Below are 72089 nucleotides of genomic sequence, written 5' to 3' on the forward strand. Positions count from 1 at the left end.
TCTTTTCAAACGTAAATAAAGTATTACTGATTTTTAACTTGTATAAACTTGTACCGAGTGTTTTTATTTGCAAGTTCGGGCTTGTCAGGAAATTTAACCGTTATCGGTACATGAAGGGAGATGTTATTGACGTTAGCGTGCTATGCTACCTCAGTTTATTGGTTTTAATGGCGAGATGCTAAATGCTAAACGCGAAATGCTAAACCCGATGGAATCGCTGTCTAAGTAGTGCGTTCGAATAACCTGCCTTTTAAGTCACTAACTTATTAGAATCCTCTCTACTAAGTCAGCTGCCTATGTAGACAGTAAGACAGCAAGGCAGCTCCCTAGGTTTTCGAACACACCCAGAGTAGAAAAGATAAGCAACATTGCAGGTATTAAAAAGGCACTGCCCATAAATTAAACAAAAAATAAACTGAAGATGAACGTTAATAAAGCTGTAAGCCTAATTATTATACTAACAGCACTGCATTTGAGGCCAAAAGGGTTCAGCATGCACCGCAGGAATGTGTTGTTAAATCCCAGAGCTGCACTACCACAGACTGCTGAGTCAGTGCTGAAAATGCTCAACAAGTCAAAGGAAGGCAGACAAGCGGAATGCTTATTAGTCAGCAATGTTAGTATCAAACACAGCAAAGCCATTGCACTACTCATAAGCACAAAATGCTTACTTGCGGCAAATAAACCCCTTAAGCTAGCTTGTTTGGATGCTGACCCTACTTTATTACAACAGTCACTTTTAATAAATAAATGATAAATTCTTCAATACAAATATATCCATCTAACAAAATTAGACTAAGGGGTCAGTAGAGAGCGCACTCACCATGTGCTGTGTGCGCACTGCTTCTAGGGGGTAGTCTCCCTTGGCAGTCTCTCCACTCAGCATAATGCAGTCAGCCCCATCCAGAACAGCGTTAGCCACATCGCTGCCCTCTGCACGCGTGGGTCGTGGTTTTTTAATCATGCTCTCCAACATCTGCAAATATGGGACAGGACAAGGATTTTTATTTTTTTTTTACACACTCACAAGTTATAATTTGGCGTTGGTGTTTTATTTCTTAGGTCTTTTATCAACAAATGTATTTCAACGTTCTGACCTGTGTAGCACAGGTTATTGGTTTGCCAGCTCTATTGCAGCGTCCAATCATCATCTTCTGGGCAAGGAAGACCTTCTCTGTGGGGATTTCAATACCAAGGTCACCACGGGCAACCATAATGCCATCACTGGCCTCCATGATCTCGTCAAACCTGCAAGCAATTAACAACAGTTGTGACAGCTTACTTAAAACACTACACCAGCGTTTTGTGAATTAGCTGCTAGTTGGTACCAGTCAAATATCTACATTCTTACAGTGACTTGTGAATCCCAACATAATTCTGGTACTGCAATGCCAACTATGGTTGAAAGTAGTACTGCGTTTTAGACTGTAAATGGAAGCTACATTACCAAAATAAGTGTTTTCTGGGAGTTTTGAGGATTGTTTTCTCATGTCTGAACAGCTACACACACTGTTTACGTTTATTTATGGTTACACATCGATTATTTTTATGGCAAGATGATTATTCTTCAAGCTTTATACTTGATCAGAATTTCTATGCAGAATGGCAAGCAAAAGCTGGATTGGCATAACAAACTCTAATGCCAAGAGAATCCCATTTCTGGAGTGATGTTTCTCTGGCAGGTTTGATGGCTGCCAGAGAAGTACCAGCTGGAATGCACAGCACCAACTTTAAAGTTTGGTTGCATAGGTATTAGGGTCTGGGTGCATTTTTTAATGCATGGGTTAAAACTTGGGTTCAGGTGACGGAAAACTTTCAATCTTATGTTAGATGATAATAATGATAGCTGGGATTTATTGCCTCGTTAGCACGATTACGGCTATATACGTGGCATGTCAACTTTCAGGTTCATAATGGTGACGATGTTTTTAAAGGGCGGAGTGCGGGTTGGTACTCCCATCATTTCCTTTATTACATAAGGTGTACTAGTTTGACGTGTAATCTTATGTTAGAAAGTCCTCGATTGCTTCAGAATGATAATTCCCATCTACATGAAGCAAGGTCTTAAAAATGGCTCGACTGGCCTACTAGTGCCATCTGAACACCAAGTAACCAAGTGTATACCTACAGCCTTGATGTCACCTACCTACGGACTCCCTCATGGTTCTCCAGCTTGCTGATGATCTTAATGTTCTTGCCCCTCTCTCCCAGCACCTTTCTGACCTCGTGGACATCAGCGGCTTTACGGATAAATGAAGCGAAGACCATGTCCACTCCCATGTCCACGCCAAACTGTAAGTCCTTGACGTCCTTATCAGACACAGCAGGCAGATCTACAGCTGCACCAGGCAAATTCACACCTTTTTTGCTTCCCAGCATGCCTCCGTTTTCAATGTCACACATCAGGTAGTCAGAGCCTAGTTGGAGAGGATCATATTTGAAACTGTTGGTAAAACCATTTGTGAATATGGCCCATTTTCTAACACATTTGCTAGTTTTTGCTTGAAATCTGTGTATTCTGTATGTCCCTTGTGTAAAATAAGAATAAATGCTTACCGATTTCTAGGACTTGCAGAGAGATAAGCCCATCGTCGATGTAGACATTACTGCCAACCTGAACCACATTCACAATGTTCTTGTAGTCCAGCCAAAGGATGTTCTCGTCACAGTTTTCCATGTATGCATCATCCAAAGTTATCTTGATATTGTTGCCCTTCTTCAGCTCCACCTCAGCCGTGCCACTCTGCCACAAAGACAAAGTAAGTGAGAATCAACACTATGCATCCTGATCCTTCTTATGCATCATTGGGACAATTCATTTGGCCAGTTACAGTTCAGGTTAATCATCATTAGAGGATTTAAAGCTGCTAAAGCTCTGTCTGTAAGAAGCTGGGCATTTAACTACATTAATCCAACAATGAATTCTGTCAGTTAGCAGTTAATCACTGGCAATAAACTATAATTCAACTAATCACAATCAACTCAGTATTTAAATATAAACAGTGATTAGAAAATACTCTTAACAGGCCTCATTATTACCACACTTGATTTGTTTAACTTGCACAAAGAGAATCTTATCACACTGTAAAATTGATTTTTATATTTCTTACCCCTTTGATGAGCCCAGTTCTGATCTCCGGGCCCTTGGTATCCAGAGCGATGGCAATGGGGCGATAATGAATGCTGCCAGGCTCAAAGCTCTCACATGCCTCACGAATGTTCTTTATTGTGTCACCATGGTACTATAACACACAGACAAAGTCGTTATCAGTGTCATTAACTGACAACACGGTCATACAGGGCATCACTTTGCTGCTTTACCTGCCAACACTTAAGTCATAGGGCCAATGTCTAGAACAAGGATTCTCACCCATTCCTATGTACCCACCTATGTACCACTACTATGCACAATAAACCATAAGTCTCTTGACTCTTGAGAAACATGGTCTGAAAAATAGGTTAACGTTCATGTTAAATGTTACTTTTTTTTTTAGGTATAGACAAGTAGAACTAGTTAAAATAAAATTGTTCAATTATAAGTAATTAAAACGTGAATATAAAATGTTTTCCAAAATTATTTTACCAAGGTAGAATCCACATTAAAGGAAAGTAAGATCTGAGGGCAGCTAAACACTCTTAGAAAATATGTTAAATCAAACAAACCAAACAGAAGAGCAACTGGTATCCAAACAAAAGTATAGATCTTTTTTTCATTGTTCAGTCGAATTTAGTCTGGACAATTCTGATCCTAAATCCTCGATGATTTTGCTGCATCTGCCTTCTTCTCTCGTTATATGTTCAACCCAACATTTCTAGGGGGTTTAAAACAGGCAGCGTCCAATTCAGACCACTTCAGACAGCAGTGCCCTTTACACACTGTTTAGATTTTGTTTGAAAAAGATAAGGCCTTGCATTCCAGCATGATGAGCTATATATATAGTAAAAGTCAAGTGTCAGTGAAACGGCAGCGCTGTTAATGACCTTTAAATCCATGTCATATGGTTCTGGGTCAGCTGCAATCTGCAGCTAATTTACATTTATGGTGTTACATATTTGATAAAGTAAAGGCAGAAATAGTGTAAAGAACCTCATGTGAACCGTGAGAGAAGTTCAAGCGAGCAATGTTCATTCCAGACTTGATCATCTCCTGCAGCATTTCCACAGAGCGGGAGGCTGGCCCTGCAACAACAAAATGTACTTCAATGAGCACAACGGCAACTTGAAAATAAGTTTAACAATAACTAATTGATGGTTACTGGTCTGTGCCTTCATTTGCATTCCACTAAAATTTAAAGCATTAGATTATTAAAAATGTAGGGCTTTGGCTTGATGCTCGTCTGCTAATGCTTGACTGCTACATGTAGGTCTAAGAACTAATGTTAAATGTTTAAATACATAAAATACACAACTTCAGTTGATCATTGTAAGAGTCATATCACCAGGTGCTTAAAGCCATATTGGATGAATACCGCTGCTAGTGTTGGGTTGCCTTCCAGCATCAGCTTTCACATTCAGCCTTTTGGATTTTACATTGTGCTTTCAAGATCACATCATAACAACGAGTTACCATAACACAAGTTTAGCCTGCTTAAAGTAAAGATAGCATTTCCTGTTTATTTATACAGTTAGATATTACTGTACTCAAAACCAATTAGATGGCAATATATCATATATGGTAAAAGTATTTTAATCAATTATGATTTACTAAATTGGCAAAAAATTGGCATCATAAACTGCTAATGCCACTACAGGAACAGCAAACCCTTTGCCCAAACACACAGAACATAAGTGATCTCACAGAAGCTCTGGGAATAAGTGTGTTACAAGCAAGATCCATGAGGTGCATACTGTTAAACGCCTGGAAATTCTCTGGGGATTTCCTCAAATGTAGGTCACATTTAACACTTGACAAAGTGCAAAGGGCAGTAAGTCAGTTAAGCTCGAATATCTAAACATGTACAGCATTAAAGAACAAACCGATGGTGCAGATAATGCCGGTGTTGCGGGCAGTTGTTGGCTCAGAGTCGATGTCGAGTAGGCACATGTGCTCCAGGAATGTATCAGCCATCGCAGCATTAAGTTGCTGCGTCTGGATGAACGCAGTGCCCAAATCCTGACCCTTAGAGTGTGGCATGGTGAGAGCAGAGTTGCCTGGTGATGTCCTTGAAAGATAAGAGAGAGATAAGTACATTTAAAAAAACTTGGTGTGTAGCTGCTGGTTATCGCATACTGTAAATAACTGTGTTAATGCTGCAGCATGTCAAATAGTGGCATTCAACAGCAGTCTGGCAGGAACTCTGCTTGCAGATCTTTAGAGTTTTAAAGTGTAAGAGAAATGTGCAATCTGTCTCAATAAATACTCAAGCTCTTATATATCAAGATCTAACTGAAAATAAAAAAATGAATCTGTAAAAAGTGTTTTATGATCTATTCAGGCTAAACAGCTTGAAGGTTCAAAAACATTAACCAATTCACACTTAATTTCAATGCTCTTAAATTTTGCTATACTTTATTGTTCTAAACGTCAGAGCAGCCAAGTTAATCTCAACAACAGACAGTCCTGACATGCTGACTATCACGTTTAGGTTTTAATTCCTGTTCTCACTTGAGTAACACCACAATGGTGTAATAACTGGTGATAATTCTCCCATTTTAGTCCAAGTCAGACTTCAGTCAAGAGAGAGGAAACACAAAGTTATTGAACAAAGGATTGGCTTTTGCCGGCATATTATAGATTAGTGCCAATGAGTCATCTGAAAGCATAGTGCTCTTTTCTCAGCATGTTCTGTTTATTAAAGATAATCATAGTGCAAGGTTATAAAGATTTGTATCCTTTTGTAGAACTTAAACATTATAATATTTTTCTTCTTTTGGCTGCCCCCATAGTCAGTGGTCGCTAAAGTGGATCATTTTGGTCTGCATACATAATATGTACCTAATACTCTGCTTATTGTATATTAACTACACTAAAGAAGATGCATCACTATTCTTCAATTAGCATGCTTATTACTTGTAATTAACCTTTTTGTTTAAACTCTAGTCAGAATTAGGTTATGTTCATCATACTGTTTCTACATTACTGTGACTTTCACTTCATTACATGTTTTCCACTAATAATGGCTAGTTAATATGGTTTATATTTTGATGTGCTATTTACCAGTCAGGTTGACGGTAAGCAATGAAACTACATTTACATTTTCAGAATTTAGCAGACGCTTTAATCCAAAGCGACTTAGTTATGACTGAACACAATTTTGAGCAATTGAGGGTTAAGGGCCTTGCTCAGGGGCCCAGCAGTGGCAACTTGGCGGTGGTGGGGCTTGAACCAGCAACCTTTAGATTACTAGTCCAGTACCTTAACCACTGAGTTATCACTGCCCACTGATTCAAGTGTACAGGTGAGTGTACACTGCACAAATGCCTAGAGCATATGGAGACACCCCATTGTGTTAAAGATTGAACTACGAGTACAAACATTCTGGAACTCTGTAAACCAGTGTAGTGATTTATTTTGTGTTGTACACTAGCCAAGTGACCACCACCACACTCACGCTGCCCAGGGTGGTGGATCACAGAAAGCCCTAATATGCATGAATGATCACTTTATGCTCTCTTCATTCCTATGCTACTTGTGCCAGCACCTCAATTCGCAGTAGTAATCTCTGTTTTAACTGCAAAAAAGTAATTTTTCTGCATACCGCATTCCCTCTTCAGACACAGTTGTGACAGATTAACAAACGTTCAGCTCAGTGTTTGCACTTTCTAACACAACCCATTAAAAAGCTGTCACATGTACCTCCATTTCTAAACTTCTCTTAATTGTACACACACTTCTTGCAATAAACTTCCCACAGCTATTACATTCAATGTTACATTTCTTTATTTCCTTATAACCATGGCTTACACACCTTTACAGAAAGTCTTACAAGTCTATAAAAAAAGACAAATAAATGTAAACTTTGAACTTTCAGTAAGGTACAGCACTCAGCTGAGCTCTCTAAAGCAGCCTCAACAAAAGCACTTGCCTGTTCCTGACAAAAGAGGCGTCACCTGGAAGTTTGAACTGAATGAACCCGCTTCCTGCATGCTGCACACTTTAAAGACTTGAGAAATAAATCCTCTGTGAGTGGATAAAATACGCAAGCCACACCTACACACAAACCTCATTTGAAGAGTAGGCTTTTCCAACGCTCTGGACCAATGAGTCAGCAAACAAGTTAACTGCTTTGGTTCTAAACTAGACCACCCAGACTATTACACAGGCTACAAAACTGCAAATGACTCCACTTGTCCTATTTAAACTTGCACCTTACATAATCAGTATCAGTGACAATTTATATCATGCCATATTTATAATGATAAAACTCATGATTTACTGCCAGGTGGCAATGAAGGATGAAAAATTTATGACTAGCACCGAAACAGCATATAACTGCTGAATCATCTGTGTGACGAAGGTTAAATACAGTCAGCCATGAGCCACCAGTAATTCCACAATCTCCAAACACAACAAAATAAAATAAACTTTATTGAATGAAAAACAGTGTAACATAGAACATGTTAAATTATAGTGATTTCAATGATACTGCCACAAGGTAAACTCATTAACAGTTTGTTACCCAATAACAGTGTTGACAAATAGCCTTTTCTATCTTCCTGTCATTATTGTATGATGCTTAAAGTTTTGAGTTTATTGTGCATATTAACAGATCAATCAAATTCTGCTATTGGCATGAACATAAATAAGGAAAAAACTCCGTGGCAGTATACAGTAGTTAAATTATCTTAGGGCTATTTTTAGTATGTAATTTGGGATTACTTCACAAGCAAAAATACACATTTTTTTAAGTTTATAATTAAATTGTATGTTAGCTCTGTAATTTAAAGCAGTCTTTTTATTCACACTCATTCAGACTGCTGTAGTAGCTAAATTACAAACTTTATTGTTTAACCAAAGTCCCATATGAATATCATGTATGTACCATACTTCATCTAACTTTCATTAAAACTGTATAAATACACAGTAAATGTAGCACTGCTTTAAAATTACAATGTTTGGCTAATACTAATCCAACACATTAGCTTAACCAAAAATACTCTATCTATTGTGTAGAGTCTTGTCTATATTTCAAGCCTTCATATATTTTATTTCAGTCAAATATACAATGTCCACCGACTGAGGTGCTGAATTTAATAGTAGTCAACCTTTTTTCATGTTTTTCAGGGATGGGAGGAAACCACAGTACCACAAGACACAATCTGATGCCTCAAATTTATGAATAACCAGAACTTATTGCAGTACCAATTAATATTTATTTTAAATGAACATCAACCTTCTGCGTTTTTCTTTTTCACAGATGCTTTATCTGTGTCCATCTATCTACATTACAAAAACAAAAGAGCAGTAAAAGCGTTCCATTCGCAAATATATTTATTTCATAACCAATTTATAATAAATTGAACAATGCTAGTCTATTTATTGGAACTCTGACTGTACAGAAAAGTGATATCTTTGATTAACAAGTTTAATCAGAATTGTTAAAGCAAAAAAACTGATCTTACCATCTTGGGCCTGGCTGTGCATCACCAAATATCATTAAATAATTACTCACTAGCCACTTTATTAAGAACACCTTACTAATATTAGGTATGACAGTCTGCTTTCAGAGCCACTTCATTTTTAACACCAATTCAACAAACATTATTGCATTATACAATTGATGCAGATTTTGATGCCAGCTGCAAATCCCCTGCTCTACCACATCCCAAAGTTATGCTGTTAGTTTTAGATCTGGTGCACAATAAAAAAAAAAAATCACTAAAATGAGTTAATACATTGTAATGTTCATAGATCCAGTTTTAAATCATTTTTGACATGTGGTCTTTAATTGATGCTTGATTGGTATTAAGGAGCCACTGCGTTCTGACAAACTCTTGACACAATACACCATAATTTGACCATACCATCTCCATGTCCACAGAAACTGGTGTTTCAATCTTAAACTGTCTGGTTCAATAAGTCTGTGACCACTGTAGCCTCAGATTCCTGTCTTGGCTAAGATATGTGAAAACTGTCTGCCACAAAGTCAGACCTGTTCTGTTGTAGGATGCTTTTTCTGCTTCACACAACGGTTGGCTTTTACAGTAGCCTCTCTGTGAGGTCAAACCAATCTGGCCATTTCTCTGAATCCTCATTAACAAGAACGGATGATGGAATATTTGGATAGTGAGCTGTTGCTAAGGCATTCCTAATAAACTGCCCAAAGACAATATTTTATTTAAATTTGCATATTTACACAGTTTAAAAAAAAAAAAAATTACAGTTTTGCCAACATCAATAAGCCATAACCTAAAACAATATACAGGAAACTGCTTCTACAAGTGTCAGGTAATCACATGACTGGGGTGTACACCCAGCAAAAAGAATAGGTTTAATTAAATAATTAATACTACAACCAGGAATAGTATGTAATATGCAGTATAAACCGGTTTAGTCTTTATTCTACATTATAAAAGGCTGTATTTTGTAGTAAACAAGTATGCCATGTCTCGTTGCAGTGAACTGCTGCGGATGCGCTGAAGGTCACGTTCACACTCTGCGTCACTTTTTCCCTCAGTATACAGTTGACTGGTGGATTATAGCCAAAAATAAACGCAGTATTTTTTTATAACGACCACACCTTAAAGGCTTTCAAAGGAAGCCACAGGTTTTTGAGACAAAGAAATGTTAGACTATTTGTTTAATGTACCTCATACGTTCTCACAATTCATCATGCAGTTAAACCTGCTGCAAAACGCACGACGCAGGCTAGCTAGCTGTTAGCAGCTAATTAACTGAATACGGTTATTATTTACTCCGAGACAGGGCTGCCAATCTTTGAATGACTGACAGAAACTGCTTCATATTTCGCTTAAATATACCATATAACATCTTTCTGATACATGACATAGCTAGCTTCCGAGCTACCATCAATGCTAAAGTAAGTCTCAGGCCGTATCACAAATTGCTCTCTGCTTCCTATTAAGGCGACCTACATGTACATTTAGTACATTGTATTAAACAGCCTATGTAGTGCACTACATAATCAACATTAATGCAGATTGGGATACTGTCGATTTATCTTTCGTAGCCAATAGTCACACACCTCTTTCTGTCAAATGCTTGCTAACTGTGTTAATTCATTACTCGACAACAAGCAACCACGATAAAACAGAGCTGCGCCCAACATAAAATCTACACTACGTCGCCAAGCTAACAGTAAAATGTATATTTTATTTGCAGTTTTCCTTACCTGACTTAACCGGCTGTCCACGGCTAAATGACGTCCAACTGTTTCAAGGTGATCTTAAGTATGTACCGGCACTACTTTATGAAAGTCCGTTGTGTTCCTGCGCGAATCAGAAATTAGGTCTCAACGGACAAATCATCGACACTAATTTAATTTCAAATACAAATAATTAAGCACATGTAAAACTGCCATATATAATTTAAAACACAGTGTATGTACAGTTACAATCGGAAATGCTCAGAAAAGGATTGATAAGTTTAAACTTTCATGCAGAACTAGATGTCACATTATTAGTTGAATGATACACCGAATACATAAAAAAATGAATTATGCAGTATTTTGGAGTAGCGGGATAGTTTGTTAAAATTGCCATGTCACAATTCTTCATGACCGAATTTCCCCCATGGGGATCAATAAAGGAATCTTATCTTATGATCATAAAACCTAGTGCTATGAGCTAAAGTTGGGTAACAACACGAATAAACCATTGGGGATTCAAGTACTGTCTGGAAGTTCCAAATTTTTGGTGTAGCACCAAACCTGGCTGGTCATGGTAGAATGCCCAAGATTTTGTCTAAAGGCCTGAGCAATATTATCAGGACAAAAAATTTTACTTTTAAATACTTTCAAGATGACTTGATAAAGGCTGGGACAAATAGGAAGATCATCTAACAACCAAGGACTTCATGGCCAGACTCCACAACACACGCCACTCTGGACCAAAAGGCTCAGAAAAGGTCGACTAGAATGCGACAGAAGAAATAAGCCTTGGATAAGGAATTAGCCTGGAATATCCTGGAGTGGCCTTCTCAGTGTCTAGATTTAAATTCCATAGAACTGATATCGATTATTCCTTCAAGCACTGAGGCTGGGGGTTGACAAATTATGCACACAGACAGTTGTCAAGAGAACTAGATATTTTTTCATTAAACTATTTTAACAAATGTATTTTAAACTTAAACATTCTATGAACATTTTGTCTGTCACAGCTTTTTAGTGTCTTCCAGGTATCGAATTCAAATTTGTTAAATAAATGCAACCAAAATTGTCAGACAAAGTATTAAAAGTCATTTCTTTGCACTTCTGTCAGTTAATTTAAGGTTAACATGAATTAACAAATCACAGGTTTTTGTTTTTACTGCATTTTACAAACCCCAGCAGCTTTTTTTTTTGGGGGGGGGGGGGGGGGGTTGTCCTTTAATCTTTATATTAATATTATTTTACAGAAAATGTAAGGCTAATGTTTTGTTAGATTACATTGTCCCTACATTAACCAAATTAGCAAGTTATAATTGTTTCCTAATATAACAGAAATATTTGAATATAAATTAAATACCAGCATCATTATATAGTCCCCTAAGAAAGGACAGCTTTCAAACTATTTCTATTTGTTTCTTTAATATTTTTTGTCAATAATTTGTAAGTATTATATTTCCTAGATTTAAAAGGTAAGATTAATTAATTACAAATACAAGAAAAGAATTAACACATGCGAATCTTTTCACATATTTAAAATGTAAACTTGTATATCTTAAAACAACGTCGAGGTCACTATGGCGGATGGATACTTTAAACAAAATGAGGAAGCAGTCAGTAGCCAATCAGAGAGCGAGACTCCAGCCGGCAACGAATGATGCGCTGGTTTTAATGTTAGTGTTTGTATAACATGATTTAATTGCACACACCGCCGTTATATAATTTAAAAATGAGACTTAAACATCTGGCTGTTTGTTTTAGTATATCAGCTTTGGCTGTTTGTAATAAAGGATGTAATAAATGTGCTTCCGCGTGATCCCTCTAATGTGTGAAACCCATCACGAGACACGTACACCATGGCACGCGCACCTACTTCTTTCCACTGTACACAGACAGGGTGCACGTCATAGTTTATCTGTTTATTCATGCTTCAAACTGCAGTGCAGACACACTGCAGGGTTTATAATAACTCTCATTCATATGCATTTACACATGTAAACGCTTTAGCGTCTGAATTCATATTGAATATTTATTTATTTATTATTTACAATGTTTTACACACTTTGGTTACATTCATGACAGAATCTGTAGTTACTTGTTACACAAGATTAATCAGTTCTTGCATGTGTTTGGACTGTGGGAGGAAACTGGAGCTGCCGGAAACCCATGCAGACACAGGGAGAACATGCAAACTCCACACCGCCCCACCTGAGGATTGAACCCAGGACCTTCTTGCTGTGAGGCAGCAGTACTACCCACTGAGAACCGTGCCGCCCCCATATTGAATATAAAATGCAGGTCCATACAGTGAATGTGTGTGTATCTGATAATGAACGTATTTATTATTGGAATCCCGGCCACAAGCATGTAGTTCTGTTTAGTGTCTTAGTAAGCACAGTCAATTCACAGTCGGTAATATTATTTTTTCTCTCCTGTTAGACTTCCAGATGTCATGTGTGCTGCAAAATAAGCATCAATTTAAAGGTAAAATAAAGTTCATAATAAGCTTTTTGAAAATGTGCAAATTACACTGGACAACAATTTTTTGCCAAAGTTCTGTTACCTTGAATTTTTTTGGTGATTGTGACAGACCCATTTGATCTGAACACAAATGTAGTTTCTGATTGTCTGTATCACATAGAAATTTTGAGAAACATGAGATTAACTTTACTGATTATAACACATTTAAATCTTATACGTGTCATTAGTTCAACTGAGCTAAAAGTGTTTTGCTGCTGATTTTCGTTTCTACTCAACATCTGGTGCATCTCGTATTAGTGTCCAGCAATAGTCAGCCAGCACTGACGGATTCCAGTGGCCTTGGTAACATTTTTCCATTGTGGCAATGTCTTGGTGAAAGCATTCGCCATGCTCATCACTTACTGCACCAAGATTAGGGAAGAAATGCAAGAAATGAATTTTCAGTGACGTTGCACTTCATCACTTTGTAAGCTTGAAGAAGGTTGTCACCCAGCTTGATGAAGTTTGGCGCTTGATAGTTGCAAAAAAAAAAAAACATTTTCAACAACATCCTGGAATGATTTCCAAGTGATTTTCTCAGGTCTCACCACCAGCTCTTTGAACTGATCATTCATGATGTGTCGCATTTGTGGACCAACAGAAATGCCTTCACTAATCATGGTATCAGTTATTCTTGCGAACTCTTCTTGCTTTTTATTTGTTCGTTGCCTTTATAAAATTTTTCATCAGCCCGAGTTTTAAGTGAAGTGAATATCTTTTTTTTTTGGGTCCACAAGTGGTTTATGTGCAATATTGTTCTGCCCTGGGGTCAAATTCTGATGAATTGGCCAGTTATTTTTAGTGTAATATGATTCTTCTTATGACTGTCCCAATTGCAAATGAAGCAGCAATACTTGGTATATCTGAGCTGCAATCCAAGAAGCAGTGCCACTCTAAATCTCCAGCTGTTTCAGTTGTAGTTGCTGTACTTGATGTGTTTCAACAACAGTTCCATGTTCTGGTATGTTTCCTTCATGTGCAAAGCATACCAACAGGTACTGAAGGATAGACATTGTCACTGTATAACAAGACAGCCTTGAGGCATGAATCAATAAAATGGTACGTGATAGGAAAAATTTGAGGCGATTTTTGTTATCAGCAGCTCAAAATACCTAAGACACACTTGTCGCAGGGGGTCAGGAAATGGTTTGATGATAATACTTTAGTTTACCTGGTAGTGCAGCTGGTAAAGAGCAGTACTAGGGTCCCCAGTGTAAAGTATAGTGGTGGTTGCATCATCAATATTCTGACAATCTGGTTAGAATTTATAGGGAAATACAAAATGACTCTCTGCCAAAATGCTAAAATTATTTTTTAAGACAAACAATGACTAACAGCAGACTACTAAAGCACCACTGGACTGGTTGTATAATGAAGGAAAACTTCAAAAATGTTTCTGTATTAAGGGGTATTAAGCCTTGATTCTTACCAGTCTCACTGTCTCTGCCACTTAGAAGAACCTCCATACAATGATGTTACCACCACCATGTTTCACTGTAGGAATGGTATTTATTAAGCAGGTGATATGCAGTGCCTGTTTTTCACCAAAGTGCTTGCTGTCCTGCCCAAAGAATTTTCATCAGACCAGTGAATCTTTTTCATCATGCTGCACGAGTCCTTTACAGGCTGACACATGCCTTTTACTCAACAGTGGCTTCTGTCCAGACACTCTGCCAAAAAACCTCATTTATGGGGAGCTGCTTCTTGTGCCAAGCTTCCTGCATTTGAAAATTACTGCAGCCACTGTGGTCATAGGAATACTTAAAGCCTTAGATATTGTTTTTTTTATCCTTGCTCTGACGAATGCCTATTGACAATTTCATTGCAGAGATCCACAGAGTTCCTTGGACTTCAATGGCTTGTTTTTCGTATTGACAATATAGTGTAAATTGTGGGGTCTTACAGACCAATATGCCTAACCAATATCCAAACTATCAAATGAAATTGTAACAGGTGGACTTTAGACAGGTGGGTTCTAGACACAATGTCTAAGCTAAATAAAGCAAACAGGAGCACCTGACCACAATCTGAAGCAATACAGCAAAGAGTCTGTAGACTTTTGGGGAAAAGATTTTTAGATTTTAATGCATTTATGACAAACTGTCAACACATTTTCACTTTGTCATGTATGTAGTGAAGCTTGGTGGATAAAATGGCAAGTATATCCATTCAAAATCAAATCCACAACACAACTAACTGTGCAAAATGTCACGGTGAATTTCTGAATCCGTTTTACATTCATTTTTGGGTGAGATTCCGTGTTTTTTTTTGTTTTTTTTTTATTAGTAATATTAGCTGATGGCTGAAGTTCACCTGTTTTAGCTGCATTGCATTTTGAACGCAATTTTTACCAGACATTTATTTCAAAGCATGTAACCTGATTAATACACATACAATAGCTGCTATACAAAAAAATATTTTAGAATTATTTGATATAGATCATATTTCTCATAATAATAATTAATTAATAATTAATTATTAAGGCTTAAAATACTGCTCTATATGCAAAAATATTAACAGGCATGCTAAGCCAAGTCTTGTTGTAAGGCATATGTGTTTTACAATTTATTATATTATACTGTTCATCTCTCTGCAGCCGGCTTACTCCTGCTGAAATAATCAGTATGACACATCTATTCTCTGTGCTACTTGTAGCTACAGGTATTATTATTATATGGTATGAGTAATACCATTAATGACATATTACTACAGCGTTGTTAAATGGGCATGTTTATAGTGTGTATTTTCAGGTAAAGATGTGCTGTACTACTCACCCGTCTGCTGCGATTACTTCAGTGTTGCTACTGTTACCACTGCCCATGCTGACCTGTCCTTAGCTGCAGCATTAGCTGTAGTCATCTTAATGCTATGCGTTTCTTCAATGTCTAAAGGTGAGGGACAAACCTGCAATTTAATCAGGCCATGCTGTGGTTGGCATAACCAAAATCCTGCCTGTCAGTCTGCATTATAATCAGCCAATCCTCTGGAAATGGATACCAGACAAGAGTCGCTTGGAGAGGTTCCATTGTCAAATGTTGTTTCATTGTAAAGGGCTTGTGAGAATGCCATGTTTTCAATTAGCCTTTTTCCATGTTGGTCAAGGGACTGTGTAAAGGGTGAAAAACCCCTGTGTGGGCTTTATTGCTTATTTGTTGTTTTAACTTTTAAATATCTTATCTAAAAATTAGATAATTTTTAGTCAGACTTTTGGGCGGCACGGTGGCTAAGTGGGTAGCACTGTCGCCTCACAGCAAGAAGGTCATGGGTTCGATCCCCAGGTGGGGCGGTCCGGATCCTTTCTGTGTGGAGTTTGCATGTTCTCCCCGTGTCCATGTGGGTTTCCTCCAGGAGCTCCAGTTTCCTCCCACAATCCAAAAACATGCAGTCAGGTTAATTGGAGACACTGAATTGCCCTATAGGTGAATGGGTATGTGTGTGTGTGTGTCTGCCCTGTGATGAACTGGCGCCCCGTCCAGGATGTTACTGTGTGCCTTGCACCCATTGAAAACCTAGGATAGGCTCCCCCGCGACCCTGATTGGATAAGCGGTAAAGAAAGTGAGTGAGTGAGTGAGTCAGACTTTTTGATGGATAGTTGACACACTGCACTGTGGCAAAGCTGGTAACACTGGAAAAGCAACCATCAGCCCATAGGTAATTTGCATACCCCAAAATATCTAATGATTTAAACGCATTAGTGCAGACTTTAGTGCAGTTTGGTTCACTGTGGCCCATAGCAGCCCAGCTAACAAATAATTGAGAGCAAGTGTGGAATTATTTATGTGCAAAGTGTGTGAACCTTATGTTTAAACGTGCATATTAGACACATGCTGCACTAACAATAGTAGTACATAAAATGTTACCTCTCCCCCCCTCTATACTTATACATTTTTATCTAAAGGTACTATTTTAGGGAAGGCAAAAAGTCATGACTCATCTGTTTTCTCTCTCTCTCTCTTCCTCCCTCCTTTCTTTTCCCCCTGAAGGTCAGCTCATACCTGGCCAAACAGTTCTACAGACAGTCTAATGAGGGTAAACTGATTACTAGTCTGATATAGCCAGGGTTAACAACAAAAACATGCCATGTGTTTGTTTGATACATTATAATGGTGGGTTTCCAGATAAAACAGAATACATTTTTAAATAGAAGCATTATTGAGAGTATAATGACGTAATAGTCTATGTACCGTGCTTCTACTTTCATATTTCTACAATACACTGTTCACTCTCAGCTAATCTGCCATCATTTAAAGGAGAACATTCACAGTAGTTATTGTTTAATAACAAAAAATGCCAGGTAATTGCTTAACATTGAACATTACCTGCATTTCCTCCCTGAAACCATGTAAGCAAAAGGCCTAAAACTAATCTACACCTACTTGCTGCCACAATAATTACTGGCAGTTGAGTTCTTTCCCTTGATAAGGACACTGATGATATTAGTCCAGTATTCATTTTAAAGACAATTAAAGTAATTTTAAAGGTCTGAAATTGCTTAGTCTTTTCTATCCCCCTGAGAAAGCATGTCCATTTATCTCTATTTTCTTAGCTAGCCTCTCTGAGCCAGCAAAGCTAGTCAGCTGGAGATCACGTGGTGCTGGCAGCTTGTTCCTACTGAGCATGCTCAGTCTTCTTCGTGTTGTCAGGCAAAGAACAAGCCAGCACTGAGAGCACAGATCTGCAACAGATAAATACAGCTCATTCCTGCACGTTTAGAGCAAACTAGACGAACAACATTAGAATCATCATCACCGTGGGAATGATATCCTGGTTTATTTATTTTGTGTGTTTCTAAACATCATTCTGAATCAGAAGGAAGGAAGCCATTACTGGAAAAGGGTGCACTGCACTGAATAAAAAGATTGCAGCTTGTCCTTCCATCTTTTGTGAAGGTAAGGAAGAAAAGGATGAAAACGATGGAGAGAAAGGTGGGGGATGGGTGGTCTTGCCAGCATCTCTGCTTTACAGCTTGGGTTCTGTAAGTACTGGTATGTGATCTAAACCTTGGATAGCAGATGGGGATGGATGATGATGAGTGTGTTTGGAGGGGGTGTTGAGGACATAGAGGGACCAGATGGAGGACAACAGTTTGATGGAGATGAATAGTAGAAAGATGATTTGTTATAGATTTGGCGTTTTAAGCCTGTGTTTCTTGCATTAGCAGGAACATTTGTTGTATATGCTTAAATACTATTAAAATATATGTAATTCAGAAGGACCACTTGCCCTTGCACCTGTATACAAAAATAACAGTCAGCTTGAGCTTTGTTATTGTTGCATGTTGGAACAAGATGGTTCTGATTTGGAGATACTATCCAAAAGGACAGCAATGTAGAAAAGGGATTAAAAATGGTTGAGAGAAAATTAATTCCTCTTAAAGATCTTATAATGCTGAACGGAACACTAGGAAGGTTAATGTTTTCTAGAAAAAAGCATATAGCATAGCATGTTACCTAAGTACTTAACATTTTAACCAAATGCATTTTCATTTAAACATCATAGTACCATGTCTAAAAAATATTTTTGCATGGAATAAGAAAAAAACTAAAGGATTACTTTCAAGTATATTATTTTAAAAGTGCGCCTGTGATAACTGTTGTGCTAAAAGTCAAACAAAAGGTCTCATTTGCTCAAATGCATTTTTCAAAATGTGTTACTAGTCTTACCATACAAATATCCATTATGGCGATCATCAAGGCTCAGAACCAGGGCCTTTTCTGGTTTCATAATATAGAATACTTTTTGAGGTAATATATAATTTCCATTATTGTGCTAATGGCACATAAATGTATTGTCTGTTAAGTGCTAACAAACCTTAACTTACAAAAGCTCTTAAAATACTTCAAATGAACTCCTGAGGAAAAGACCCCGACCCTTAGAGGCTATAACAGCCTCTACCCTTCACTCTGTAAAACTACTACATAGTTGAAAACATGATTTAAAATACATAAACGTTTTTAAACATCTGTAAGCAATGGGTGTAGTTAAAACACATTGAACTCAGTAATTAGATTACTGTTTACATAGTTTAGGCCATAAAGCGCACCAAGTGTAAATATGGTGTTCCTCAGGGCTTATTTTTAAGACCTCTTCTAGTTTCAATATATATGTGAGACATGATGGAGGTCTTAAGCTAAAACTCTTAAGCTATTACATTGTGTATCAAGACAGCATAACCAACTGCAAACATGTCTGGTATTCTGTGAAGTAAGAATGATAGAATGTAGTTTTAACCAGAGATATACTGTTTAAATAAGATTGCACAATATCCAATTCTGACTAAATAATGTTGATAATTTAGATGTAGGCTATCATTGAGGATTACTACGAGAGCTTTTTGGTTTACAGCATTATATTAGACCACATAAAACACCAACAATACTTAGAAACTAGGAATTCCACTTTTTTAACAGATAACTGAAAGCCATTAGTTGATGGTTAACTGATAACTGACATTAAAATAAAAAATTAAAATTAAAATCTTTTTTTATTGAATAAATCAAGGTAAAGGTAAAACAAACGTGGCAGTAATGTAGAACAATAAGATGAAAATAATACTGTATGCAAAACTAGTTAAACCTCATGAACATGCAAACAAACATATACAGTGTATCACAAAAGTGAGTACACCCCTCACATTTCTGCAGATATTTAAGTATATCTTTTCATGGGACAACACTGACAAAATGACACTTTGACACAATGAAAAGTAGTCTGTGTGCAGCTTATATAACAGTGTAAATTTATTCTTCCCTCAAAATAACTCAATATACAGCCATTAATGTCTAAACCACCGGCAACAAAAGTGAGTACACCCCTAAGAGACTACACCCCTAAATGTCCAAATTGAGCACTGCTTGTCATTTTCCCTCCAAAATGTCATGTGATTTGTTAGTGTTACTAGGTCTCAGGTGTGCATAGGGAGCAGGTGTGTTCAATTTAGTAGTACAGCTCTCACACTCTCTCATACTGGTCACTGAAAGTTCCAACATGGCACCTCATGGCAAAGAACTCTCTGAGGATCTTAAAAGATGAATTGTTGCACTACATGAAGATGGCCAAGGCTACAAGAAAATTGCCAACACCCTGAAACTGAGCTGCAGCACAGTGGCCAAGATCATCCAGCGTTTTAAAAGAGCAGGGTCCACTCAGAACAGACCTCGCGTTGGTCGTCCAAAGAAGCTGAGTGCACATGCTCAGCGTCACATCCAACTGCTGTCTTTGAAAGATAGGCGCAGGAGTGCTGTCAGCATTGCTGCAGAGATTGAAAAGGTGGGGGGTCAGCCTGTCAGTGCTCAGACCATACGCCGCACACTACATCAAATTGGTCTGCATGGCTGTCACCCCAGAAGGAAGCCTCTTCTGAAGTCTCTACACAAGAAAGCCCGCAAACGGTTCCAGTAATCCATGTCCTTTGTTGACATGTCTTCAGCAAACTATGTCCTATGGTCTGATGAGACCAAGATTAATTTGTTTGGTTCAGATGGTCTCAAGCATGTGTGGCGGCAATCAGGTGAGGAGTACAGAGATACAGTAAGTGTGTCATGCCTACAGTCAAGCATGGTGGTGGGAATGCCATGGTCTGGGGCTGCATGGGTGCAGCAGGTGTTGGGGAGTTACATTTCATTGAGGGACACATGAACTCCAATATGTACTGTGAAATACTGAAGCAGAGCATGATCCCCTCCCTCCGGAAACTGGGTCGCAGGGCAGTGTTCCAGCATGATAATGACCCCAAACACACCTCTAAGACGACCACTGCTTTATTGAAGAGGCTGAGGGTAAAGGTGATGGACTGGCCAAGCATGTCTCCAGACCTAAACCCAATAGAACATCTTTGGGGCATCCTCAAGCGGAAGGTGGAGGAGCGCAAAGTCTCGAATATCCGCCAGCTCCGTGATGTCGTCATGGAGGAGTGGAAAAGCATTCCAGTGGCAACCTGTGAAGCTCTGGTAAACTCCATGCCCAAGAGAGTTAAGGCAGTTCTGGGAAATAATGGTGGCCACACAAAATATTGACACTTCAGGAACTTTCACTAAGGGGTGTACTCACTTTTGTTGCCGGTGGTTTAGACATTAATGGCTGTTGAGTTATTTTGAGGGAAGAATAAATTTACACTGTTATATAAGCTGCACACAGACTACTTTTCATTGTGTCAAAGTGTCATTTTGTCAGTGTTGTCCCATGAAAAGATATACTTAAATAACTGCAGAAATGTGAGGGGTGTACTCACTTTTGTGATACACTGTATATACATATACTGTATATATACAGTGTATCACAAAAGTGAGTACACCCCTCACATTTCTGCAAATATTTCATTATATCTTTTCATGGGACAACACTATAGACATGAAACTTGGATATAACTTAGAGTAGTCAGTGTACAGCTTGTATAGCAGTGTAGATTTACTGTCTTCTGAAAATAACTCAACACACAGCCATTAATGTCTAAATAGCTGGCAACATAAGTGAGTACACCCCACAGTGAACATGTCCAAATTGTGCCCAAATGTGTCGTTGTCCCTCCCTGGTGTCATGTGTCAAGGTCCCAGGTGTAAATGGGGAGCAGGGCTGTTAAATTTGGTGTTTTGGGTACAATTCTCTCATACTGGCCACTGGATATTCAACATGGCACCTCATGGCAAAGAACTCTCTGAGGATGTGAGAAATAGAATTGTTGCTCTCCACAAAGATGGCCTGGGCTATAAGAAGATTGCTAACACCCTGAAACTGAGCTACAGCATGGTGGCCAAGGTCATACAGCGGTTTTCCAGGACAGGTTCCACTCGGAACAGGCCTCGCCAGGGTCGACCAAAGAAGTTGAGTCCACGTGTTCGGCGTCATATCCAGAGGTTGGCTTTAAAAAATAGACACATGAGTGCTGCCAGCATTGCTGCAGAGGTTGAAGACGTGGGAGGTCAGCCTGTCAGTGCTCAGACCATACGCCGCACACTGCATCAACTCGGTCTGCATGGTCGTCATCCCAGAAGGAAGCTGACGCACAAGAAAGCCCGCAAACAGTTTGCTGAAGACAAGCAGTCCAAGAACATGGATTACTGGAATGCCCTGTGGTCTGACGAGACCAAGATAAACTTGTTTGGCTCAGATGGTGTCCAGCATGTGTGGCGGCGCCCTGGTGAGAAGTACCAAGACAACTGTATCTTGCCTACAGTCAAGCATGGTGGTGGTAGCATCATGGTCTTGGGCTGCATGAGTGTTGCTGGCACTGGGGAGCTGCAGCTCATTGAGGGAAACATGAATTCCAACATGTACTGTGACATTCTGAAACAGAGCATGATCCCCTCCCTTCGAAAACTGGGCCTCATGGCAGTTTTCCAACAGGATAACGACCCCAAACACAACCTCCAAGATGACAACTGCCTTGCTGAGGAAGCTGAAGGTAAAGGTGATGGACTAAACCCAATTGAGCACCTGTGGCGCATCCTCAAGTGGAAGGTGGAGGAGTTCAAGGTGTCTAACATCCACCAGCTCCGTGATGTCATCATGGAGGAGTGGAAGAGGATTCCAGTAGCAACCTGTGCAGCTCTGGTGAATTCCATGCCCAGGAGGGTTAAGGCAGTGCTGGATAATAATGGTGGTCACACAAAATATTGACACTTTGGGCACAATTTGGACATGTTCACTGTGGGGTGTACTCACTTATGTTGCCAGCCATTTAGACATTAATGGCTGTGTGTTGAGTTATTTTCAGAAGACAGTAAATCTACACTGCTATACAAGTTGTACACTGACTACTCTAAGTTATATCCAAGTTTTAGTTCTATAGTGTTGTCCCATGAAAAGATATAATAAAATATTTGCAGAAATGTGAGGGGTGTACTCACTTTTGTGATACACTGTATATATATATATATGTATGTATGTATGTATGCATGTTAAAGCTTTTTCCTGACATTAGTGTAGTTGTTTAAATACAACATTAAAAGGCATACTGAATACATATTATATACATTTTATAGGTACACATAGTATTTGCTACTGTAAGTGTCAGTCAGACTACCAAAGTAGTTTTATTTAGCTTTTTTTGTTTGAGTATGGTTTTCCTCAGACCTTGAGGTACCCTACCTATTTTAATATGCGAGCTAGTAACTTTCCACTGTTAGGCCGATGACAGACGCACAGTTCCACTTGTTGTCTAAGCCTTATAAATTATCCTGACTTTCAAAGATTGCCTAATATGTAAAATATATATAAAAACAAGATGTCAAATTATTTTCTGCTTTTTAATACCAAGTATCTATGAATATGACTATTTAATATGGCTTCCATATTTAAGGTACACAGGGAAGAAGATAAAAGATCAAGAACAGCAGCATATTGTCTTTTTTCATTCTCCTAAAAAGGCTTTTAACAATATTTTAGAGTGTGTCTGTGGAAATTTGTGCCTATTTTGTCAAAAGAGCAATGTGAGGTCAGGCACTAATGTTAAACAAGAGTCACACTGAAATAGAAAGGAGCACTTTGTGAACTGCTGCCATACATTTAGAAGTAAGTTATACTGTATATTTCCTATAATTGCTTTTATTAAAGCAGTGGGTGTTAGATCTATACTTAATGCATATAATCAAATTATAGCAGAGGAGAACTGTTGTGGCCCGCTACTAGGGCTGCAACTAATGATTATTTTAGTAGTCGACTAATCTGACGATGATTTTTTCGATTAGTCGACTAGTCAACAACTATTTATGTCATACCCTCCATCTCTGCCTTAACATAACAAAACTCTGTTATGTTATTTAAGTTCCAATATCAAATTAAAATAATGACCCATGAAACATGAATATGAAACTTAAGCTTGATAGTTTAATCAAATATATTTGAAACATTAATACACAATCACAATAAAAAAATCAATTAAATAAGAAAGCTTTGGACAGCATTAGAAACTGTTATGTTTCAGAAGTTATCACTCTGGAAATCAAAAACATTTATAACATGTCATTGAGAAACATGTGAATGCTGTCTGTGAGGACCTCAGCCATTTGAGGGGTGCATGAACCTCTTCTCATCCACACCCCATTGCTTAGTGCTATTAATAGAAAGAGCAAAAGAGAAAGCTGTATTAATTATTACAAACTGAAGGCTATGTATCATAGTTTATTACAAATAGTGTACTGGCTATGTCAACTAAACCATAACAGGTTAAATATCTTAACTGAATTATCTGCTGAGCTAACTAGCTATCATTAAGTGGAGGAGGCTTATTATTTAAAATGAATGCTCTCATTAACGTGAGCAAAAAATAACGTTAGGCTATAACGTTGTTATATAACGTTACTCCTAATAAATCACTGATTAACTATTGCACTTAATGCGTTAGCTTAGCTATCAAACCTAAAAAATAGCGATCTCTTAGGAAGTTTTCCGACAGGTACTCTAACATTAACAAACATTAGCTACAGTACGTTGGTTAAAGAATGAAGTGGTGTAAAAACGTACCTGTCCTGAATAACGCTGGTCATCACGGCTGCAGGGTGCTCGCGTTTCAGATGCTCAAGCATCACCGTGTTGCTGGCGTGAAACGACAACTCTGCTCTGCAGTGTCTGCATTCAGCTCGTTTCTTTGGTTTATTTTGGCTGAAATGCTCCTGAAATACTTTAGAAAGTTTCGGTCTCTTTATCTTTGCCTCTCTGTCTTCATAAACTCCCCGCTGCGCCATGGAAGCGATGCTGCGCCACCTGCAGTTCCTTTAGTGCGTTGCAATAATAACGACGCGTCAACAAATTTTTATAGTCGACGTTATCGATTATGTCGACTAATCGTTGCAGCCCTACCCGCTACTCCCTCAAAAAAGGTCAAGATATCACACTCACTGTCCAGTGAGGGTATCACACTCACTTATCCAATCAGGGTTGCGGGGGCTGGAGCCTATTCCAGCTTTGCAATGGGCGCAAGTAACCCTGGACGGGGCACCGCAGGGCAGACACACATACATACACGCACACATACACACCCATTCACCTATAGGGCAATTCATTGTCTCCAATTAACCTAGCTACATGTTTTTGGACTGTGGGAGGAAACCGGAGCTCCCGGAGGAAACCCACGCAGACACGGGGAGAACATGCAAACTCTGCACAGAAAGGACCCGGACCGTGCCATCTGAGGATCGAACTCAGGACCTTCTTGCTGTGAGGCGACAGTACTACCCACCTAGCCACCGTGCCACCCTTAGGTCAAGATATTCTAAAAAATAATATTTTAAAGTGTTCTAACTTTATCTACTCATAATTTAACAATCAACATTTAAACAGATATAAATCTAAGCAAATAAATTCTTCATACCTGTCTATTTAATTTGTGTTAGAATGTGAAAGGTTAGATCATAAAAGGCCCTTTGTCTCCCTATCAGAGTTTTGCCACACCAAACAATAGTAATTTACTAAGAGATCAATTTTAAATGACAGTAAAATTGATCAATCATATCTTTCTTCTAAATGGGTGGGCTTTGCTATTGCTAACTTTATGACAAGTTCCACCCACTGTGGCGACACTGTACTGCACACAGAGCTTGTGATTATATACAGTATAACATGGTTTTGCATTTTGTTTAAGAAATTAGCTATTTTGTTTAGATATTAACCCTCTTTGTGTTGTTGCTTGTTGCTTTTCAATAATTTAACTATGTTCTTAATATTCTTGTATTTTTACTTTTGCTGTTCTTAACTAGACTGGGTTTTTTCAGATGGGGGGGTTGAGAGGGTTGAGGTTTAGGAGTCACAGTTCTCTACTGAATTATAAATAAATAATATCAGATTAATATAGAAAATGGGTAACTGTTGTCCAAAACTAATTTTGAATACACATATAAAGCTCTAAATAAACATGTGCACACACACAAGCTCTCGCCCACACGATTCACCATGATTCATAAAACGATTACACAAGCTGGAAAGTGCTGATGCGGTTGCTAGGAAACATGGGGAGGTGAGGAATTGGTTTTTAAGAAGAAGAGAAAATGAGAGTGATTATCGAGAGTGATTATAACATGGTGTGATAGAGGACAGACAAATGAATGCTCCACTGAAATACAAATCGGAAAGAAAAATAGAGGTTCTAGCATCAATGTAAATTGCTTAAAAAAAGAACTTAGCTCATTTTTTCATCCATTAAATTAAATATGCATTTAATTAATGTAAATATATGGTGTATTTTTGGTTGGTTTTAATGTTTGTTTCACTGATTCTAGACAAAAGCAGACGTTCCAGGCTTCAGCCAGCAGGATATTCCCTGACAGGCAGGTTTTAATGTGAAATGGATGGGAACAGTGTAAACCTGTCAGGTGCTCATCTCTAAATGACGGCTTCAATGGTAAGGATACGTGTCAAATTAGCTTATGTTTATCCATGTGTGGGTAGCTGAGAGTGGGTGCAGCACAGCAACATGGGTCCTGGGGACCTGGGCTAAATTTTCATTTTTTTGCTCTAATGTTATTTGAACATTCTTGTTAAACCCACTCGAAAACACGAAAGAATAATGTGAAACCCCTTATAGAAAATGTGAAACCACTGGTTGGGATCTAACCCAGGTCCCCAGGAACCATGCTGCTGTGTGGCATCCACTCTATCAGCTGCGCCACCATGACATTGTTAATGCTTGTTAAATTATAAATACAATTATGCCCTGTCTTCTGACTGTCTTCTGTTTTATTTCGTGCAGGACATCAAAGGGCAGTGTTGGACAGATGAGGAATCAGATGGAGAAAATGAGCCTGAACAGTTCGTATACGGAATTCAGGTAAACAAGTAGCTTAAAAACATATTTTCATTTATTATTTTCATAATATTCACAATTTAACCAGATTAAATTATGTCGTCAAACATATTGGAGAAATAAATGTGTGGTCTTATTGTGATAAAAAAAAAGGTTTAGAGGTAAGAATAAAAAATTCCAAATAAATTTAGTAAGTTTATATTACCAAAAATTGCTTTTGCATTCTGGCCTTGGAATTGTCCCATGTAATTCCAGGTAGGCTTTCCATCAGGATAAGACTGTAATTTTATAACAATAATTAAAATAAAAATAATATTACACTACATTTTTAGTGCATTCTTAAGAAATTTATTTATAGGGCTTACAATCTTACAACTTAAATTAATAAAAAAATCATTTACACTTAAGTACACATAACATTAGATAATTTTACTGAAGTTATTTTCAAATTGGTAATTTAACTTTTTTTCTAGAGGGTATTTTTACTTTTGACTAAGTATGAGGAAGTTAAGAAGTAGGGTGGGAGTGGCGGTTTGGGGACTGGTTGAGTAGGTGCAGTGGCGTAACTAGGAGCTCATGGGCCTCAGTCCAAAAACAATGTTGGGCCGCCTAAACAAATTTCATATATATATATATATATATATATATATATATATATATATACTGTATATATATATATATATATTAGGGCTGTCAAACGATTAAAATTTTTAATCGCGATTAATCTCAGAATTTCATATAGTTAATCGCGATTAATCGCATTAAAAAAAAATCTGTGTAAATGTTATAGAAAACAAGGATTTTTAAGTGAAATGTTACAATTAAAATGGTGAACACATTTTATGCTAAATGTACTTATGTTAAAAACTGCTGGGACAAGAGAAAACTGTAAGGGAGTTTTATTCACTCACATACTAGGCAGTAAATGTCAGATTGTAGGTTAGAATTTCTCCATCAGCAAACATTGTAGATCAGCGGTGCTTTAGGTGGGATAAGGCGTAGTTATTGTAACAGACTTTTCTGTGGTTGTATCGTGACGATGGTTTGATGGACGTTTCTACACGAAGTGAGTGTGTTTTGACCCTTTGGGGCTTCCATAGTTCATGAACTAACGTGCTTGACTCAGCTTTCCGGTATTCGGTACAGAAGAAGAAGTTAATTAAGTGTAATAAAGTGTTCTGCTCCCGACAACTTGTGAATATAGCGTGTATTTATTTCTTTATTAAGCAAGTACATCACTACCACGATCGGTTACATTATGTTAACAAACCGCAAATGAAAAACGGTGGCAAGTCCGACATTAAAACGTTTGTTCTACCAGTCAAGTCTCAACATGAACTAGAATTTGCGTTAATGGCACTAATTTTTTTAATCGCGTTAAATTGAGGTCGCGTTAATGCGTTATTATCGCGTTAACTTAGACAGCCCTAATATATATATAGCTCCTGTTCCATACTGCTCCTCAGGTAGGTCTTGATGAGTTTTAGTGTAGAAAAGTATCGCTGGTATATATTTGATTACATGTATTCTGATACTTCATTGTCTTTTAGTTATTTTAATATTTTACTTAATGAAAATATTGTAATATAATAATAACGACCTGGCGAGTGCAGCCAATGGGGGGGGGGGGGGGGGGGGGCAGTGCAGTGGGGGGTTAAGTTGAAGTCCTGGAGCAGCCCACAATCCCCGCCCCACAATGGGCCCCAGTGCACCTGGCCCCCCTGCCCCCCCAGTAGTTACGCCCCTGAGTAGGTGCCATACAGTTACATGATCTCCCCATGTTTTTCTTTGACACCCTAAAAACATTCAGAAGGTAAATTGTATAATGTGTGAGTGTGTCACACTGCTGTAGATAAGCTCCATGATTAAGCAGTTTGTGAATGTAATGAATAATCAAATGAAAATGAGTAGTGGGTACAGCACCATGTCTGTAATAAAATGTTAGTGATCTCACCCCATTTTTTTCTCATGCTGCAGGGAAGTTGTGCGGCTGATCTGTATCGGCATCCTCAGCTGGACGCTGATATTGAGGCAGTGAAAGACATTTACACAGACAGCGCCATATCAGTCAGGTATTCTACAGATTGTAATAGTCTAAATGTTCCACATCTTCTGGTTCTGTCATTATGTACAGTAGTAACCTTTCTGTATTGTGGTGTCTGGCTCCTTTTTTCCCTTATTTGATTCTTTACTTTGTTGTGTACAGAAATAAACTTGTCTTGCCTTAAATGTCTAATTGTTTATAATAATTATGCCCTTTTGTTCTGACAGAGAATATGGCACAATTGACGATGTGGATATTGACCTTCATATCAACATCACTTTCCTGGATGTATGTGATTTAGTAGTGCCCTTTACAGTATTAAAGTAGATTTTTCTCTGTATTTTTACCCACAAGTAATTGTGCAATGTGTGTCACTGGTAGGAGGAAGTGGCTACAGCCTGGAAGGTGATTCGAACAGAACCCATTATCCTCCGCCTTCGCTTTTCTCTCTCACAATACCTGGATGGACCTGGTAAGCATCCAGTGTGCATGTACACTCTAACCTTCAATTGAAGTAAATTAATTCAAATAAAAAACCTACAAATTTCTGAAACCCAAATAAAGAATTGATTGTGTCCTATTTATAGGTGCTTGTGCCTTTAGTAGTTTTGCAGAGGTTAATTATGCTTTTAAAGGTCAAAGGTCTTGACTCCTGATCAAAGAATGTCTTTACAATTTGTGATTTATGTATTTATTTTTTGCAACAGCAACATCGGGTCAATATCAAACAATTTTAGCCTGGATTTAGTGTTAACTGCATTGTAATGCTTTTATTTCATACTGTGTTTTTTTTACAGAACCATCAGTAGATGTGTTTCAACCCTCTAATAAAGATGGATTTAGTCTTGGACTGCAGTTGAAGAAGTGAGTCTTTATGGTTATGACTGATTTCAAGTCAGAACTTTCATTCTGTTATTTTTCAGCTTTTTACATGTAAACTTGCTTTTTATATTTTGTATTATTATCCTGCTGCATGGCCGCATATTCTGATGTAGCACTTCTAAACCATCACATGACCATCACATGTTTAATTGTTGGTAGAACATTTTTACTTTAAAAATGCTGTATTGGCTTTTTGTCAGACATAATGAGACCCTGCTGTCCAATTCTGGTCTGTTGATGAAAAATGATTATCCAGGGACCTTTTCTGCAAATGCCAGATGCTGTTTTTTGCTACCATGTTATGAATGCATTTTTCCTAGTGTATTTCGTATTGTGAAGACTTAAAAGCTGAGCTTAGCTGAGGCTAAAGACCTCTTCAGTTCTTTTTAAAATATTATGTCAGTATTTGCCTTTGGTGAACATTTATCAGGCTAGCAACTTTCAGGAAGATGTACTCTTGTATTGAGTTTGCTATATACAGAGATAATAGCTCTCACGGTTTGTTGAGCCTTTGCATTGGCTTTGTTTGTAACCATTTCCATTCATCTAATTCAACGTTTTTCTCAGCTCTTCAAAACTTTTCTCAGGTTGTAAATTGTGTTTCTATTGAAGCATTAAGGTAGCTACTTCAATATTTTAAGATTATTAGGATTCATATTTTACATGGTTGCGGAAATTACTTAATGAACTGGTTAATTAAGTAACCAGAACACAAATTCTTTTTCACAAAGGTAATGTGTCTTTTTCCTTAAATCATTTAAATGGTGTTCTACAAAATGGTTGTTTTAACTTTTGATTCCTTTGTATACTATGATTTTTTTGTTTAATGACCTGAATGAACTGATAATGACAAATATGCAATACCAGAGCCAGTTACAAAAGTGTTGTGTGTATGTATAAGTGGGTATGTGCAGGTCATTCGTAACAGAACAATAAGCATTAATTAATTATTCATTTATGAAAGTGTTACTAAACATTTTTTTTTTTTTTTTTTAGAATCCTGAGCACTTTTATCTCCCAGCAGTGGAAACATCTGAGTAATGAGTTTCTCAAAGTTCAGCAGGAGAAGAGGCACAGCTGGTTTAAAGCTGGAGGAACCATTAAAAAGTTCCGCGCTGGTCTTAGCATCTTTTCTCCCATTCCTAAGTATGACCAGTTTCTAGATTTTTAATATTTGTTTGCTACATTTTTATTCGGAGGACATAAATGTAGAATCAGCTGTTGTCAACAAGACATAAAGACTCTAGGGGGACAAAGGAGGGAAGTAATGCAGAACAGTTAGATTAACATAACTGCCATGACCAGAGCTGGTGCAGTATTTAAATGACTTTATTTCAACAAAGACAGTTGGTAGCTATGGTCCAATCTAAGACCAGCTAAATATGCTAAACAAATTACAGAGATGCAGCTTGTAAATGAAACCAATTCCCAACAGTATTTAACATTAACTAAAGTGTTCTACATTTATATTGAGACATGATCCAAAAGTACCCTATCAATATTTTTGATGAATAACATTAGATATGCACTATATGGCCAAAGGTATGTGCACACCAGTCCTAGTATTTGAGTCTGGGTGTTTCAGGCATGTTTGTTACTAGCAGGGGTTTAAAGTCATCATTAAAGATATATGATAAAAATATATATTGTGGCAACACTTTGTAGAACACATTATCCAGGGGGGCCCAGAAAGACATAAATTGGAGAGTTTTGTGTAGAGGATCTCCAGAGCCCTGACCTCAACCCCACTAAACATGTCTGGAATTAACTAAGACATGAATTGTATACCTGCCCTTCTTTTCTAGCATGTGCAAAACCTCAGAAATGCTGAATTAGTGGGTACAGATATTACAGACATAATCCATAATTTTGTGAAACTCTTTTTTTTTTTAAATGGAGGAAATGGGTTTTCATATCAATTCATGATATAATAATTCTAATGGTTTTGGAATTGGATGTTCAACAGTGTCATAGTCATGTGTTTAGACTTTCACGCGTAGTATATAACCACACATAAAGAGGTCTATAAAATAAATTTAGTCTGTTTACCAGTAACCTAGTACTTGTTACACTTTTTTTCTTCTGTTTAGAGGATGAATTTGATGTCAGGTATGGATAATAGGGACTCTTGTCTTTATGGCATTGTGTGAATAAGCACACTCTTAATACAAATATTAATGTAAATATAAATATAACCAGTCAGCTGTTGGAAATTAGTGTAAATGGTCTTTTAAATCCCATAGCATTGATTAAACAATGACTACTGATGTACAAAAGATATTATAGTTTAGGGGAAGTAAAATATATTACAGAATGTATTAAAAAAAACATGGATTACTTTTTAAGTGCTTAAAATTAGTGGTCGGGGTAGTTTATCTGCAAACAGTACCATCATTTTCTCTTTAACCATAAGGGCTCAGTGACCTAGTATTAAAAAATGACAGATTTGTTATATAGATCTTAGGCTTATAAATGCTTGTAATGTATAGCCTCTTACAGCAGCCACTTTTCAGATTAAATGCAGTTCTGGCAGCTACCAGACTCAAATAATGATTATTAAAACCATCACTGGATTGAGGTATAGTGCTATATTTTTTGAAACTGCAGTTTTTAGCCTGGCTCTGTCTCCATATGTATGTGATGTGTGATGATTCATCATGGCCGATGGCTGTCTGGGCTCCAGATCTCCAAGTTTTCCGCTGATTCAGGACACAGCGCTGAAAGGCAAACTGAACGTGCCTGAGCTGAGAATGACCAGGCTCATGAACCGCTCTATATCCTGTACCATGAAGAACCCGAAGGGGGAGCTGTTCAGCTATCCACCCAACAGCCAGGTCAGCTCTTCCACAATCCTGTATTCATTCCTTCCTGCCTGCTTCTGTGTTCCTCTAACATGATCATTTCTCTCCACTCCCAAAGAAAGTGATGTGTGTATTGAGGTTTGTGAACACCTTAAAAATCTCAATTAATCTTTAGGTATTGATCTCACTGATATGTTTGGTAATTACACTGAAATGAGAACCAGTGAACAGTGGAGTTTTACTCTTGCTTTTAGGGTTATATGAGTTTTAGATAATTTTGTTAACTAAGTAAATTTACATTATTCTTATAAAAGGTGTTTTTTTTTTTTACAAAACTAATGTTGTGTTTTTTTTGTGATCTGAGACCTTTTAATCTTACAAATATTGTATGTATTTAGAAAGATATCCTTTATTTGTCATATATACATATACAGGTGTACAGTACAATGAAATTCTTTCTTCGCATATCCCAGCTGGTGTTGGAAGCTGGGGTCAGAGCGCAGGGTCAGCCAACTTACGGCGCCCCTGGAGCAGACAGGGTTAAGGGCCTTGCTCAAGGACCCAGCAGTGGCTACATAGCAGAGCCTGGATTTGAACCGCCAATCTTCCGGTTGATAGCCCAAAGCTCTACCCACTAGGCTACCACAGGCCCCCCTGTGATTAATACAGACAAATCCATAAAAAACAGTCCAGTTACTTTAGACAGCATTATACATGGTAATCGCTTAATGTTTATAGATGATAGATACAAATTAAATTTTTAAAAATGACATTACTTGTTATCCACACTATTATTTAGATCCAGTGCAAAACTAAAGAAGCAACATTTAAGAAAGTAAACATCTGTTGGCAAACTTTTTTTCTTTAAGCAGGACATTAGTATCCCAAATTTACACAAGATAAGATAAGATAATCCTTTATTAGTCCCACAATGGGGAAATTCACATCGTTAAACAAGAAATGGTAACACATTGGGAGAGTAGGAGATAAAAAAAATAAAAAAAAACAGCAACCACATTGTGCTCCCTAAGGAGCACACTATGGTAACACGAAAAAAAGCTCCTTACAGCACACAAGCACATGTAAACATAAGAACATAACATAGTCACACAACGAGCCACGGGTTAGGGATGTAGGGATAGGAAAGTAACCAAACTACGACAAGCAGCCCCAGCGATTCGCAGCCAGTATGCCGGCGCGCACTGCAGACCCGTCCTGCCGTATTGGTGGGATTAAGCTAAGAAGTTTGGAAGGCGTCGGGTGATGGGTTGGGAAAATGTCAGTTCTTTCATTCCTGCAAAAAGTCTGTACAAAGTTCGCGATAAGATGGCGACACAGCAGTTGCTGCCCAGAATGAAAACAGTCAACATACATAGAACAGGGGAGGGAGGGTGAGATGACCCTTAGCGCAGATCTTCCGGAGGAATTTCCTTATCAGCTAGGCCATGCTGATAGCAGGGAAAGCCAAAGAGCAGAAATGACCTGTTTTTGTAATCCGAACACGGTTAAAAATTTCCTTAACACATGCTCTGCGATTGATTCGGTCTCTGATTCAAATCCCTAGTTTCTCCAAGATAAATTCCATATTGCGATTCATAGTCACAGTCTGAGTTCCGACGGCTTTGCCCATCATATCAATCAAATTGGGCAGTGTCTGGGGACCCTTGACAACTGACCCAACTCTTTTAATTTCAGCAGAGTAAAGCCTAATCCAATCAGCAAAAACCCCACAATCACAAAGTTCCGAATAGGTAAACATCTTCTATGTCCTCTAACGAAAGAGGTGCCAGGCACACGACTCTCCACTTCGCCCCCGAGTCCATCGTGTATCCTGCCATCTGCGTTTCGCCGGGGCATGTGGGTTCCCCCGAACCTGAACTCCTCGTTGAGAAGATGGTGTCAATAGCATTCAGAGACCATTTAACCAAATCCATAATTTGTTCCTCGAAGAGCAGTGCTAAGAGAATCTCTGAAGAGTAGAGTAGACGAGACAAAATATACAGAAGAAGCCAAGCAGGAGAGATAAGGGAGCAGGGAACAGTGCGTCCGCCTTACACCAAGTGTATTTTAACATGTCTGACTTGTGATTTTCTTTGTCACATTATTGTTATAGTTAACAGACATAATAGTGATAAAGTAGAATTTTTATAAAATAGGTTATACACACAGTGAGTCAAAAAGTGTCCTTTGTATCTTTGCCCATAACTTTGGCAAATGTTGTTTCACTGCTGGATGCAACAACATGTGTTTCTGCTCAACAACAGCAAAACGTCAAAACTGTAACACAAGATAAAATGGTTTTTTACCACTGAGGACATAATTTTAATTAAGTACCTTTATCTGCTTAAGGGTTATAAACTGTATGAGGTTACTTGCTGAATTTCCAAAGATAAACTGGACAAAATACTTAAAAATTGCTTTATAAGATCTGTGAAACTGGTAGCTATGAAAGACAGCATAATGCAAGTTTAAGAACTGGTACTCAGACAAAAAGACAAACCCTACACCCATCAGTCAGTTCATCATGATCTGGTGCTGCAACACTAAAAGTACTTTTATCAATATTTGCCAGAGGTCCCAGTTTTTTTTTACTCACAGTGTAGTTCTACTTTTGTTCAACTAAAAGATAAGGCTGTAAAGGATAAAGGTTATTTGCATTTCTGTAAAGTGAAGTTACAAATGACCTCACTATTTTTGAAACTGAAATAAATCTAGGTTAAAAACCCTTTAAATAACAGACTATTTGATTTAATGTCGCGCGACACTCTTCCCTCCTTCCACTTGTCCTCCCTTTCATCTTTCCCTGCCTATGTGGGTGCTCGGCGCCCTTTCCCATAATGCTTTGTCTCCATTGACCCATCAGACTGTGGCAGTCCCGGCGGGCAGGGCCCCAGCGCAGATTACCACGCGGCAGCTGATTGAATTGTTTTTCTCATCCCAGGCGGGCGGACACTGCAAGAACATCCCCACTCTGGAGTACGGTTTCTTAGTGCAGGTACACATTCTATTCATGTCCTAACACAGCTACATGTTCTATTCACATGGAAATCATTACTCTATCATTAGACATTACCTTTAATGTACCCTGCATTGGATTCATTTAATTCATGTTGGTGTGTTAATAGATGTTAACAGGGTTGCATTTAGTTCATCCAAAATGTGCATGTTTGATCCTGCAGCATCAATAATCAATCACAAGTTTAAAGGAATATCATAGTGATTTGTGTTGTGTTGTCATATTTTGCTCGGGAAATCTGGGCAGCCAGATTTTAGTAAAGTGTAGTGAATAAAGGCAGTGGCATAAAAATAATCTAAAATGTAAAAAGGTTCAATACAATGGCATACAATACAATGCAAAACAACACAGTAAAGTAAATACAGTTTAATGAAGTGCAGTACAATAGAATTTAGTGTATGAAATGTGCGCAATAAAGTACAAGACTAATGTACAGTAAAATACAATATAGTACAGGTCATCCAAATGCAGTACTGCAATACAGTTAAATACAGTACAATAAAGTGTCATTTAATATAGTATGGTCAATTTTAATACAGCACATGACAACACAATATAATAAACACATTACAATAAAACACTTTACAGTAAAATTATTACAATGCAGGACAAAGGTATGCAGTACAGTACAAGAATACTCAACAGAATACAATTAAATGTTAAATGCAGTACAGCACAGTATAATACAATACAGCACAATTCAATACACTGTAGTACAGTATAATAAAAAAACTATACCTGACTACAATATATTCAAATAAAATACAGTACTGTATTATATAACATAAACAATGCAATTTATTGGAATAAATTACAGTACAGTAATGTACTACAAGTTAACAATGTAATAAACGTACAATATAGTATGCAAGAGTACACACAACAAAAAAGTACACATAGCACAGTGCAGTAAAGTGCAATGCAGTACAGAACAATACATAACTTACTAAATCTAGGACTTTCTAGATAATTTGTCTAGATAACTCTGTTTTACTGATCACATGTTGTCTTTTGTTTAGGGGAAAAAGTATCTTACCACTGTTACTCACTGTACTTAATTAATACCACGGTACATACCATGTGCATTCATAGTGAACAGTTCCTAAACAGTAAAAACAGTAAAACCTCGTCTGGTTTGCAGAATAGATAAAAGTAAAAACATTACAAACCAAGTAGATTAAAAGACTGTGACTGCATAGACAGATTAAAGAGGTGATTATTATGCAATGTTATTAATGTATGCAATGTTGTGTTGGGGCTTATGGTAATGACATTTGCCATATACATAACTACATTTTCTTACCTCAGAAAAATCTTGTATTAAATAGTCCTGCTTGGGATAGTCTATGAGTTGCATGATGTTCTTGTGCCTGTCAGTAACAGAATTCTAAATTATTATTCTTCACTTTTAGATTATGAAGTATTCTGAGCAGCGCATCCCAACGCTCAACGAGTACTGCGTAGTATGTGATGAACAGCATGTCTTTCAGAATGGCTCCATGCTTAAGGTACAAAAGACACTTTTTACTGATCTGCACTCAGTCCACATTCAATATAATATGCATTAAGCCCTGGTCACACTAAAACCTTGCTGTTTACATTACTTTGTAATATGGACATGGGCAGGATGAAGCTGGCACTTTATAGCTGCTATAATGCTTCATTTTGCAGTTTAGCTGTAATACCTTAAGTCTACTTAACTTGTAATTAGACCTGACTTTGAAAGCTTTATAAATACAATATACCAGTCCTAAATTCATGTGGTCAGCTGGTAATGATTTTGTGCTGTTGTTTATTCTTTAAGCATATACCTACTGTCATAATAAATAGCTGAATGTGTTTTATGTTTTAATGTATTCAATAAAATTTGAGACAATGTTCTTTATTGTTAATTAAAGAGGTTAAGACATTGATTTATTGTATTTTTTGTAGCCTGCAGTATGCACTAGAGAGCTGTGTGTGTTTTCTTTCTACACTTTGGGAGTGATGTCAGGGGCAGCCGAAGAGGTAGCCACTGGAGCTGAGGTACACACATACACACACACACACACACACACACACATGCACTGTGAGTCAGTCTGTCTTTGGTGTTAATACATTATTATTTTCTGTGGTGTTACTATACTATGAGTCTGTCTGTGGACTGTGGAGTAACTATAGTATAAGTCTCTTTGGTGTTACAATATTATGAGCATGTATTTGGTGTTAATACATTATTATTTTCTGTGGTGTTACTATACTATGAGTCTGTCTGTGGAGTAACTATAGTATCTGTCTCTGTCTCTGGTATTTGTGTATAAATGCTATACTGATTATTTATTTAACTGTGTTGTTTTTAATGTTTATTGAACAGGTTGTGGATCTGCTTGTTGCCATGTGTAGAGCTGCTCTAGAATCTCCTCGGAAGAGCATAATCTTTGAGCCCTATCCGTCAGTCGTTGACCCGAATGACCCAAAAACACTTGCCTTCAACCCCAAGGTGACTGTTCTTGTACCACACTGAGTGGTCATTTGTGTTACTCCTTTTTATTTATTACATTTAATTTAAGTTATTTCTTAAATCTGAAAGTATGCATTTAGTTATAATTCACTAAGTATCAATGTTTATTTGATCTAAAAAACTGATTTATGCTGTAGCTTATATAGTCAATGCACATTTTTACCTGATTACATTATAATTTTGTATTTTCTTTGTGTGTGTTGTGATGATCGGTGTTTGTTTGTGGCTGATGTGTGACAGAAGAAGAATTATGAAAGATTGCAGAAGGCACTTGACAGTGTGATGTCCATACGAGAAATGACCCAGGTATGACAGTTAGCAACTTAATTAGACACACTTGTAAGATGTTTTAGTAATTCTATGTAATAGATACTTTGGTATAACAAAACTGAGATTCTGTATCTGTAAAGTCTGTCTTTGTTGTACCTTTACAATGTCTGTCTTTGGTTTAACTACACTTAAAGTCTGTTTCTGGTGTAAATGTACTATATGTCTGTCTTTGTTATGACAATATTATATTAAATATTGTATTTTGCTATGAATAAGGAAATATGGTGCTTGGTGTAACTATATTTAGTAAGTCTTTAGTGTCACTGATCATGAGTCAGCCTTTGATTCAAAACCACAATAATTATTTTTTGGCTGGCATTGTTAACTGTACTATTAGTAAATCAGTCATAAGTGTCACTGAGTTACTGTACTATGTTTTCTGTGTGCCTCTCTTTGGTGTATTTGGTGATTTATGTAACTGCATTTGAAATTGAAGCTTTACAATGAGTCAATCTTCAGTGTAACTGTGCACCTATGTTAGCAGGGATCATATCTTGAAATAAAGAAGCAGATGGATAAACTTGATCCTCTTGCACATCCTCTACTGCAGTGGTAAATGTCAATCCACTAATAAAACATGTATTAATTACATATTTCCTAATTTAGTTTTTGTTGTTTTTAGCTGATGTTTTGTTGCACCTGATTAATATTTTTTTTCTGCTTACTGCAGGATCATATCTAGTAACCGGTCTCATATCGTCAAACTGCCCCTGAGCAGGGTATGCAATACATTTTCTGCTACCATTGCACAAATTAAATTCATTGTTGATTTATTCAGGTTTTTTTAATCATTACTAATTTGTATTAGGTTTTATGTTTGTATACATTTTTAAAACCTGAGTAATATTTCTGTCTGAGAAGCAGCTGAAGTTTATGCACACATCACATCAGTTCCTGCTTCTGAGCAGCCCGCCAGCCAAAGAAGCTCGATTCCGCACAGCCAAAAAGCTTTATGGCAGCACCTTTGCATTTCAGTAAGCTGTTTTTTTTTTTGCTAATTTGCTTAATTTGGCTATAAATTTGCACTTACCTTTAATCCATGAAATCCACATAGCATAGCATGACAGAATAAAAGCTTTATGTGGAACAACTACAACAATTCTTTTGTTTCCTTAATGTCATGTACACATTGTCTATGCTGTATACAGTACAATTTAATGCGGAATATGGCTAGGTCTTGATTGGGAATTAATTGTCCTGCTGGAAAAATCATATCATGTAGTTGTTCACATGTGTATCTCTTAATATTTCTCTTTTTCTGTCTCCACCACTCTAGCGGTTCCCATATTGAGAACTGGCACTCTGTTCTGAGAAATGGGCTAGTAAATGCCTCCTACACCAAACTGCAGGTATGTACATGATAATCAACAGCTGAGCAGTGTAGTTAGTATTTTTGAAAAGCTTCTAATGTGTCTCCCCTTGGGGTTTTCTCCAAAAACATGCCAAGTAGTATGTTTCCTTACTGTGATTTGACCCTAGATGTGAATGAGTGTAAGTAAGTGAGTAAATGTATAATGTCCTGCCCCACCTAACATCCAGAGTTTCTGGAAGCCACCACAGTCCTCAGCAGGCTAAAGTTACTAAAGATTTATGAATGAAATTTCAGGAACCTAATTGTTCTTAAGGTTAAGTGAAGCCACAGTCACAGCAAGGTTATGTTATCTGCTGAATGCAATTGATTTCCTACCTAACCAGGACTGCAAATAACATGCCCAAGGGTAAAGAGAAAAAGATGGGATTGATTACAAGGGCCATGTGTGGATAGAGAGCTTAAAGAGTCCCCAGGGAATTAAAATTTCCATGCAAACTAAATTGTGAATGAATAATTAAAGTATAAAAAAGTATATAGGCAGTAATAGCTCAGCTCAGGTACTGGACTAGTAATCAAAAGGTTGAGCAAGGCCCATAACCCTCCAAAATGTGTGCATGATCTTAAATTATTCCTAAAATAAGGAAACATGTCTTAGTTTTTTGGGTGTAAGCGATCCAGAACTTACATATTCACAGTTACAACAAGAATTATGTAAGTAAGAATGATGCCATTGGGAATTGTTTGTCACTAAAATACCTCAATATATAATTAATAAATAAAGAGATACAGTATACTGTATGATTGATTAATGTTCTAATGAATACCAAGAATGTTTATGTGAACACTGCCTAGGCTTGTGCATCATTGCTCTGTCAGTGACTCTTACTCTCTTTAACCTAAGCTGCATGGTGCAGCCTATGGCAAGGGCATCTATCTTAGCCCCATCTCCAGCATATCCTTTGGATATTCAGGTAGGTCACTCTGCTGGGATAATGCCATGGCATCATGTGTCTCTGTTGTGCTCACTTGTCTCATCATGTGCTTTCAGTGCCACGCTGTTGCTATGGTGCTAACAGATATAGAAACCCCATTTCTGAATAAGTTGGAACATTGTGTAAAATGCAGTAAAAAGAAGAATATGTGATGTGTTAAGTCTCTTGAATTGTTATTTAACTGAGAAGGTAGAAAGGTAGAAAAAGGTAGAAAAAAAGATTTCTAATAATTTCAGTGATCAACTTTACTGTAGTTTGTGAATAGAATTGCATTGAGAATTTGATGCCTTCAAAACACTCCAAATAAGTTGGTAAAGACGCAAAATAGAAGAGTAAAGTTTATAGAATATTGAAGTTTCAGCATTCCACAAGAAGCAGATGAACTGGTAACTGGTGAGGGAATCACGATTGGGCATAAAAGAAGGATCAATTTTTACAATGATGTAATGACTCCTGGCTCACCACCTTGTGCCAAATTTTAGGAGAGGATTGCCAGTCAGAAAAAAAATTCTCAATGCAAGATTGCAAATATGGATGACTTGAATATATGTGAAGGTACCATTGACATGGGTTGGGACACATGCTATTCTTAGCACAATGTCTTTTCCATGGAAGTCTGTGATTATTTCAGCAAGATGATGCCAGGTGTTATTTTGTATGCATTACAACCATAAACACCAAGTGTGTATGCATGACTGGCCTGCCTGCAGTCCAGATTTGTCTCCTAGAAAAAATGCGCGGTGCAGCATGAACAGAAAAATGAGACAATGGTGACAATGGACTGTTAAGCAGCTGAAGTCTTGTATCAAGTAGCATCAGTTCCCAAAACACATTGCAAGCATCAAATTTGTTTGTTTCTATGTAAAAACTACAATAAAGTTGATCAGTGAAAACATTCTACAGCTTTTCTTTCTATACAGATTCTTTCTTTTTATTGTATCTTACAAAACGTCCCAACTTTTCTGGAAATGGAGTGTGTGTGTTCCAAATTTTATTTTATCATCATCTTATTTTTCTCACCGGTTGTTGATGTTTTGATTGTTATTGAACTATGTTTTGGATAGTATTAGTTATTAACTCTACATGGCTAAATGTATGTAGACACCACTTTATAATCCATATGTTTGCTTGTCCAATGCCTACATTCAAACACTAGCAATAAAATGTTTAAACACGGGAGTGCAGTGACCTTTAATGACTCTGTCAAGCAGTAATCAGCTTCAAAATATGTGCCGAGCTAGAGCTGGCCTAGTCAACTAGATGTGCTGTTAATGTAGAGTGGAAACTTCTAGCATCAACAACAGCTCAGCTCTGAAAAGCTTTCCAGAAGATTGGTTTTAAAATAAGATGTTATGCAAACATACATGGACGTGATATTTAGGGATCCATGTGATGTTTGGCCATGCCATTTTTGACACAAAGTTAAAGTAGAACATTTATTTTAGTTCATGTCCTAAAATCTGGAAGTTCATACGTCATTACTTGGCTTGTGATGCCTGCATGAGTTTCATTTAAAATAGTAGACATATTTTACAGAAATTTGGTCTCATAGCTAAACCGTGTGTATGTGTATGTGTGTGTGTGTCTGTCTGTCTGTCTGTCTGTCTGTGTGTACAGGAATGGGTAAAGGACAACATCGGATGCCAACCAAAGATGAACTGGTGCAGCGGTATAACCGTATGAACACAATTCCACAGGTAAGACTTTTACAATCTCAGCTAAAAACTAAACCACCTAAAATCAGAGATGTACACATATATTTGGATGTCATATACACTCAGTTTGAATCTTATTCAAATGACCTTTTTTCAGAGTCGCCCAATTCAGTCTCGCTTTCTACAGAGTCGAAATCTGAACTGTATTGCACTGTGTGAAGGTAAGCAGACGGTTCTTGTTTCCTCAGGTGGTTTACTACTCTAAATTGCCTCTAGGTGTATGTGGGTGTATGTAAAAGCCCCTGGCACAACACTGTATTTTTTAAACCCTAAAATAACCTAAAAGAGATTTCAGATACTAGGTTTTTTTAGACAACAAAGCATTTGTTTCAACCACTGTGTCACAAAAAGAACAGTTATAAAAATCATTAAATTCCTCAAATTCCCATGACTTACATTTCTCCTTCAAACAGCACTTTCCTTTTTACCGCAGCTATAGATACTGTGGATGAGTACAGAAAGTTATTAATTCTCTGCTAAAGATTTTTTTCTGGCTGGCAAATATTTTGCAGGTGTTACAGTTCCATTCCCAAAATAATCTGACAACCTATTTTTATTTTTTAAGCTAAATGATAAAAAAAAACATCTTACCTGTTTGATTAAATTAAAATTGGTACTTTTGATTATTTGACTTGTTTTCTTTACTTTTAGTTAATTTTGCTGTTAAACTGTTGTAGATATAGCAGGAGGACAAATGCCGAGCAAAACAAATCAGGGTTATATGTGTCAAGAACACAAATAGCTATCTTAAAATTTTCAGGGCTCTCAAATGTGTCAGATCACTGCACTATTTTTTTGTAAGTCACATGTAGCTTGTAAACAAAGACACAATCTTCTGGACTCAAATCAATCAACCTTTATTTTAACTCGGAAATACATTGAGGGTGACCCTCATTTTCAATGCAGCCGAGAATTTACAATACAAAGTTGTAGACCACACTGTGTGTACACATGATCCACTCTTAAGACCAGTAGGAGAGTAATGTGATTAGCTAAGCATGTTATGTTACTTTCTGTTTAATGTTTCACACTGGTGGGGAACAGAATGCTGCAATCTACTAAATTATATTTTCTATGTAAACATGCTGCTTTGACGGAAATCTGCTTCATGCAACAAGCAGACAATGTAGCACCTACACAGCATCAATAAAATACCATAGCATCAAGTCTAAATCAACACAAGTGATTCTTGCGTCAGAACTCAAGTCAAACAAAACTCAAGAACTACAGCCCTAGTTAGGATATAAATTAACCCAATAAAGATATAAATGCCCTGGGCTTTAATTCAAATAGGCAAAATTTATATGTGTATACTAAACGTACAAAGTATAAACCTAAATTTGCTTACTTGTGATTATAATTATGTCTGTACTATCATATCACAGTCATCACATCCAAGGATCTGCAAAAACATGGAAACATCTGGGTGTGTCCTGTTTCAGACCACGTGTGCACACGCTTCTTCTTTGTGTAAGTACCTGTGTGTCAATGCCAAGTGCTGATTGTGTGTGTGTTGTTGCACAGATTGTGTATTGTGAATACATCTGACTGCTCTCTTATAAAAAAAACTATTGTTTGATTAGATTTAATACAGTATATAGTTCAAGCCAATTAGATGCCAAATAAGATGCCAATTCACCATCTGCAAATTTCTGGCAGGTGAATGTAAAATGTAAAAACAATATTATCAAATTATCCTTAATAGTATTATGTTTATGTTTGTTTGTATAATACTAATAACACTATCAATACTAATAACAATAATAATAATGTATTATACATAGTATTAGTAGTGTTATTTGTTGTTTTCATTGATACTATAATATACTTATAGAAACATATTTTATTATAATTATTGTTAGTAGTATTGTTATTTATGTTGTTTTTATTGAATAATAATAAAATATGAATAAAATAAATTAAATTAAAAATACATAATAATAACAAATAATAATAATAATCACAAAGTTATAGAAACATTGTATTACTATAATTTTTATTCATATTTTTATTAGTAGTCGTGGTGTTATTTATATTGTTTTCATTGATAATAATAATAATAATTTTAAAAAATCACAGAGTTATAGAAACATATTTTATTCAGATTATTATAAATAAGAGAATTTAGAGGTACATGTGGAGGGCTGATATGGGATTGGGGATTTTGTTAGTCACTGTCCTCATCTTACATTCTTTATCCTTCTTTCGCTCTCAGATATGAAGATGGCCAGGTGGGTGATGCTAACATCAACACTCAGGAGCCAAAGGTGCAGAAGGAGATCATGCGTGTGATCGGCACTCAGATCTATTCCGGTTGAGAGGAAGTTCCTGGGGGTCTGCAGGTTCCCCTCTTTGCAGAACTAGTTTTAGCTGTGCTCAAACTGAAGGGTCGGGAGAGCAGAGCATTTTCATCTCTCTCCTCTTCCCCGTGAGGCACTTTTTCCTTGGTTCCTCTTTCTCTTCCTATCTTTCATGAGGAGGTTTGGACGAGTTTCTTTTCCTGCTGTGTAGTTTGGGTTGGTTGGGACTGGCGTTGTACTACTGTTTAGCCGGGACTGATATGATGGTAAAGACTATAAAGAGCCACATTTGTCACACTGTGTTCATAGATAGGTTCTAAAACTGCTTATGATGGAACTTGGCTGCATAAGACTCTTTTCAGAGCAGATGAGATGCCTGGCTGGGTCAAGCATGTGGTATCTTCACTTGAAAGCTTTGTATTATTTCCTTTTAGATCTGGAGGTAATAACTGTATCGCTATATCTCCAGGATTCAACTTCTCACAGCTCATTTACCCTCTCATACCTTCTACTGGAAACATTTATCATTTTCCATGAATATGAAGCCATTTTTAAAATCTGTATTACATTTTTCAGTCTTGGGATTGTAAGTAAGGGGTTTATTGTGTATGTAAAAACATCCTTCTCTTAATGTGTTTTCATTCATATTGCTTGAGTTATGGCGCATATTAACAGCCAAGATTTAGTTATGTCCACACTGCTATTGTTCTGCTAGTTCCTTTTTTCAGCCAGTCAGTTTCCTTTCATTTGTGTTTAATGTTCAGTATGACAGAAATACACACAGATGTGCACATGCAAGATTTCCACTGCAGTTAATCCACTGCAGTGAAGCATGGATGCTTCAGCTGAAGATGAAACAACTAATTGCATTATTGTTCAAAGCTGTTTAGAGGTTGAGTCTAAGGTTGAAATGGCAGTTTTGGAATTTCAGTGATTCCTGCAACACTACAACACTACAACAATGTATGATTGTGTTCCAGTGATTGGGACACATATTTCCTAGTCTGAAAAACGTCTACAAATTGTTTGTAGATTGTAGTAGATTGTCTGCAAATCTGCTGGGTCAAAACTTACAGCTATTATTCATTTGGTCATGTGGAACGTTCTATAATGCCACGTAACTTTGTGGCATGGTTTCATAATTCCTTCAAAATAATTATGATTGACTGCAGCTTGAGACTTCTCTGGGAACATACAGTATAAATATGGCTTGTTTGACTGCATACATTACAAAAGGACACAGAACTGGATTGTCATTCTTTGCTAAAAAAAAGTTTGGGTGATCGGATGTAATTCAAGAATCAGAAAAAAAACAGGCCTGCCATAAACTGAAAGCTGATAACAAACATGTTTTATTCTGGTTTGTAAGAGTTTTTACATTTATTGTGTCTATTATTTTTTTCCCCCTAATTTTAAGATTTTTTATTTTTTATTTTATTGTTTTTTTTTTACAAAATTATCTTTGTTGTTTTTTTAAATATTACTCATTAATAAAATAACAACTATTAATAATATAATTAACAATATAATAATAATAATAATACAATAATAATAGTAATAATATAATAATAACATAATAATGATGATTATAGTAATATTAATATTAATAATAGGCCGCTCAGGTGGAGCAGCGGTAAAAAAAAACAAAAAAAACGCTAGCACACCAGAGCTGGGATTTCGAATACATCGTATCGAATCTCAGCTCTGCCATCTGGCTGGGCTGGGTGGCTGCACAAACAACGATTGGCTGTTGTTCATAGGGTAGGATGAGCTGGACCGGGTTCTTCATAACTAAGCGAATTGCAACCTTTGCTGGCTGGTTGATGGCGTCTACACAGGGTCAAGGGATAGTGCTGATCAAGGTGTGGCTCTCCGTGCACAGAGCTGATCGGCATATAAACTCGCCTCATGCAGGTGAAAAGGAATCGGGAGAAAAAGGGAGAAAATGCATTAAAAATAATAATAATAATAATAATAATAATAATAAACCCTTTTTGTTTCCAAGACATGTGCATTACATTAACAGTTTACTAAAAGTAAACATGGGATTTTTTTCTATTTAAATAAATTTACTTAAATAAATTCTGTATTCTTTGACGTAAATAATGCTTTCATATTTTTGTAAAAGACTGATCCATGTTTTTTTAATCCACCTTTACTAAAGAGAATTTTCTCTACAGATTTTTTAAACGTCTGCTGAATACATTGTGTCTGCTGAAAGCAATTCATTTATAGAGATTATATTGCTTGGCTTTGTGCAAACCAACAACTTAGGGGTGAGAATTATGTGAACGTGTTGTACCTCTTAACTAAATAAACTGTCTCTAAACTCTAAACAAATTCTACTTTGAAAGTGTAAGGCTGGTTAAAAATACTATATAATCCATATTTCATTCTCTAATTGAGGATATTAATCAAATGTTATTCTATGGTTTATGACTTTTAAAAATGATCTTCTTCATCCTGGAACGGTCCTAAAGCACCCCTGGATCACTTCATAACTCACTGCATTATAAAGCATTGCACATTTTCTGATGGTACGGCTGGTTCCTACAAATGCACCTTCTCTTTATTATCCCCTTACCTGAATGTACTATGTGAATTTGTACAGTTACAGAATAGACTTGATGAATGTTTACGTTTTTTGGGGGTTGTAAATAGAATCTGTGTATTAATGTCTGATTAAACTGCTTAGTAACTCTTGGTTTTTTTTTCTTGACAAGCTTTTAGGTTGTACAAGTTGTTTTTTTATTATTATTTTGGAGCAGTACTCTCTGTAAACCACTGTTAGGAATTCAGCAACCTAAAAATAAAATAAGGATGATTTGCACAGTTTTAGATCAGTTATTTGTGATTATATGGCATTTAGTTCTATGCAACAACTTGCATACTTTTCAGTTATTAGTTCAAATTTAGAACATTACTTAGGCAGGCCATACTGTCCTCATTAACATTTTGTCTGCTGTCTTTTAACAAACATTATTGAAAATCATTTTCTTCTTCCTCTGGCTTAGACTATTTAGAAATGCTGATGTACTGTGTCTGCTATATACACTCCAAAACGTATTTTGTTTATTTTTAGGCATTCAGATGTGGAATTGCATTTATATTTTGGCTCATTATTGTGCTGAATAAACCAAATACACGTCAGCTTAGGCTCACAGACAGATTTATTTATATTAAAACACATTTTTCATTTTAGAACTTACTTACTGGAATTGTAATAATGTTCCTGTAGAAACTTTTAACTTCTTGGGTTTAATAGTATAGTTTAAGATGAGGGAGATTTTTTATTATTATACTTGGGCTGGTTTAAATTAAATCTAATGTCTACAAACAGTTAAATTCACTTTTCAATTAAAGTTGTCAAGACTGGAAAATGTATGTTTTCCAAAATGTGTTGTGTTTATTTTAGTATAATATTATCCTGTGTTTGATGATCTGCAATTATTCAGTGCGACAGATGTGCAACAATTGAGGCAGTTGAAAGGAGGCAGTTTTTTTATGCCACTGTACCATTATTACAGTGTTCTAGCTGAAATACAGCATTTGTTTATCAGGTCTAGTAAAGCATGGAGAAATAACACAGAAACACAGAAAACTGTTGGCAGTTTGTGCTTATTTTTCTAAACCTGCACAATGACCGATGAGCCACAGTTTGCATTTGCCTAAGTTCTCCTGTAGGGGGCATTAATTTCACAAAAATATTTTCCTGTTTGACATAATAACGTCTGCTTGCATTACCTAACTCTACAATAGGGGTTTTTAACCAGCAGCCTGTTGGAACCTTAATGATGAAAAAGACTGGAAAAAGACCTTAATGATAAAAAGACCATAATAATAATAATAATAATAAACATTGCTCTATAGCATTTTTCAGACTGTTTAGATTCATTGTCTGCATTGCTCAGTGTCTCTTTGTTTTTACTAGAAGAGATAAATAAATCTATCCTTGTAGCCATATCTACAATAATCAAAATACAAAATACTGTGCTTGCCCTGTGATGGATTGTTGACCTGTCTGTGGTGTTTCTTGCCCTTTGCCCAGTGAATTGGACGCACTAAGACTACACAGGGCAGCTTGTCAAAGCTTGTATAATAAGTGCTGCACAACAACACAGGTCCTGAGGACCTAGGTTCATTTTGTCTCTTTTGCATGTTTTCAAGTGCCTACACAGGTTTTCTTTAGGTTCTCTCGGGTATCCTCCAAAAATAGCTGGATTGTTGTCTTTTTATCCCCTTGCCTTTTTCATTGTTAAGTACAAATCAGGCAAATTAACATTAAAAACAAAATATATTACTAACACATAAGAAGAAATCATTATTACAAGTTCACCCAGTTTACAGTTTGGCATGTTCAGGTCAGAACTAGGCCACCCCACAACTTATGTTTCTGTTAGGCCATTCATATGTAAACCAGCTTACCTTTTTTCAGCCATGTTTGACTGTTGATTTAATGCTCTAATTATAAAATGCAGTATTGCTAAGGCCCCATGATGGATTGGGATATTGTCTGTGATGTTATACTGCATTGTGCCGAGTATTCTGGGGAAGCTGGACCCACTGCAACAACACTGACCAAGGATAAAGTTGTGGTAAAACATGAAAATAAAATGAAATGAGCTGTTGCATGAACAGCTGTCCTCTTTATTCATAACAGGTGAGTTTGTTTAATCAAAACTAGTATTCTGCCTGGCAGATGTTCCCATTAGCCTTGATCATTTCTGGAAATTACTATATGGTCAAAACAATCTGGACAATCTCTTAATTACTGAGTCCCCGCCTAACCAGTTGCTAACCAGTTTTAAGAATTGCTTGAAGAAGGTCAAGATCCAGCATGACTTTGACCATATGCACAAAATGAGGGTTTGGGGTGCAGGAACTCAAGCATCCTGTATAGAACCTTGATCTTAATCTCTATTAAACACCCTTGAATCAATTCACCACAGTATGAATCAAATGCTGATTGCAAGACAGACTTACTTTTATCAAACACCAGTGCATGACCTTACAATTTTTTAGAAACAAGCATTTGTGGATTCTCAGTACTGGAAAATATCACATCTAATGCACAGTTTTAATGACATATGGTATCTACAACACCTACAATGCATTTTGGATAACATAATACAGTTGAATCCACTTATACTTTAATTCAAATGTATTTTTAAGCATTTAACAAAATTAACAGAGAATTAAATGATTCCATTTCTAGTTTTGTTTTATTGATGTACCATCAGGGAAACTTCAAGGACCACCAGATGTACCACCCACGTGTAAACGGGATCATAGATCTTTATCATTAGGGGGAGCTCTTGAGCTGCCAAATTTATGATGTAACAGTGGCCCATCACACATGAGCCAACATACACACAGTGACTACTTGTTTTGTTAGATAAAAGTGAGCTGACATTAGGGCACCGGGTCAGAGCAGGTGGACTAACCTCTGTATAGTGATGCTCCTCTCTGTCCTCCCCGTATCTTTCTGTATCTATGTCAATTTTAGCCCCCAGTTCTCTCTCATCCTATATAATCAGCTTGGGCAGCAGGAGCTCAGCAGTTAAGCTACCGGACTAGTGATCAAACAGTGCCTGGTTTAAGCCCTGCTGCCACCAGATTGCCACTGTTGGGCCCTTGAACCCTCTGTTTCTTGGATTGTAATAAGTCACAATTGCAAGTTGCTTTGGATAAACACAATGGCTAATTTAAGGAAGGGGGAAAAGATGCATTTAGGCTTTAAATATTTTTCTAGGGCAGTGGTTAAGGTACTGGGCTGGTAATTGGAATGTTTCCGGTTCAAGCCCACCACCGATACTATGTTTGCTGTATATGTTGGGCCCCTGTTAAAACTGTATTCAGTCATAATTGTAAGCTTCTTGGATAAAAGTGCCTGCTAAGTGCCGCACATGTAAATGTATGAAGCCTTAATTTAAGAAAGAGCAATTGGAAGTTTTTTAATCAGCCATTGGAGTGCTGCTATACTTAGACAGGAAAGGTCAGCTGTATAACACATCACTGATGGTCTACTTTTTATCTTCGACTCTCGTACTCTTCAATACTTAGCTGTGATTCTGTCAGCTTTGTGGATTGTTCTTTGTAAGGACAGACAAAAGGCAGTGCATTCCTCCCGGCTTTGAATATCATTAATGCAATGCTTCAGTATGGCTTATAAATTTAAAACAAATTCCCTCTTACATACATGAATCAGTCAGTCTGCTGCACCAGATGAATATAGTTGGAAGATTGAGTTGCCTGTATTGTAAAGCTTAACACATCATTGATAACCGGGTTAAACCATTTATAAGAGGAATATCTTGGACTATGAACATAATTCAGTCATAATGACCCAGCTAAAAGCAATAACATGGTACAGGATATGCAGCATAGCTAGATCAGCATTTTAGTGCAGCGGGTAGTGTGGGTACTACAAGGCAACATGGGTTCTGGCAAGACTGGACTGAGACCAAAACTCAGCCTTGGACTTTTATCTTTACTGGCCCATCACAAACAATTACAACTGTATACCAAACAATTAAAAACAGTAATTATAACAGAAATGATAGCTTTGAAGCATCTATGATAATAATAATTAGCTCTTTGCAGTATTGCGGTTCAATTTTCACCTGTTCCTATTGCCAAACTGTCTGACAGGGAGGAATCTAACCTAAATTGAATACCCTGCTAAATTTCTCCATAGCTTAAAATCAACTCATCCACATAGTCAAAATCTGTAATTTTTGCAGATGTCTTTAGCCTTAGCTAAGGCCAGTGTTATTACTGCACAATACAAATCAAATTCAAAGTGAATTGATAAAGGAGAAAACCCCTTCTAGTCTTTGGATGTTCAGTGGAAAAAAATGTTGTTACAAAGAATGAAATGGTATCTCTCTATGAGCTGAAATGAGGCACAACTGAGCTGTTCTTCTGGGCAGTGGTCCAGTAAAGCCTCTTTGCTTATAGCACGGTATAATACAGTACAATATGTATGCATTTACAGTGTATCACAAAAGTGAGTACACCCCTCACATTTCTGCAAATATTTTATTATATCTTTTCATGGGACAACACTATAGACATGAAACTTGGATATAACTTAGAGTAGTCAGTGTACAACTTGTATAGCAGTGTAGATTTACTGTCTTCTGAAAATAACTCAACACACAGCCATTAATGTCTAAATGGCTGGCAACATAAGTGAGTACACCCCACAGTGAACATGTCCAAATTGTGCCCAAAGTGTCAATATTTTGTGTGACCACCATTATTATCCAGCACTGCCTTAACCCTCCTGGGCATGGAATTCACCAGAGCTGCACTGGTTGCTACTGGAATCCTCTTCCACTCCTCCATGATGACATCACGGAGCTGGTGGATGTTAGACACCTTGAACTCCTCCACCTTCCACTTGAGGATGCGCCACAGGTGTTCAATTGGGTTTAGTCCATCACCTTTACCTTCAGCTTCCTCAGCAAGGCAGTTGTCATCTTGGAGGTTGTGTTTGGGGTCGTTATCCTGTTGTAAAATTGCCATGAGGCCCAGTTTTCGAAGGGAGGGGATCATGCTCTGTTTCAGAATGTCACAGTACATGTTGAAATTCATGTTTCCCCCAATGAACTGCAGCTCCCCAGTGCCAGCAACACTCATGCAGCCCAAGACCATGATGCTACCACCACCATGCTTGACTGTAGGCAAGATACAGTTGTCTTGGTAGTTCTCACCAGGGCGCCGCCACACATGCTGGACACCATCTGAGCCAAACAAGTTTATCTTGGTCTCGTCAGACCACAGGGCATTCCAGTAATCCATGTTCTTGGACTGCTTGTCTTCAGCAAACTGTTTGCGGGCTTTCTTGTGCGTCAGCTTCCTTCTGGGATGACGACCATGCAGACCGAGTTGATGCAGTGTGCGGCGTATGGTCTGAGCACTGACAGGCTGACCTCCCACGTCTTCAACCTCTGCAGCAATGCTGGCAGCACTCATGTGTCTATTTTTTAAAGCCAACCTCTGGATATGACGCCGAACACGTGGACTCAACTTCTTTGGTCGACCCTGGCGAAGCCTGTTCCGAGTGGAACCTGTCCTGGAAAACCGCTGTATGACCTTGCCCACCATGCTGTAGCTCAGTTTCAGGGTGTTAGCAATCTTCTTATAGCCCAGGCCATCTTTGTGGAGAGCAACAATTCTATTTCTCACATCCTCAGAGAGTTCTTTGCCATGAGGTGCCATGTTGAATATCCAGTGGCCAGTATGAGAGAATTGTACCCAAAACACCAAATTTAACAGCCCTGCTCCCCATTTACACCTGGGACCTTGACACATGACACCAGGGAGGGACAACGACACATTTGGGCACAATTTGGACATGTTCACTGTGGGGTGTACTCACTTATGTTGCCAGCTATTTAGACATTAATGGCTGTGTGTTGAGTTATTTTCAGAAGACAGTAAATCTACACTGCTATACAAGCTGTACACTGACTACTCTAAGTTATATCCAAGTTTCGTTTCTATAGTGTTGTCCCATGAAAAGATATAATGAAATATTTGCAGAAATGTGAGGGGTGTACTCACTTTTGTGATGCACTGTATATATATATATATATATATATATATATATATATTAGTTCTTTTCATTGCCAAGTGGCACATACTGTACCTAAATTCCTGCACTAAATTTGGTTACCCTTCTTGACCAGGTACTAATGCCGCAATGTGAAATACTACTATCAAATCAGTAAGTCATGCCAGTCATTGCTCCTAATGCAAATACAACCAGTTTTTAAGACAATAATCACTGTTTGTGTCGGTTAAACTGAACGAATGTTTTACAAAACTCTGGATGTTGAACTGGTTCTGCTCAGGCTTACTAGAACCTTGGTGCTATTCTGAGAACCTTCATTTGCACCAGTTTTATTGGAACCAAGAAACCATTCACAGAAGATATTGCACAACTAAAGTAAACAGTAGTACCAAGCTGACAGAGCACATAGGTGCTTGTTTTATCCAAAGCAAGCATGAATCAATGATCGGTAATAAGAAGACAATCTTTTTTCTATAGACATTGACATGCCCATGGAAGTCATTATGGTTTGTGCTAAAATAATCTACTATACTTTGGTTCCAGCTGGGAAACAACATTCCCAGACTTAAACCTATTTAGTTTTGGTAAAAATCCACCAAATGGTTTAAAATTAGGTGCGCAAATCGAAACGGAACCAGTTCTATTAGTTGGAAAGAGCTTTTTATGTAATATTCTATTTTTTTTTCATTATTTAAAAACAAATATCATTACATTTATTTCCTTGTTTAGGTCTTTTCTGTCTTACTCAAAAGGAAGCTGCTGAAGTTTTCCTCACTATTTTGGTTCCTTCCTCCTTCTAATTCCATTTGCATGAAATCTCCTGTCTTGAGGGAGAGAATCTTAATTCCTGATTATTTCCACTTCACAGCACTGATGACATCCACACATCAGCAAACTTCACACACGCCAGCCGGATTCTCTACTGCTAGTCCCACACCATCACCCCCCCACCACCCAGTATAAAAGTGTACATATACTATACAATTGTAGTTTTGTAATTGGGTAATGTTAGATTCTCCTGTGTAATTATTAACAGCAGTTAATATAATCTGTTATGTTTATCCTGCTACATTTTTTATTACTGAATCCCAACAGGGTCTTATCCATTGCAAAGATTCTTCAGTAGAAACAAAATTATTCATATTCAGATTTGTTATTCACTGATGCATGAATTCATTTTGGCTGAATCAGATGAGATTCTGAGGTTGCAAGGTTGTTTCTGAGTCATTTTCACATTTTATTTGATTAATTTATTCTTTTTAAACATGCTGTTTTTAACCTGGTCTATCATATTCTTACATTTTTGCTTCTGAGTCATTTTCAGATTTTAATTAATTAATTATTTTTATTAAACATGCTGTTTTTAACCTGGTCTATCATATTCTTACATTTTTGCTTCTGAGTCATTTTCAGATTTTAATTAATTAATTATTTTTATTAAACATGCTGTTTTTAACCTGGTCTATCATATTCTTACATTTTTGCTTCTGAGTCATTTACACATTTTATTTAATTAATTTATTTTTTTGCATGCTGTTTTTAACCTGGTCTATCATATTCTTACAATTTTGCTTCTATGTCTTTTCCACATTTAATTTAATGTATTCATTCTTTTTAAACATGCTGTTTTTAACCTGGTCTATCATATTTTAAATTTTTGCTTCTGAGTCATTTTCACATTTTAATTAATTAATTAATTTTTTTTAAACATTTTTTGTTTGTAAATGCATTTTCTCCCCATTTTCCTCCTGATTTAGTGCACTGAATTTTGTCTTCTGCTACTACCAGAGATACCAGATTGCATTCAAGGAGAGCACGTCGCTGTACTCGCCTCTTCCGACACGTGCACAGCCCTCTTCTTGCCCATGCTTACTGCACAGGCGTCTTTTCCACCAGTCAGGGTCCTTACACAGCGTATGAAGACCCACCCACCCATAGTCCGGCCCCCACCCTGCAGATACGATGGCCAATCAGTATCTGCTGCAGGCACTGCCAATTATGCCTGCTAGATGGGAGCTTGTCAATGATCTCAAGGGAGCTGGGAGCAGAGAAATGCTGGATATGACCCCAAGAACACCATCCCCACTGGGCATTTCTCTGCCTCCAAACACGGCGAGTGGAGTTGATGCCAAAGAGCTCAATTTTGGTCTCATCTGACCATATCACATTCTCCCAAGCTTTCTCTGAATCATTCAGATGTTCATTGGCAAACTTCAGACGGGCCTGTACATGAGCCTTCTTGAGCAAAGGGACTTTGCGGGCACTGCAGGATCTCAATCCATTACGGCGAAGTGTGTTACTAATGGTTTTCTTGGTGACTGTGCTCCCAGCTCCCTTGAGATCATTGACAAGCTCCTCCCGTGTAATTCTGGACTGACCTCACCTTTCTCAGAATCATTCTTACCCCACCAGGTGAGATCTTGCATGGAGCTCCAGAGTGAGGGTGATTGACTGTGATCTTGTATTTCTTCCATTTTCGAATTATCGCACCAAGTGGTCTCTTTCTCACCAAGCTTCTTGCTGATGGTCTTGTAGCCCATTCCAGCCTTGTGCAGGTCTACAATCTTGTCCCTGACGTCCTTTGATAGCTCTTTGGTCTTGCCCATGGTGGTCGAGAGATTTGAACGGAAGAAACTGATTCTGTGACAGGAGTCTTTTATACAGGGACAAGACTAATTTGTGTGCCTCATGGGCACATAACCGGTCTGTGGGGGTCAGAATTCTTGCTGGTTGGTAGGGGATCAAATACTTATTTCCCTTAATTAAAAACAAATTAATTTATAACTTTTATTTAATGTTTTTTTCTGGATTTTTTGTTGATATTCTGTCTCTCTCTGTTAAAATAAACCTTCCATAAAAATTATAGACTGTTCAAGTCTTTGTAAGGGGGTAAACTTACAAAATCAGCAGGGGATCAAATACTTATTTCCCCCACTGTATGTATTACACATCTTTCCACATTTAAACACTCTAAATGTGCATAAATGAAAATTTTAGCTCTGGGCTGTTTTAAAAAGTATGTCTAAATGACCTGGGTCTTCAGAATATTGTCACAGCACTTATTTAGTTCTTTATTTAACTGACTATGAGTTGTTTTTTCTTTCAGATTTTATTACTATAACTTTTCTTTTACTAATGTACCCACCCTTTGGCGGTGATATTTCTTCTGTTTTGCAGCCAGTGTAGAAAGCATTTGGGAAAGAAAAATGAGCACTGTGTTCAATAAACTTCTGCCTATTCTCACCAACACATTCCACTCCATCTGTCAGCTGAACCGGCAGCTGTCAATCCACATCTTTTGGGAGTGTGTTCAAGGATGACGACACTTGAATGAGCTGCCTTGCCAAAATACTAAGAGAACAAGAGCTGGGGCCTTAAATTTACTAGAATTAAAAAAAAAAAAAATTTATTTGCTTCTGTTGTTAAAAAATAGAATGTAAAGATGTTGGTTGAGGAGATAAATATATAAGTATATAAGCGTTCAACCACTGTTTTGGTTTCAGTGTATCCACTTTCATTTTACTTTCATTAAATGCATTTTAATGTTGTACTTTTAAATCTGAGCACAAATGTATTTATTAGCATTAACAAAAATGTATTTTTAAAAAGCAGATCAACAGGGAATAGGTGCTGAGACACAATAATAAAATCGTATCATAATAAAGGTTACAAAGAAATAAATGAATCCTCAGGCATTAATTATGTGAATAAAGCAATACGCCCCAATAACCTAGATTCCTACAAACCACACCAAACTCCTTTTTTCAAAACGAATAAGCAAGAAAAATTAATGTCTAAAAAAATTTCTAAAATTTGCTAAAAGTATTTAGACAAAACAAAACAATGAAGCAAGACTTTTTGGCAATAATTTATCTTGTCATGTTTGAAAAAAGAATGTTCTTAAGGTGATTTTAAGAATGCCACACCCACACCTGGTTTTGGTAAGTGGAGGAATTGCTGCTGATTGCAAAATCATTAGTAAATTCAACAAAAATATAATTACCTGCATTTCCAGTACCTCCACCCATCTGTAAGCAAGCACAAACTGCTGAATCCATTTTACCCTCAGTGTTCTTCTATAATGTTTGATTAGATTAAAAAAAATCCAAAGCAAGTAATCTAAGAGCTCTTCTTAACAGAGAATATTTCCATATCATCCAGAATCCTAGTTCCTTCTTTGTAGACTCTCTTCTTCAGTTTACTTTTGGGTCTGAGAACTGGAATAATCATTTAGTAGCTCATGTTGGATTATTGTTCTACTGAATGATCCAGCCACAACCCAATTTTAGGTTTGCAAAGATGCAGTTAGATTTTCATAACCTTCTGGTACTTTACTGAAGATAGACAGACAGACAGACAGAAAGACAGACAGATAAACTCAAAAAAAAAATTATTTGGCTGAACTTAATTGAATCATGGAAAGTATTTCCACACAATTGTATTTATTTATTTGGACATAAAGCAATTTTGTTTATCCAACACAATTTATTTAAGTTGTCTAAACTTAATTTGATTTGTTAAGTTTAACTCACCTCATTAAGGTAATCTGGACAAGATTTTCTAGTGTTGATCCAACTTATTTTCCTTAAGTTGATGCAACTTATTTCAAACCTAATGTACCATGTTGATTTAACTTATTTTACTTATGTTGGTTCTACTAATTGTACTAAAATTGATGTAACAATTTAGTTAATTTTGTTGATTTAACTTATGATTTTAAAACATTAAGTTATTACACATAAAAGGCAAGTTGATTAAACTTTCTTTTTTTGTTATACCAACTGCTTATCCCAATAATTCTACTTATCTTGAGCTCAATTGAAAAAATTCTTCTTCTAAAATTTTTCTTTTTTATTTCACTTCAGAAGTATTTACTTAAAATACATGTCAAGGAAACATTAAAAACTGTACAAACAATATGAAACAAACAGCTCTTTACAGTAACCATGAACCTGTACTGTTTCACATGGCGAGCTGATTTCTTAACGTTTGGCTGGCAGCTCTCTAAAACAAAACAAAGAAACAAAAATATTAATATCAACATTAATACCATTTATTTAAGGATTACAATAAAGCAAGCCAGAACACTCTTTGCTTTGTATGAAAATACGGCAAATAAAGCAGAGCTGTTTGATTATTTTAGTGTCAACATTAAGATTATTTATTTTAAACAAAATTGTTAAGTAAAGTACAACACTTACCAACATTAGACTGGAGTTGGGTTAACGGATGAAAGATGAAAAAGCCCCGTCAGACTGATGTACATGCTACTCAAACACAGCACAGTCGGGGGAATAAAGTTCGTCGACTTAGTTTAACAAAGGTTCTACTTTCCAAAAGATATTCGAGAAAGACAAGTTTACTTCTACAAAAAGCCTTAAATGAAAAGTAAAAAGTAATTTGCAGGTTACAAAAGTTAAAACAAATGGCTACCCTCACACAAGAAAATCTTTTTTGCCTTATTCACCAAAGGGGGCGGACTTACACGTTTATGGGAGGGGTTTTCTGTTCAATACATAACTTAACTTTTTTAAGTTAATCAGAAGTAATTTTTTTTTTGTTTAATGAACTTAAATCCTTTAGCACATTTAAATGTGAACTCATATGAGTACAATGCATTTTATAGTAGAGCAAAAAACGTAAATAATTTATGTAAGTTGTACTAAAAAATTTTTTTATTAAATATAAAGTCCGGGCTTACAGTAAATAAATCAAAATTGGTAAAATCACAACAGAACCTGAGAAGAAACATAACAGACATGCGTACTGATACCTCAAACGAATTAACACTATATAGTGGACGGCGGTTGAAGAGAACGAGAGTTCTTCAGACGCTCGCGTGCATCACGCGATATAATCAGAAACCTTGCGAGAGTTGGATGAACTCAATTTATTCTCTTTTATTTGAGTTGATTAAATTAGGTCAATTTAACAATTAGTATAATTACGTTGTATTAACACAGATATTTTAAGTACATTTTAAAAATGGGTCAAATCAACTCATATCAATTTGATTTGTTTGCTTAACAAGAACGAATGCCAATTCTTTGTTTTTTGAGTGTAGATAGATAGATAGATAGATAGATAGATAGATAGATAGATAGATAGATAGATAGATAGATAGATAGATAGATAGATAGATAGATAGATAGATAGATAGATAGATAGATAGATAGATAGAAACATACATACATACATACATACATACATAGATACATACATACATACATAGATACATACATACATACATAAATAGATAGACAGGCAGATAGATAGATAGATAGATAGATAGATAGATAGATAGATAGATAGATAGATAGATAGATAGATAGATAGATAGCCAGATAGCCAGATAGACAGATAGACAGATAGATAGATAGATAGATAGATAGATAGATAGATAGATAGATAGATAGATAGATAGATAGATAGATAGATAGATAGATAGATAACATACATACATACATACATAGATACATACATACATACATAGATACATACATACATACATACATAGATACATACATACATACATACATAAATAGATAGACAGGCAGATAGATAGATAGATAGATAGATAGATAGACAGATAGACAGATAGACAGATAGACAGATAGATAGATAGATAGATAGATAGATAGATAGATAGATAGATAGATAGATAGATAGATAGATAGATAGATAGATAGATAGATAGCCAGATAGACAGATAGACAGATAGATAGATAGATAGATAGATAGATAGATAGATAGATAGATAGATAGATAGATAGATAGATAGATAGATAGATAGATAGATAGACAGACAGACAGACAGATACATACAGTGGGGTCAAAAAGTATTTAGTCAGCCACTGATTGTGCAAGTTCTCCTACTTAGAAAGATGAGAGAGGTCTGTAATTTTCATCATAGGTACACTTCAACTATGAGAGACAAAATGAGAAAAAAAAATCCAGGAAATCACATTGTAGGATTTTTAAAGAATTTATTTGTAAATTATGATGGAAAATAAGTATTTGGTCACCCACAAACAAGCAAGATTTCTGGCTCTCACAGACCTGTAACTTATTCTTTAAGAAGCTCTTCTGTCCTCCACTCGTTACCTGTATTAATGGCACCTGTTTGACCTCATTATCTGTATAAAAGACACCTGTCCACAGCCTCAAACAGTCAGACACCAAACTCAACCATGGCCAAGACCAAAGAGCTGTCGAAGGACACCAGGAAGAAAATTGTAGACCTGCACCAGGCTGGGAGTGAATCTACAATAGGCAAGCAGGTTGGTGTGAATAAATCAACTGTGGGAACAATTGTAAGAAAATGGAAGACATACAAGACCATTGATAATCTCCCTTGGGGTCAAGATCTCATCCCGTGGGGTCAAAATGATCATGAGAACGGTGAGCAAAAATCCCAGAACTACACGGAGGGACCTGATGAATGACCTGCAGAGAGCTGGGACCAAAGTAACAAAGGCTACCATCAGTAAACACACTACACCGAGAGGGACTTAAATCCTGCAGTGCCAGGCATGTCCCCCTGCTTAAGCAAGTACATGTCCAGGCCCGTCTGAAGTTTGCCAGAGAGCATATGGATGATCCAGAAGAGGATTGGGAGAATATCATGTGGTCAGATGAAACCAAAATGCAACTTTTTGGTAAAAACTCAACTCGTCGTGTTTGGAGGAAGAAGAAGAACCCAAGAACACCATACCTGCTGTGAAGCATGGGGGTGGAAACATCATGCTTTGGGGCTGTTTTTCTGCAAAGGGGACAGGACGACTGATCCGTGTTAAGGGAAGAATGAACGGGGCCATGTATCGTGAGATTTTAAGCCAAAACCTCCTTCCATCAGTGAGAGCATTGAAGATGGAACGTGGCTGGGTCTTCCAGCATGACAATGATCCCAAACACACCGCTCGGGCAACGAAGGAGTGGCTCCGTAAAAAGCATTTCAAGGTCCTGGAGTGGCCTAGCCAGTCTCCAGACCTCAACCCCATAGAAAATTTGTGGAGTCCGTGTTGCCCAGCGACAGCCCCAAAACATCACTGCTCTAGAGGAGATCTGCATGGAGGAATGGGCCAAAATACCAGCTACAGTGTGTGCAAACCTGGTGAAGACTTACAGGAAACGTTTGACCTCTGTCATTGCCAACAAAGGTTATGTTACAAAGTATTGAGTTGAACTTTTTTTAATGACCAAAATACTTATTTTCCACCATAATTTACAAATAAATTCTTTAAAAATCCTACAATGTGATTTCCTGGATTTTTTTTTCTCATTTTGTCTCTCATAGTTGAAGTGTACCTATGATGAAAATTACAGACCTCTCTCATCTTTCTAAGTAGGAGAACCTGCACAATCAGTGGCTGACTAAATACTTTTTGGCCCCACTGTACATACATACATACATCACTTTATTAATCCCATAGGGACAGTCAGGTATTACAGCAGTTTAAGGTATTAAAAGTATTAAGGTAAGTAAGTACAATACTATAAAGGTAAATAAATAGAATAAAGATCTGTAATATATAATATAATAAACTATTATGAAAGTGTCCTGTGAATCAATAATGCCCTGTATCCTAACAATTTTCTGAATGGGTTTTTGAAGGAAAAATAACTTTCTACAAAAGTAATTTTCTCTGTAACCCTGCTATTTTTTAATGTCAGACAGACAGACAGACAGACAGACAGACAGACAGACAGACAGACAGACAGACAGATAAATAGACGGACAAATATATATATATACATAATTTTTAATGTCAGATCCACCTGCAGTGTTTGTTGCCAAAAGCTTTATCCGACTATAAAACCCCCATTCTAGACAGAGTTCCGGTATTGTAGCATACTCCAAGAGCTCACAGTTGAAAGCAACATATAGTTATATGTTTGGAGGTTTAATGAGCAAAAATATAAATTTTTTTGCTAAACTCTAACTGTGATCCTTGTGCATTTTTATCCAGTTTTCTTATTGTGCTGTACTTGCCTGATTTATAAAGATCAATGCACTTTTGTCTCATACTGTTTGTGTATTCTCTAACCTTTCTCATGGTAATAAATGACTAATGGAGTTTAGCGTTTATATTACCATAATTATATTCCAGTCTAACATAAAGTTTTAAGTTTTAAGTTACTGCTTAAAAGTTTATGAAAACTTAGGTAATCTTGTAACACTGAATTTTTACACGCATGTTTTTAGGGGTTCCAATAACTGACACATGGTCTTTGTCACAAAACACATTTCTATTTATTTATTAATTTATTTATCTTAGAACAAATTGATTTTAAGATTAAATGCTATAGTGTGCTGAATTTGTAGAGAGCTGAGAATGCTGCCTCATGCATCCCACCCATGATGTTCACAATTTAAATTAAATTCTCTTTCAGACCTTTTCTCTATCTTCCTTCCTTTCTCTCTCTCCCTCTCTCCCTCTCTTTAAAAGGTGTGGGTGCTCATCTGCGTCTTTGTTTTGTAATTTGCATATGTTCCTCTACACGGCTCTCCTTTGCTTCTTTGTTTGCCCTGGTTTCTTTGTCTTCTCGCCTCCTCAGGATGCCGTGCTGTTTATTGCACCTATCTTCCATCAGGGTCCCCATACAGGTGTAGCTTCTTGTTCAGTGTCATCACATCAGTGACAATTACAATTCAGAAATCAGCAAACAATTAGAGATAAAGGGTTTAATTCTACATTGATTTAGATGTTCTGGTTTACAGCTTCATGAATTATTCACAAATTATTCAGAGAACATTTATATGTCTGCCTACTCATACACACTACATACTGATATATTCACTGTTATATACAGTGGATATAAACATACAGTGGGATCCACACCATCACCTTTAAAATTAAGTCCTGTACTATCATTTCTTTTATCATGTCTTTCTCTTCCATAGTACCATGTAATGTACTGTACTATACTGTACTAGTGTAGTGTAGTGTACTATATTACACTACAATCTAATGTACAGTACTTTACTGTAGTGTACTGTTTCTAAGTCTAGCTTGGGTGTTTCCACCACAAAATCTGTCATAAAACTGCCTTTTTTTTTTTTTTGCTATTTTATTTATGCATTTTCTTCTCTTTTCTCCCAATTTAGAGTAGCCAATTTGTCTTCCACTGCTGGAGCCCCCGATCGTGTCCGAGCAGGGTATATTTGCCAGTCCACCGACCCCTTCTTATTTTCCCATACTTTAGTGGATTCGCATGTAAGACTAATAATCAGGGTCCTTTCGGAGTGTCTCACCTTCTTTCCATTCCAGTCTCTTTCCGACCCAGCAGACTTTAGTGGCTTTACTGCCAATTGTGCCCACTAGGGGACGCCCAGCCAACTGGTGGCAGAGCTGAGATTCAAACTCGGGGGAATCCCAGTGCTGGTGATCTAGCGGAATCTTTCAGTTTGTTCAAATTTTTCAATTTGTGAACTGAGTTTTAGTCAGTGAGTTTGAAGTTCTCTTTGGAGCTAGGATCATCAGTAAACCTCACAGGGCAACAGTCCTCAGCTATGCTTTTGGTTCTGCAATAAAGAATATGAGTGCATGATTGGTTAATTCAAATTAATTTACCAAAATAATATATTTTAAATTAGTGCTTATTATTTAAAAATGGAAATATCTTTGCTTTGGGAAGAACACAATGCTTCCACCACACCTGAGAAGCCACTAATTCAATAACTGTCTGCTTAAAGTGAGTGAGAATGTGAATGAGTAAGAAAGTTTCAGGTCGGGCAGCACGGTGGCTCAGTGGGTAGCAATGTCGCCTCACAATAAGAAGGTCCTGGGTTTGATCCCCAGGTGGGGGCGGTCCAGGTCCTTTCTGTGTGGAGTTTGCATGTTCTCCCCGTGTCTGCTGGAGCTCCGGTTTCCTTCCACAGTCCAAAAACATGCAAGTGAGGTGAATTGGAGATGCAAAATTTTCCATGACTGTGTTTGACATTAAAATTTGTAAACTGATGAATCTTCTGTTACAAGTACTGTAACTACCATTTCTGTCATGAATGTAACAAAAGAGTGTAAAACATGACGTTAAAATCCTAATAAATAAATAATAAAGTTACAGGTCGGTGCATAAATGATGCATAAAAAATGCATAAATGTTTTGAATACATGATGAAATAAGACTTATTGAACCATTAAGTATATATTGACTTATTAAGACATTTAAAATTGTTACAGTTATTAAAATTCATATCATGGTGACATTTAAAACATTAATTCAAAAAATTTCTATTTTTTGTACACAAACGTTAAAAAAATCAGTACTGCAGCTCTGTTTCTCTCTCCGACTGGAGCGAGTGAATGACATTCAAAGGCTGTTTGTGCTGCCTGTAGGCCTGACATTTCTACCTCACTTTGATGCCAGCCTTTGAACAGTGAGTGAGTGTGTATGTGTGTGTGTGTTTTGTGAGCGTCTGCAGGGACGAGCTGCCTCTCACTTCTTTCAAACTAAGATGTTCCCTCGCCCCTCATGTGAAGCCTTTAAAGTCCACCACGCTGCCAGTTTACCTCCACTGAACCTTCAGTCTTACTAAAATCCCAACCACACACTTAACCCTTAACACCTTCATTGGTTATTCTAATTCCAACACCCTTAATACCATCTACCCTCACAACAGCAGCCCTAAATTGTTCTCTTTCATTACTAAGTCTGGTGGTATGTGGAAAAAGTCACCTTACAAATTCTCCTCGCCATACATGCCACATGTCATGTGCTGTTTAAACACTGCAGTCTGAAGTCACTAGAAAAGTGCTGAAGCTTGCAAAAAGAACTTTTGAATGTGAAGGTGATGATGGTACATTTGTTTGCTGTTTGATGGTGGGTAGAGTGACAGATTTGTGCCTCTAAGACACTCAGCAATTCTTTTAATGTTCTTCAGTGAGTTCTCTCTCAAGTACACCTGAGCTTCACTTGTCCTTGACTATAACACTCACTACTAATGTATAAACTTTTCATGCAGTCAACATCACCTCATAAACTTTGTCTGGAGCCTCAAGCATTAAATTTATATCATATTTTATGTAAATACATAAAATTACATAAAAATTTAGTTTTAGCCATTAGTGCTGGATTGGTTGTAAAAAAATATATAAAAGAATAATATAGTTACAAAGATACGTTTGATTTCTGTCTGCCACAATTCCAACATTCCTCTCTAATCTCATTATCTGTTTTTTCTCTTTTTTCCCCTTGTTTGTATTGCCTTCGTCTTGTTTTTAATCTTCACTGTGGGTTTCTTTCTCAGCATGATTAAATGAAAAAGGTAAGAGGCCACACACACACACACACTCACACACACACACACAGACGGAAAGGTTAATTGAATTGTAATTATACCAGAGGTGATTAATTGATAGCATCTGTAAATTTGGACATTTCAATTGTAAATGTAAGAAACGAGGCAATACAGGACAGCTGAGCTTTGTGAAAATAAAGCCTTTAACACTGATTGGTTTGGTTTCTTATTTAGGATTTACAGCTTTGATGTGGGTGAAAGAAAATGGTGTATTTATATTTTTGGTATATTCCTTCCCTCTGACCAGTGATTTCAGGTAGGCTTTGAACCCACTATGAATGCAGTTAATATAATGTCATTTACATTTGCAGAATTTAGCAGATATTTTTATCCAAAGTGACCTGCCATTATGACTGAATACAATTTCAACAGTTGAGGGTTAAGGACCCTGCTCAGGAGCCCAACAAGAAGAGGCAGCAAATACAAATAAATGAATGAATGAATGAATGCATGAATCACCTAGAGCTGGACCCACTGCTACCCTAAAAAAGAAAAAGCAGTTAATACAAATAAATAAATGTATGAATAAATGGATGGATGGATGAATGATTGAATTACCTAGATCTGGACCCACTGCAACCCTGAATAAGAAGAGGCAGGTAATACAAATAAATAAATGAATGAATGAATGAATGAATAAATGAATGAATGAATTAATGAATTAATGAATTAATTAATTAATTAATTAATTAATTAATCAACTGCAACCTTAAACAATAAGAGGTGGTTAGTACAAATAAACAGGTGAAAATGAACAAGTGAAAATGAACAAGTGAATGGATGGATAAATAAATGAATGAATCATCTAGATCTGGTCCCATGTAGCCCTAAACAAGAAGAGGCAGTTAATATAAAAAAATGAATGAATGAATGAATGAGCAAATCACCTAGATTTGGACCCACTGCAATGCTAAACAAGAAGAAGTGGTTAAAACAAATGAATGGATGAATGAGTGAATGAATGAATTAATTAATTAATTAATCACCTAGATTTGGACCCACTGTAGCACTAATCAAGAAGAGGCAGTTAATATGAAATGATTGAATGAATGAATGAATCGCCAAGATCTGGACCTACTGCAACACTAAACAAGACGAGGCAGTTAATACAAATAAATAAATGAATGAATGATTAGATCATCTAGATCTGGACCCACTGTAGCCCTAAACAAGATGAGGCAGTTAATACAAATAAATGAATGAATGAATGAATGAATGAATCACCTAGATCTGGACCCACTGTAGCTCTAAACAAGAAGAGGCAGTTAATACAAATAAATGAATGAATGAATGAATGATTGAATCACCTAGATCTGGACCCACTGTAGCCCTAAACAAGACGAGGCAGTTAATACAAATAAATGACTGAATGAATGAATGATTGAATCACCTAGATCTGGACCCACTGTAGCCCTAAACAAGACGAGGCAGTTAATACAAATAAATGAATGAATGAATGAATGATTGAATCACCTAGATCTGGACCCACTGTAGCCCTAAACAAGACGAGGCAGTTAATACAAATAAATGAATGAATGAATGAATGAATCACCTAGATCTGGACCCACTATAGCCCTAAACAAGAAGAGGCAGTTAATACAAATGAATGAATGAAAGAATGAATGAATGATTGAATCACCTAGATCTGGACCCACTGTAGCCCTAAACAAGACAAGGCAGTTAATACAAATAAATGAATGAATGAATGGATAAATGGATGGATGGATGGATGGATGGATAGACCCACTGCAACCCTAAAAAAGAAGAGGCAGTTAATACAAATAAATAAATGAATGAATGATTGAATCATCTAGATCTGGACCCACTGTAGCCCTAAACAAGAAGAGGCAGTTAATACAAAGAAATAAATAAATGAATGAATGGATTGATGGATGGACGGATGGATGAATTAATTAATTAATCACCTAGATCTGGACCCACTGCAACCCTAAACAAGAAGAAGCAGTTGATATAAAAAGTAAATGAATTAGTGAATGGATGAATGAACACTGGACCATTCCAACAAGGCTAATTACTACTTTCACTGCTTGTACTGTAAATGGTATGCCATAAGATGGTACTGCAGAAGGTAGTATTGGTGCTGCACAGCTCCAAGATCATGAGGACCTTAAAACAAAACTGGCCTCCATATACTGTCTGTAAGAGGTTTGGCATGTTCTTCTCATATATAAACTGGTGGTCCAAATTGCCTCTGGGTTTTGCTGAGTAAGTAATGAATTGGCATTCTCAATCTCCATCTTGTGCCCAGTGTCTCTGGGTAGATAAAGGAATGAATATGAGTAAAGGGAGTTGGCGCCAAAAAGGGTATTTGGTCATCTGAATTTACAGTAAAATGTACATCATTAGGCAGCAGGATGGTACAGCAGGTGCCATACAGCTTCAGGCTTTTCCTTTAACGTCCATGTTGCTTCTTTTCCTAAGGACTCCAGTAGGTGGACAGGTTACTTTAAACCAGACTCTACTGAAATTACAGCTTGAAAGATATATTAATTTATTGATCTTCACTTGAAAAGAGTCATGGTGCGTCTGGCACCACCTGGTAACTCTGGGTACATGGCAGGAATACAATCTGTACAGGATGCGGTGTCATTACAGAACATCACACACTGGTTCACTTACTTATGCCAAGGGCTAATTTAGAGCAGCCAGTCCATCTTCTGAATGTGTTTTAGACAAGGAAGTTGCTATGAAGGGGGGAAAATATACCGGGGAAGGGAGTGGGGTCCTTATAGTAAAACATTACTGCCCTATAAACACCTGATGGGAATGCTGATGGACACAATGCTAGTAAGTAGAATATGTTTATTAATTATTATTTTACAGTCCCCGAATGCCCTCCTCTAATAAATAGTATAATTATGGCCCTGGTTTGAGAGGTGGGAGGAAACCCAGAGAAAGCCCGTGCAGACATGGTAGGAAATGTTCTTCACGGTCCCATCCTATCTCAGAGGATCTCTTTTCTGTGTGTTCTGCTGTGATAGATTTTTGCTTTTCGGATGTGTTTAGGTTAAGCTGTGGTTGGCAACCTTTAATGTTTTCCTTACTGATTAATGTGAGCTGTTACATGGGGGCAGAGTTTCTGGGCCAGGATAATAAGCAGATTTCATTTCTGCCAGGCTTTGATGCTTCTTGCTTTTCATGTTTTTGTCACACACACATGAACAGAAGCACAAAAGGCGACTTCCAAACTGCACATCTTATGAATAATAATGACATTTCCTTATCTTTTGGAGGTCGGAGATGAAAGAAAAGCACTGCGCATATACTGTATACATTTTTAAAAAAGCAGATCTCTATAGTATGGGCAATAAAAGATACCTGGTTAAAATATCTATGCTTCTACGTTCTTCTCAGTGTGTGGTTCTTAACTCTATAGAACAAATTGCTCATTAAATGGCGAAGGGGAATAAGTTGCCCGGTTGTCTTGCTACAATATGTGAGGAACAGTGCAGAGGAGGACCACATGAGACTGGAATTAAGCTAATCAAATAAGCCGCTAGCTAGCCCATATCAGGCAGCACCAGACTGAGAAGAAGTGTACCCACGTCTCTAAATTTGCATTTCATTCTTGCCCCCGGGAAACAGACTCTGCATTTCTTCCCGAACAGAGCAAGAAAGAGGGATAAAGAGAGAGACAGCCACAAGATAATGAATATAAACTGATTATGCTTCGGTCATATCTGTTAAAATCCATCAGTTGATATATTGATGTTTAGCAACTGTGTACAGTTTACATGTTACAGTAATGTACAAAGTTTACATACACTCATATAAGTATCCTATAAATACACTGATTAGCCATAACATTAAAACCACCTCCTTGTTTCTACACTCACAGTCCATTTTATCAGCTCCACTTATCATATAGAAGCACTTTGAAGTGCTACAATTACTGACTGTATTCCATCTGTTTCTCTACATACCTTTTTAGCCTGCTTTCACCCTGTTCTTTAATAGTCAGGACCACCACAGAGAATGTATTATTTGGGTGGTGGGTCATTCTCAGCCCTGCAGTGACACTGACATGGTGGTGGTGTGTTAGTGTGTGTTGTGCTGGTATGAGTGGATCAGACACAGCAGTGTTGCTGGAGTTTTTTAAATACCGTGTCCACTCACTGTCCACTCTATTAGACACTCCTATCTAGTTGGTCCACCTTGTAGATGTAAAGTCAGAGACGATCGCTCATCTATTGCTGCTGTTTGAGTTGGTCATCTTCTAGACCTTCATCAGTGGTCATAGGACGCTGCCCACAGGGCGCTGTTGGCTGGATATTTTTGGTTGGTGGACTATTCTCAGTCCAGCAGTGACAGTGAGGTGTTTAAAAAACTCCAGCAGCATTGCTGTGTCTTATCCACTCATACCAGCACAACACACACTAACACACCACCACCATGTCAGTGTCACTGCAGTGCTGAGAATGATCCACCACCTAAATAATACCTACTCTGTAGTGGTCCTGTGGGGGTCCTGACCATTGAAGAACAGCAAGGGGGCTAACAAAGCATGCAGAGAAACAGATGGACTACAGTCAGTAATTGTAGAACTACAAAGTGCTCCTATATGGTAGGTGGAGCTGATAAAATGGATAGTGAGTGCAGAAACAGGGAGGTGGTTTAAATGATATGGCTGATCGGTGTATATTTTGGGTTTTGTTAAAATCCAGCATATAGGAACTTTTTTAATTCATTTAGCTTGTGCATTGCCCTTCTAATACATTGGTAATTGAAGGGAAAGACATTAACATGACCAAAAAGGAAACCCAAAATGCTACGAAGAAACCTAATGCTGAGAAGAAATCTCTTTGAATGATGAGATAGGTCTGCCATACATTAGAATCTGCAGTATCATAAGTACCACAGTTAACAGTTGAATAAGCTTTACATGGGATTAAAGGCTGCCGCACAACACCACCAAAAAATACTGATTAAAAACTGACAGCTAAAAGCTTGGCTGAAGTATATTGCTGACCACATGGACCATAAAAATAAATATGGGCTTCTTTCTTCTTCTTCTTGCACAGTTGCATTTAATCCCATCGTAATGTAAAGCTTGCTTGACTCAGGGAAATTTTCATGTACTCTTTTATAGGCACACCCAAACTATCCCTATTTATAAAGGCACAGAGAAGTCACCAGCTTTAGTCAATAATAATAACTGATATCAATATACGAGACCAGAACAAATGAATGATCTAGTGTGCATTTCTGATTGTCTACCTGCCTACCGTGACCAAGGGTCTTTTTTTCACACATCAATGATCTCCATCGTTCCCCGTCTGTGCAGGCACCATCAATCAGCCAGCAGAAGCCTCAATTGCAGCATTAGTAAGGAATCTCTTCGGCCCTCCCGGCCGACCCCCAATCATGTCTGTGTAGGCACCAGCCCGCCAATAGCAGAGCTGAAATTCAAACTCTAGAACTTGTGATCTCAGGAGTGGTGAGCTAGCAAGTTTTATTGCTGCGCTATCCAAGAACCCTCTGATTGTATAATTTTGACCTGGCAGAAATTTTCAGACAAAAAGCACATGTTCCAATCACTCAGTTAAAGGAAAAGGATGAGTTGCTGAAATTATTAAAATCTTAAAACTGCCCTCAAATACAGGTTCCATACACATATGTAAACTTGTAACTTCAATTATTAGTTGGTTAAGGACCTGTACAACAAAATTAAGGACGTGTACAAAAGAAAGAGGTGAGAATATTAACTTCATTAATAACCTGCTATAACACAAACACCACAGGTCAATCATCAGCAGAGCTAAATATTATATTGCATAGACCAGGGTTTTGTATTTGTTGAATTTGTACACAAACCTCTCTTGTGGAGGCTTTACGTTACATCTTGTAAACCACAGTGGGACCAGATTGCCATCATTTTCATTATTTAAGTATATTTCATTTTGTGTTTCATTTTGATGGATTGTTTGTGTTACCTGGGTCACGATAAAAGTCATGGGCAAAATGTGGGTCACTTGAAAAAAAAGTTTGAAAAACTCTATTCTCCATACTTTTTAAATGCATTTTCTACCCGTTTTTCTCCCGATTTAGCGCACTCAATTTTGTCCTCTGCTGCTGAGAGATACCAGATTGCATCCAAGGAGAGTACGTCGCTGCACACGCCTCTTCCGACATGTGTACAGCCCTCCTCTTCTTACCCGTGCTTTCTGCACAGGCGTCTCTTCCGCCAATCAGGGTCCTTACACAGCGTATGAAGACCCACCTACCCACACATAGTCCAGCCCCCATCCTGCAGGTTGGCCAATTACAGTATGCACAAACCTCTCCTTAGCAAATTGCCTAAAATCTAATGTTTTGTACTGTTTAATGTCAACTACAGTCAGCTATTGTCCTCTACTGTCTGACGCCTGGTCTACCATAATCAGCGTCCGCTGACTGCACTGCTCGTTTTGTTGCACTGTTTATTGTCCTGGTCTGTTGCCCGCTGTACTGTCTTGACCCAAGCACTTGACCCAAACAAGCACTTGACCCAAAAACAATTCCTGTAAGCACTTGTTCCAGGCAAAAAAGTGTTTTAAATTCTGTGATTATGATGTCATAATGATGGACACATTTAAATGAAGCAAAATATGTCTTGCTTTTTTAGGCAAATCTAAGGTTTTTTTAATCTACGTTTATAAATGCACATTCAGTAAAGTCCTATTCTGAATTCATTATTCATTTGATCAGAGGAACAGCTTTGGGATTGTTATATATACTGTATAACAATAAGAATCGAGCGAACGTAAGCATGATGGGATTTAAAAAAAAATCCC

General features: G+C 37.2%; 2 protein-coding genes across 4 annotated transcripts in view; one reads left to right on the forward strand and one right to left on the reverse strand.

The window, feature by feature from the left end:
- The window catches only part of pkma (pyruvate kinase M1/2a), a 17543-nt gene extending 7180 nt beyond the window's left edge, over positions 1–10363 (reverse strand). For all 3 annotated transcript variants that reach the window (XM_063005168.1, XM_063005167.1, XM_063005169.1), the window contains exons 1-8: positions 10293–10363; positions 4978–5162; positions 4088–4179; positions 3111–3242; positions 2557–2743; positions 2147–2417; positions 1098–1248; positions 824–976 (exon numbers count right to left, since the gene is read on the reverse strand). In XM_063005168.1, the coding sequence (XP_062861238.1) occupies positions 824–976; positions 1098–1248; positions 2147–2417; positions 2557–2743; positions 3111–3242; positions 4088–4179; positions 4978–5134 (1143 nt within the window). In that variant the 5' untranslated portion in view covers positions 5135–5162; positions 10293–10363. The remainder of the gene's footprint in view (positions 1–823; positions 977–1097; positions 1249–2146; positions 2418–2556; positions 2744–3110; positions 3243–4087; positions 4180–4977; positions 5163–10292) is intronic.
- A 7233-nt stretch (positions 10364–17596) lies between these two features.
- parp6a (poly (ADP-ribose) polymerase family, member 6a) lies at positions 17597–44988 on the forward strand. Its single transcript, XM_063004454.1, has 23 exons — positions 17597–17675; positions 25998–26119; positions 26468–26545; positions 28499–28593; positions 28793–28853; positions 28947–29037; positions 29363–29429; positions 30444–30593; positions 32131–32281; positions 35112–35243; positions 36677–36772; positions 37197–37289; positions 37618–37743; positions 38005–38070; positions 38579–38646; positions 38765–38813; positions 38956–39068; positions 39371–39443; positions 40308–40377; positions 42016–42095; positions 42211–42274; positions 43499–43583; positions 44329–44988. Exons 2-23 carry the CDS (start codon positions 26105–26107, stop codon positions 44429–44431), a joined length of 1926 nt encoding a protein of 641 aa, XP_062860524.1. The 5' UTR covers positions 17597–17675; positions 25998–26104; the 3' UTR covers positions 44432–44988.
- Positions 44989–72089: the final 27101 nt, after the last annotated feature.

Source organism: Trichomycterus rosablanca, chromosome 11 (genome assembly GCF_030014385.1).
Source record: "Trichomycterus rosablanca isolate fTriRos1 chromosome 11, fTriRos1.hap1, whole genome shotgun sequence".
NCBI classification, from domain to species: domain Eukaryota; kingdom Metazoa; phylum Chordata; class Actinopteri; order Siluriformes; family Trichomycteridae; genus Trichomycterus; species Trichomycterus rosablanca.

What these genes read in the sequence shown, in the direction of transcription:
- parp6a (XM_063004454.1), top strand. An exon ending in GTATGAACACAATTCCACAG is followed by an intron (nt 42,096 to 42,210) that starts GTAAGACTTTTA and finishes ACCTTTTTTCAG; the next exon opens with AGTCGCCCAATTCAGTCTCG. An exon ending in CTGTATTGCACTGTGTGAAG is followed by an intron (nt 42,275 to 43,498) that starts GTAAGCAGACGG and finishes ATCATATCACAG; the next exon opens with TCATCACATCCAAGGATCTG.